Here is a 72089-nt window from a genome sequence, read left to right as displayed (position 1 = left end):
ATATGTAAGTGTCTGTGAAAGTTGCATAGTACAGCTTTCATGCTGTATTTTAAGAATATACTATAGTACTGCCATAAGAATCTTTTTTACTTATGGCTTTTCATTACTATATACTATACCATGTGAGGAACATTCCTTAAATCACATACCCACATTATTAATGATGAATCTTTATGTCACCTCTAATTTTCTACTTACATGAAAGTTTGGGAAACATAAACTTTTCATTGAACAACCTCTTGGGTGTCTATAAGGGAACTGAGAAACCGTTTGTTAGATGTATCCAGAGAGAAGATGATTATATCAAAAGCAACTTGCACACTGATTTTAATAAGTCTCCCCCAAGAAGATACTGGGCCATTTGAGGGTGAGAATGTTGATGGTATTACCCCTTATTGTGGCATCTGCCATGAATATCAATGCTTCCTTGGAGTTGATTTGTTTAATTTCTTTGCTCAGAAGCCAATGTGCTCATCTTTAAACAACTACTCACTGCTTATCTCTCCTTTGTTGAATTCTCACATCTTGGCCTGATCTTCTGTTAGTTGTTGTAGGGGGTGGATCTGATGTTAAGGTCCTGTTCTCCAATTGGTTATTGATCTGTCAGTAAAGTGAACCATAGGGTAATTGCTGGGCGGAAGGTACAGGCAGGACTTCTAGGTCCCTGGAAAGAAATGAGAGACACAAGGGAGTAGAGAAGAACCGGGCAGTCGTATGAAATCGTAAAAACAGAATGGCCACACAAGCTGCTCCTACAGGTGGGTGGTCAGGGGAGTTTAACAACTGAAGTTTAGTGCTGGTGGGACACACTGAGATAAGAAACTGATAAGGGCAAGCTTTTTTCCAGGCTGGGGAGGTGGTGGTGGTGAGGGGGGAGATATTAGCACCCAGCAATTGTGCCAAGAAGACAAATAGAAAAGAAACAAACCGTGAGTATATCTTTTGTCTGAGGATTCAAGGGAAGCTGGGTTAAGGCTGGTAGTACAGTCTCCTCCCTGAGCTAAAGGTGGATAGAGCTTAAAAGTGCATGCAACAGGTTATTACTTATGATAATTTATCTTCATTGTCAATAGGACTGGATTTGGAAACACCAGAATATACACCTCTGGGTGTGTCCTTAAGAGCATTTTTCAATCTCATTAACTGTGGAAGGAAGATCTACTCTGAATTTGATTGGTACCATCCTACTGTGTGGAGTCCAGAATTGTAGGTGAGTGCTAGAATTACCTGCTCCATATTTCATAACCTATGCATACTTCAGCAAACAGTCTTACATTCTTGATATCACAGCCAAGAAAAGATCAAGGTGGTTGCATCTCCCAGCTACACCATAGGAACACATTTCTTGATTGAAAACACCCCTTCTTCTATATATGTTTGTGTATAGAGCTGATGATAAGCTCAGGAAAGCTATACTTACTGTGGTCTGTTGCTTTGTGTTTCCATGTGAGCCAAGCACTGAGTGAATGCAGAATTTAGTCATAACTTAGCCAGCTCATCTATCTAGAGGCCTGCCGCCTTTTTGTCTTTTATGAAATTTCTGTTTCCAAGGAAGATAGGATTACAGCATTGTCTGACAGATTGAAATGACATTATGTATTCTTGGTTATCATTGGTTATGTGTAGCGTGGATTTTTAGTTGGTGAATATTCACAATGTGGGGAAAGCCTGGCACATACTACATACTCTCAATTACCTAAGTGTGTACACACTTGCAGGATCTAGAGTGCAACATCTAACTCAACCGCTTGTGCCTGGGTGACTTTGTTCTTGCCTTCTCGTTTTGTTTCCTGTTCTGCTCATATTAAAAAATAAACTAAAGTTTCTTTAAAACTTAAAAAAAAAATAAAGCTTGCTTCAAATTTGGCTCAAAATTGTAGTAGACCTCTTATTCTCACCTAGTGAGATTAACACTTCTGGTAACATTTTAATGCTTTGTTCCAAACTTCTATGTTGATAAATTGATCACAATACTTAGATTTTTATTTTTTTAAAGGTTTATTTTTATTTAATGTGTATACGATTTTGCCTGTATGTAGGTCTGTGATCATGTGTGTGCAGTGTCCTCAGAGGCCAGAAGAGGTCGTTAGATCTTCTTGAAGTAGAGTTACAGGTGGTTGTGAACTGCAAACCAGGTGCTGGGAACCAAACCCAGTTTCTCTGAAAGAGCAACAAGCACTCTTAACCACCAAGCTGTCTCTCCAGCCCTAACACTTCTATTTTAAAACTATTTTGTCATCCTTCCTCCAGGTGGATCCCAGGAAGCTCACACCCACCTGAGAACGCCTCCTAAATCTGATTGGTTTGTTCAGATGCCTGTCACTACCACTTTCACCTTTGACTGGCCATTAGACCTCTTCCAGGTGTTTGTAATGGGGCTGAGGGGTTGCTGATCCTGTTGGAAGCACCAGGACAATGGGGACCCAGGATGAGGAGTAGAATTACCTTTTCAAAGTGATGCTTATTGGGGACTCAGGTGTAGGTAAGAGCAACCTGCTGTCACGCTTCACCAGAAACAAGTTCAACCCACAAAGCAAGAGCACCACCGGAGTGGAGTTCGCCACTCGCAGCATTCAGGTGGATGGCAAGACCATCAAGGCTCAGATCTGGGATACTGCTGGCCAGGAGCGCTACCGTGCCATTACCTCTGGTTCTACCATGGTGCAATGGATGCACTGCTGGTATATGACAAGGCCAAGCCCTTGACATATGAGAATGTGGAGCGCTGGCTGAAGGAGCTGCGGGATCATGCAGATAGCAGCATTGTCATCATGCTGGTGGGCAACAAGAGTGACCTTTGCCATCTTCAGGCTGTGCCCACTGACAAGGACCGTGCCTTTGCAGAAAAGAACAACTTGTCTTTCATTGTGACCTCAGCCTTGGGTTTCAATATAGAGGAAGCATTCAAGAACACCCTCACAGAAATCTACGGTATATGTAACAGAAGCAAACCGCTGACCGTGCAGCCATGATGAGTCCCCTGGCAACAATGTGGTGCACATCCGTGTGCCACTCACCACAGATGGCAGAAACCCAATAAGCTGCAGTGCTGCCAGAACCTGTGACTGCCCTGCACCTCTACCCAGCGTGCCTGCACGTCTTTGGTCCTTGGCCAGCCCCCACCAGTGTCCTCCCGGCCCCTCCCTTGTTCCTCTAGGACAGGCTGCTCCCACCCTCCAAGTGAGCTCTGCCTGCCAGCCCGATGGCCCAGGAAGAGCAGGAGTTCAGCCCCTTGCTTATGTGCCTGCTCTTGGTTATTGTGGGCATCTTGGCAGGGTAGGGAAGTTGGTAGGATGGACGGGGCCAGCCAAAGGTGAAGAAGATGAGTGGAAGGAACCAGCTTCTCCTGTTTTCCATGTCAGACTCCAGGGAGCGATCACCTCCTTCCCTCTCTGGCCAGTTGACCTAGCTGGCCCTGCATCCCCACCCCATTCTGGGCTGATACAGGAAGAGCCAGGCATCAGAGGTTGAGCAGGTAGACATTTGGGTTCTGCCTCCTACTTAAACCACCATAGCCAGCACCAGCACGGCCTCCAGCATTCCCGGGCCTGCGCACTCCTGCTCCTGCCTGTACATTTATGCTGGGAGAAGACACCCCTGCCCCCTCTTCCTCCTCCTCTGCATGCAGCGCTCTCCTCTACCCATCCCCACTTCTCTTGTCTGGTCAGGAATCTGTCTGCGAGCGAAACAGTTATTTCCATGTTTTGTATATACAACTGCTGTTGTAGCCTTTGGTTTTTGTTACTGTAGAGAAAATCAGAGAAATGTATATCAGGTTACACTAGACAAGCCATCCCTCGAGCTGAGGGATATTAAACCTCAGAGAGGACACTTCACAGATGGAAATCCCTCTCTTTCGTTATAAACTCAGGATGAACCAGAGAACAACCCTTTTCAAAAACACACAGACAGAATTGGGGAACTGAATGTTCAGAGCAGAAAGAAAACTGAGATTAGAGAGAGATCTAAAGAACGTGTTCTCCTCCTGCTTCTGTATGACGACAGGCTGCCGCCCCCCGATAGATATTCTGAGCTTCCTTCAGCTTCAAGCCTGAAAATATTCTTCAAGTAAATGGGAAATGCTGAGATAGAAAAAATATGAAAGCATCTTATCATTTCTGCAGACAAAGAGACACCAAGCACATGCATTATTTAAGGGGCCCCAAAGGGTGCTATGGTTTGGATCTGAGATATCGCTCAATGGCAAAGTGCCAACGGCCCGGGTGATCAGCCTATGGCACTACTGGGAAATGGAGATTTAGGAGATGGGCCTACAATTATGCAACAGAAGGAAGTTGCATAATTGAGGCTGAACTCTTGGACAGAATATTACCTCCTGGCTGCTTCCTGAGTCTGTTGCTTCCTAGGGATCCCTGTGTAAGCATCTCTCCAATCTGCACTCTGTTCTGTGATGTTCCTCACCACAAATATCTATCTGTCAAAGAGATAAAACCAACCAACCACAGACTAAAGCTTCGGAAGCCGTTTGACAAAATGGGTGCTTCCAGCTCCGTGTTGGTTGTTTGAAGGTCTTTTGTCACAGGAACAGAAAGACATGGGACTGAATTTTGGGAGACTAAACTGGCTCACATCATCATTCCAGGCTCGACTCTAGTACTGAAGCTCTTTGCAACTGGGTCTGTGCTTGGTAAATGGGAAGGGGAAGTGAAACCTCAGGGCCTAGTTGCTGAGAGATGATTGTCATTCACAGTTGCTCCTTTGTAACAAATGAGGGCGGGGAGAGATTTCTACATTCAAATAAAACACATTTGAGTTTGAGTTGAAATTTAAAACTGTAAAATTGAATATCTTGCATAATGGGCATGGCTCCTCACTTAAATGAGTTCCATCCCATCAACACAGCCTGCCCAAACCTCTCCACAGCATCTCTGGGGAACATAATAAACTCTGCTCATGTTTCGGGAGATTGGCAAATCTTGAGAGAAAGTGATTTCCTCAAAATGTAAAGCAGTATATTAAAAATAGCTAAAAACGCAAATATATATATATATATATATATATATATATATATATATATAATATCAAAAAGTAGAAAGCAGCCTAAATGCATGCACATTAATGTAAAGAGTCATAGAGGCTTCAAATAAAGATCCAGTAACCATTGAAATGCATGTTGTATGTTTGGAAGGAAACTCAATAACAAAGCACTTGGCTAACATGCAAGAGAGCCTGAATTGATCCACAGCAACACACACACACACACACACACACACACACACATACACACTGTACTTGCACATCTATTAATATAAAAAGATCTTCACAATAGGAAAACTTTATAGCTAAATATGACAACTAAAATACAAAAGCTTATGTATGATCTTAATCCACTTATGTAAGAAGATCATGTATGCACAGACACAGACCTAAGCATGAACCAGCAGCCCCACCAGTAAGAAAGCTGAGGCAGGCAGATTACTTGGGCATTGTCATCCATCCTGGGCAATATCACAAGCCTCTGTCTTAAACAACCTTATTTATATTAAACAACTCACTTATATTCATGCATGAAGCAAAAGTTTAAAAGGAGAGAAAAATGATAACCGAAAAGGGAAGTGAGCATTGGAGACCTGTGTCCCAATCTTGGCATGTCCAGAGGTTATTAGTAGAAAGGTCTGAATAAATAATCACATTTTCCTCATGCCCCTGTTTATCCACAAAATAGGAATGGCGCCATAGTCTGGCACAGAATTTTTGACAAAACACACATCATATCCCAAAGCTCAGCAATCATACTGTTTGGTATTTCCTTGAGAGAAATAAAAGCAGGCCATTCAGGACTTATATTTCATGATCTTAGCAATATTATTCTAATCTAGTCCCTAACTGGAAATACACAAGTATCCATAGGATAATATGTCACTCGGCAACAAAATAAAACAAAATTCTGGTTACATGCCTCAGCAATATTTCACATGTGTACACATGTTAACATAGGTCAATCAACATAATTATATTTTAAAAACCCCATATCAGATGGAAAATCCAGACAGGAAAAACTACAGTTTATATTATTATATATTTACACAAAATTCTAGAACTTGGGATCTAGCATCAAAACCTCTGTTTTTTTTAAATAAATTATTTATCTTTATTTTAAGTGTGTGCATATTTTTTTCTACATGCAAGTACATTTTTCCTACATGTGCACAGTACTGGAGGAGTCCAGAAGAGAATATCAGATCCTCCTAAGAATGAATTTACAGAGGGTTGTTGTGAATGGCCCTGTGTTCTGAGAAACAAAACAAGGTCCTCTGCAAGAGCAGTGAGGGCTTTAACCTGGGAGCCACCTCTCCATCTCCCAAGCTATGATTTTAACCCCTACTGTAATCCCAGTGCTGTGGGGTTGGGTGGAGGAGGAGGGGGGCACAAGGGGATCAAAAGTTCAACGTCATCATCAGCTATATGATAAATATGAGTCCAGTCTGGGCTATAGGAAACTCTGTGGTATAAAAATAAATAAGTGATACATAAATAGATGAAATTTAAAATTTAAGAATGCACATTTCCACACACATAAACACACTACTCTTTTCTTAATACTGGGATCAGAGAGGATTGACCATGGAAATATATATTATATTTGACTACAATATTCCATCCCACTGCAAAGCACAGCTGCACTGAAAGTCATTTGGAATAATTGTTCCCTGTCCCTTTAACTTCTTTTAGCTATGCTAAATATGACATCATATTCTAGGCTTGAAGAATATACATCTTCTAAATTACATTTATACTCCTTTCTGCTAAATAGTTGCCTGAAAAATAGAAAAGGGGGAAGAGAACAATTTTCTTTTTATACTTTTAGCCTCAAATCCTGGTGAAACAGCCAGCAAATATTTAGAAGTCCCTCAGATATACCTTTTACATGGCCAAAGACATTTTGAATAAACTGAATGCTGGGATTGTGACTACTGTGTCTGAGGATCTGAGCTAGGAAAAGGGCAGGGCCAGACCCTCCCTCTGACTCAGAAGGTATCTGCACAAAGTGCCATAGTTTGAAGCTCCTTCAGGATGATGAGAAAGACTGGAGGGGGAACTGCTTTAGAAAGAAGAAGTAGTACAAGTGTGGTCATGTAAGAAGGAACCCTGAGAAATGACAAGGTGCCGGAAGCCAGGTCTTCCTTTCCCATCTGTTGCCCAGCTGGCTTCATATACTTGTCACCACAGATTGGGGGAGGCTGGCCACGTGACATAGTCTGGACTATATCTAGGGTGATAGTCCTGTGTGTCTGTCATGCGATAGAAAATCTGAATGCTGGGGGCTTCCTGAATCTGACCCGTGTTAGGTAGAGCAGGAAGGAGCCTTTTTTTTTTTGTTTTGTTTTTTTTGTTTTTTGTTTTTTTTTTTTTTTTGTCGTCTGATACAGGATTTCTCTTCCCTGCATAGCCCTGGATGGGACTCGCTCTGTAGATCAGGTTGACCTCAAACTCAGAGATCTGTCTGCCTCTTTCTCCCAAGTGCTGGGATTAAAAATGTGTACCACTACTGCCCAGCTTCATGTGGTATTTCTAATTTAAAAGATTTTTTTATGTATTTTATATGTATGATCACTCTGTCTGCATGTATGCCTACATGCCAGAAGTGGCAGCCAGATCCCATTGTAGATACTTTGTGAATAACCATGTGGTTGCTGGAATTTGAACTCAGTGCTCTTAACTGATGAGCCATCTCTGCAGCCCAATTTAAACCTTTCTGTCTACTGAACACTTGGGTGTCTTTATGATTAGTTGTACACTCTACTGATGTGCTATGTTCTACTTAAATAAGTATGCTCAACTAGATAGATTTCCTCTGCAATTTTATACTATTAGAAGTTGTAATTTAATAATATCATTTATAAGGAATCCTCTACCTAATTATTAAAAAAGAATCTGATCAAGCATTCAGTTCTAACTTCCAGTTTATAGGAAATGAAATCATCCAAAACCTCCACAGTGGGAGGCATTTTAAGTAACTCATCTGGTTTCTTCAACATGGAAAAATGGGGGTGTCATTGCTGTAAATAAGAAGAAACATGTTTTTAAAACAACCCAACGGAACCTGTAGATATTGCCTACAAGCTGGCATCAAGGAATGAATTATGTAAAGATGTCAGATGGGAAAATGGAGAGGGGAGGGAACACAGGAATTTCCCATAAGGATCTGTATTGTGGATCAGTGAGATGGCACAGTGGATGGATGCACTAGAATTCTACCTGAGTTCAATCCCCAGATCAACTCCTAAGAGATGTTCTCTGACTTTCACATGTACACCATGTAATGCATGTGCCTATAGTCACATATACAAACACACACACACACACACACACACACACACACACACACACACCACAACAACAACAATAATAACTCAGTTAAAGAACTATCAAAAAAGTTATAGCTCAGTAGACATACTCAAGGTCATAAGTCCCATCCCCAGCACCAAACACAGAACCATATTATTGCTTTATCACTGCTTTCTTTTAAGTGCCATGACATGCTGCCTTGATCTTATTCAGGCCTTGTCAGGAAACTGCAGTTTCTGTCAGTAAATTACTGCAACCCTGCTGTTATATTTAGAACACACTATTTTGCAGAAATTTGCTCCAGCCTCTGGTTTGTATAGTTTTTCTGCCCCCTATTCCATGATGCTCCCTGAGCCTCAAGAAGAGGTGTGATGCAGATGTTCCTGTTGGGCGTGAGCACCCCAATGTGTTCACTCCACTTTAACCAGTTATGGGTTTCTATATCAATCACTACACACTGCCTGAAAACTATTCTGTGATGGGGAGAAGGCTACAGTAATGTACTGGTATAAGGAAAAATGTTTACAAGACATCTTAATACTAAGTCCCTTTGAAAGAATATCTGTTGGTTCTCCCCAAACATTGAGGACCTCCACAGCCATGGGTTCTTAGCCAGGTTTACAGGACCACCCTTTCCACTTAAAAAAAACCTTTTTACTGATTCTTTGTGAGTTTCATATTATGTACTCCAGTCCATCTCATCTCCCTGTCATTCACATCAGTCCTTTACCTTGCAACTTCCCCCACAAAATAAAACACACAAGCAAAGAAACAAACAACAACAGCAACAACAAAAACCCAAAGCACAGAAAACATCTCATCCCGGAAAGCGTAGTATGTCCACACATCTTCACTTGCAAATGTTCATTCCAATGAGTCATTAATCTGGTTCAAGATCTCTGGCTTCTGTGACACCTTCAATACTTGATCCTCACCAGGACTCCTTCTGATTATCCAACGTTGTCCTGTGTCATGTAGTTCCTATAGCTTTGAAACAACAGGATTGGCCTCTCATACATCCAAATCATTTGAAAATGATATAGATTTTGGGGTAGGACAATTCAGAGCCCTACATCTGGGGGTCTGCATGGAGGTTGAGTTGGTCAACCTGCCAGTTCTCCCTTATCCTCCCACCAGCATGAGCTTGAAAGAACTGCTCTGGTTAGGCCACTCAGTATCATCATTGGCAGGAGGCAGAGTCAGCTCTTCTGCTCTCATGACTTCAGGGTCAGCACACTTGCACCTATGCCTCTAGGCCCAGTTCCATTGCATAGCAATATTGTTTAAAAAGTCATACAAATTGGGATTGATTGTAAAATTTAATCTTAAAGCATTTTATAGCCACAATCTTACACTGGTAGAAACCTTTATATTTTAATGTAGAATTGAAGTTATATTTTCTTGCATTGGTATACAATTTGTAATATTGATACAGGTTTAGGATTTTCATTGGTATAAATATTTGTATATTAATACAGAATTTGTTACTCTTAGATAAGCATTATGCCTATGTAACTCATTTAAGAACACAGGGCTTACACCCAGTCCTTTTAATAGCTGCTATTACAAGCTTTTTAGAATACTTAGGTAATACAAGTTAATAGTCAAATAGTCAAGTTTATAGTCATATTTAGATTCTAATTTAGTTAACTATAATAAAATGTTTTCAAGGTTATCCAAATAGTAAATAGCTAAAAACAATGGCTATCAATTCAGTTATGGTATATATAGATGGTCTTCAAAGGCATCAGAGACCCACAGAATATGGTATTTAATGTTATTTTATTATTAAAAGATCTTTTGACTACAAGATATTCTTCAGACAATACCTCCATTCCACTTCAAAGAAGGTGATGAACATTAATATCTCCATGTGGAACTGTTTCAATTGGGGAAAGCTAGTCACTGGGCAAGAAATGCCCTAATTTCATCTGCAGATAAAAGGCTGTCCAAAAAGAACAAATGGAGGCAGGATAGTTGACTACTAAGCTCTGCCAAGACAGGGTAAGCTAGTCTTCATAATTCTTGCTTCACTTAAGGTCTGTCAGATGTTCTGGGCCAGAAGGCTAAAGATAGATGCTCCAATATTATTATATTGGAGACTGTCCACACAGCTGTCTCTGCAATTGTTTAACATTTGGAAGCTACATTCCTGCATACTAAAATATATATACCTTATTAAATCTCTGACAGGGTTAAAGACTATCTATAATTGAATTTAAGTTGTTTAGCTTTAAAGAAGGTGTTCTAGATTTAAAAGGATGGTTTTCAGATGGAAATACAAGCTAAAATCAAACATGATTGAGGTATAGAATTGTGAACTCATTAAGTTAAGATAGATGATAAAATACTTTATTTAAATTACAAATATACTGGACTGAATGTTATAAGTGTATACTATACCTTGTAATTTGCATAACTGTATTCAATTTATATCTGAGAGAAAAGCAGACTTTTATTGGACTAAAAGAGGATGGAATTATTGAAATTTTGTCATTACTGTCTATTGTCACGCTAAGTGTGGGCCCATAAGACCTGGAGTCTGTTCATAGTCCCTGTGACCCTGCCCCCAAGTTATTTCTGATTGGTAAATAAAGATGCCAATAGCTGGGCAGAAGATATGTAAGTGGGGTTTAAGTTTCCTGGGCTTGGGGCTGGAGAATATGACAGGGAAAAGAAAATGCAGGAGGAAGAGAAAGAAACTACCATGGGTTAGGAGTAAAGATAAACTAGCCATGTGTGTTGGCCAAGTGGGAACTAAGAGCAGCCTAGATGAAACAACTAATTAATAACTTGGAATTATCGATAGGAAAGTAGAATCTAACAGCATAGAAAATAAGCAGCTGCACAACTCTTGTTCTGTTTAAGGCTTATTGTAAATATGAAGGTTGTGAGTATCTTACATCTGGGAATTAAAGGGTCAAAGGTCGGTTAGAAATCTTGTGCCAAAATTAAGTAATTTCTATAATACCATTTTGCTGCCCAGTCAAGGACCAGTTCATTCTCCCAAGTGGTGCAGCCTGTGAGAAACTGGGCCAGCTCTCTCTCACACACACATATACACTCAGAGGCCCACCCATGCCTTTTCCATCAGGACCCGCTCCATTATATTGTCCAGTTGAGGTTTAGGGCCCCCAAATGCTACAGCCACTGAGGGGATGTCTAAGACCAGCTCGGTCAAACAACAGATTCCCCAAGGCAGGAGCGAAGATTGAATGAAAAAGAGACAGTTAGTCAAAACCGTAATATGACTTCTGTCAATCTTGAGGCTGAAAGATGCCTTCTTTATTCAGTGGTCTTTATTGAAACACTTCAATTACATGCAGAAAGATAACATCAGTTCTAAGTCATGGAACAAGCAAGTTAATAATCAAAAATCCGGTAAACAACTTTTTGGAGCCCAGATGTGAAGATCAGGGACAAAATGGGATTCCCAAGAGACAAAGAGACTGCTACACCTATGTCCACTGAATCTACCTGAGCTACAACTATAAATGTCCTGTCCTGAGCTACAATTCTGACCTGAGTTTCAAATACAAATGTACTGCCCTGTGCTTTAATTCTAAGTGTTCTGACCTGAGCTTTAAATGCAAATGATCTTAATCCAGGCCAGTTTCCTGAGTATGGGACCAGAGTCAGATTTCTGCCTTGACCAGCTCCTGATTGTCCTGGTGAAGTAAGAATACCAGCCACCAACTGTCCAGAGGTGCCAAAAATGTTCTCCATAAGGGGGCATGACAAGCTCTCCTGCTCACATGGCCCCAGAGTCAGCTCAACTGACTCAGGTGGCAAGGGATGAGTGGGCAGAGGACATGCCAGGCTATACCATGGCAGAAGAGTAGAGGCGCCAGCTCTCCAGCACTTTTGCCCCTCAGGGGTGGCTCGCTTATGCCCTTCTATCAGGGCCAGTTCTACTCTGCTGCCCAGGAGAAGTGTAGGGCCGGCTCAACACTCTCATTACCCCAGGGCCAGTTCTCCCAAAGGCTGCAGGTAGTGAGGAGCATGGTAAGGAGGGCATTAGCCATGCAGATACCCACACCACCTCACAGCAGACACGTTTAGCCAGCTCTCCCTCACTCTTTCCTCAGGGCTGATTCACCTGCACCCCTTACCTTCCCCCATTCTCCTAGCTGTCTACTCCTCATCCCAGCTACCTCACCCCCACATTAGCTCTGCTGTGCTGTCATGGCCATGAACAGGGCCTACTCTCTTGAGTTGATAAGGCATGAGGATAGCTCTCCAGAACTTATAACCCTGTGGGATGCTTTCTCAATGACTGGAAGTGGTAAGGGAAGGTGATATCTGCCTGTACCACCCTGCAGCACACAAGTGGCAAGGTCAGCTCTTCTTCACTCGAGCACTCAAGGCTGGCTCACCTACACCCAGCTCTACTCTGCTGCCTGGGCAAGATGCAGGGCCTGCTTTCCTGAATGTTAGAGCCAGTTCTCACAAGCACAGTATCCAGTAAGGGGCGGGGCCAGTTATGCACATTCCCTGGAAATCTACATGGTCCCCTGTGGCTACCCTGACCAGGGATATTCCCATGTTCTCTAGTGGCAATATGAGCCACAGACATTAACACAAGCTTTTGTCTCAGTACAGCAAATGACTCAAATGGCCCTCACTGGCAACCTGGACTGGTACATTGCCATGGCCAGAGGTAGTCACCATGGGGATGACCACTCAAGGCTACTCCTCTTCCAACTCCAGTTCCATCTCTCTTCATAATGCTCAAGCTACTCTACTTCTTTCCCTCCCATCTGACCACCACGTGCTCACACATTGTGGTGGCTGCTGCTGCAGGCTGGGCATATAGTTGACGGGCCCCTGCGCAACATCCTCAATCAATACTGTGTGAATGACAGTAAGCAGGTGTTTGTGGCCCACCTGTGCCATGCACTATAGGGATGTCTGTGGGTGGCATTGCAGTTGGTAGATCTCTGTCTTGATCTTCCTATGCTGTGCTGCTGGATTATGAGTTCTAGGAAGACAGCGTTGACTGTCAAGCCAAGCATCAAGCTAGGATGGACAGAAGACAGCCAACTGCTCGGCCCCTGACTGATGTAAGAGCATCACCAATAACAAGGTGCCTCTTTGCCCAACTACATTCTTGATAGCATCTTTTGACACAATAAGGTTTACATTTTGATAAAGTCTAACTTATTTCAGTTGTTCATCCTTCTAGTATTATACTTAAGAAAATCTTCCCACTACAAGTTTTGAAATTCATACTTATCTTACTTAAAAATCTAAACTCCTCCTTGCCTGGCAAATAGAAAGTAAAGATCAAGAGAAAGCTGTGATAAGTGTTGTACAAATATTAATCAATGGTGGCACAAAAATAAATGTGGTTTTTTTTTTCCCTTAAAAAGCAGGAGTCTATGAGGGCTGCAAAGACTCTCAGTGTGGACACCATGTGAACCCCAGAAGTTCCAAATTCCCAGTCCTTACAACAGTCACCAATAGATACCCCCAGGATTCGCTCCACCTATTGGGTCAGGCTCAGAGGCACAAAATCCAGTTTTAATGATAGTATGAGGGCTGTCCTGACTCTGAAGACAAGAATAGGCTTTCTCCCCTACATCCCTGTTCCTCCTACAGCAGTAACTCTGAGCCTGCCCTCAGTGTAGACTGAGTATCTAAACTGAGGCCTTGTTTCAAGATGGCTTCGGGTGAGGCCCTTTGGGTTACAAGTGGGAAAATGGGATTTTTCTCTTCTGCTGACTTCTGTGCTGTAGGAATCACTCCAATTAAAACCCACAGCTGGGTTCGAGGTTTGTGAGGGCTGTGGACCTGTCCTGTGGTAGGACAGTCCACGCTGCTCCTGCTCACCATTGGAAGCAGTTACTCCTCTCTCTGCTTCTTGGGAAACTGCAGGGCTGAGCTTCTGCTCACAACTCTGCATTACATGAAGAGATCCCTTCATTTCCTGCTTCAAATCTGAAGCTCTGTATTCTGCCATCTCACCTAGACGTTTCCCTCAGACACCTTGGTCTATGGAGCGAGTTCCTGGACTACACAGAGGAGGAAAGAAAGGAGTAGCAAATATAAAGCTACAAAGATGTTAAGAAGATAGGAGTAATGGCTGAATGGCACACACTATTTCCTGGCCTGTCATCCACTATTCTCTAAAAAGCAATAGTAGTGGATACTTGTCACAATACATTTGTTAAAACTCAAAATGCACAAGAGCAAGAGAAAGAGGCAATGGACTTCAGTTGACCATTGTGCCAACATTGGTTCAGCATCTGTGCCCCAATGATGGGGAGTGTTGATGCTGACAAGGTCTCTTCCTATTCCTCTTTCTCCCCTTCTTCCTCTTCCTCCCAACCCACTCCTCTTCATCTTCTTCCTCCTCCTCCTCTTCCTCCTTCTTCTTCTCCTCTCTTCCTCTATCTCTCCCTATTGCTCTCTCTCATTTTCTCAATCAGTATACCTGTATGCCTGCATGTGTGTTGAATGCGGAAGTTGTTTTTTTGGAAAATTTGTGTACTTTCCACTTAGTTTTGCCGTAAGCATAAAACTCTTCTTAAAAAAAACAAAAACAAAAAAAAAAACTGATAAAAATGTGACTGGGTCATCATCAAAGTATTTTTAGGCTCCTGTAAATACAAAAATGGGTGAAAACAGCCAGCCTACATCAGCATTCTGCTGTGCAGAACAGGAGTTACCTTCGAACATCTTCCCACAGCACAATGGGGATTTTTTCCTTTTTAAAAAAATGGTTTTGTGATGAAACATTGAGTCCTTTGAAGGCCCAAGGACAGAGTCAGCTAACAGCTGGGCACCAGCTTCCTGGGGAGGCTCACAGATGCATGGGAGCACTCAGACTTCTTGTTCCCAATACTACTTCTTGGAAGCCAGACCTGGGGCAGAACTGCTGTCACTGACCTCACTCCCCACACCTGCCTTCACCCCATTGTTGCTATTGTTCTGCTCCACTTGTGCTGTTTATGTTCATCCAGAGTACTTAATCGAGGCATTTTGAAGGCAGTCTGTCCTCTTTCCTCTTCCCTCATAGTCTCCCTAGGTCAGTGGTTTTTAAGTCTAACCCACACACACAGATTGTCCAGAGAAATTGAACATTTCAGACACCAGCAGCAATTAGTGGGTCTGTGGACAATTTTCAGGTCTCCAGATGACTCAGCTGAATGTTCAAAGGGACAAACTACAGGTCTTGATGAGCCCTTGACATTTCCCCAAAACTTCAACACTTCCCCCTCCAGATAATCACAAAGACAATGAAGGATGACCATATAATAGAGAGTCATAAGCATGAATGCATTAAAAGGTTAAACTTCATACCATATCTAAAACCGAGCAGTAGACCATCATAACTTCTATAACAATACCATCCCAAAGCCACAACTTGGTCTCAGATCCTGCTCAACCCAAAGTACTTAGGAGGAAGTTTCCAATCCTGTATGCCTTCTTCAGGCTCTTTCTTAGGCTTAGATGACCAGACTCTGTAGATTACCCTTTCCCTTACCTTCTAGTCTGAAAAACTTATTATAATCTCTAATCCATGAAAGTATGTAAATAATCTACCTTTCCTCTACTGCCTCATTATCCACACCATGCCAGCTAACTTAGAAATGAGCTGCTAAAGCAAATTCCTATATTCTAAAACAATGTGTACTATGTAGTAGATATATCTTCAATATATTAAAATGTTATGTTTTCTAAACGGGGAACTCCTCTCACACAGATAGGCTCTGAGGTCCCTTGTCATGATGGTTATTCCCAGTTGTTCACGTGACTATATCTAAAATAAACTTCAATTCAGAAATGGGGGGCACACCAGTGATTGACATCACACTTGTCATCCTAACCCTGTGAGACTCTGCTCACCTCTTCAGTTCCACTCCTCCACATACCTCTCCCTCCCTTGATGGCAGCTAGCCAGACACTTTAATCTTGATAACTTGGCTTCTTGCAATCCAGGGGCCTCTGAACTTGTTAGATATATTTCAGGCATTTCAGGAGACATTCACTTTGTTACCTATGACATTGGATTCATCTGAAATACCATTCTTTTCTAGGGACAGGTTGCAGCATTGTCTCTGAGCAGACCTTCCCAGCAGCCACAACTATAGGGTGTGACTGGTTCACAGTGGTCAGATGAGATATTCTGCTAAGGTCTCAATTGATTCTCCATGCCAGCATCCTAGTTCTAAATGTCATGACTGAGAAGTCAAGTGCCGTCACGGCATCTTCTCTTTTATTGAAATTAATCATCAGATTAATGGGCCCACAATGATGTGTTTTTAATTCCATTTTCTCCTAACCTGCAGCTTCTCGGGAGCTTCAGAAATGAACTCTGCTCCTTCCCCAGCCCTGAATAGGAACTTAGCACCTGCTTAAATCATGACAAATTTTAATCCAATTTGCCCATTTTCTGTGAGTCTCTACACAGTAAGGTGAAGAAGTCTGGTTCAAATGAACTGGTGAACTTGTAAAAATAAATGGCAAGTCAGTTTTCTACATCCCAGCTCAGTGAAAACATCAGGCAATCCTGGTCTACCAAGAAAGGTCTGGGCCATTTGGGGTTACACAGTGAGACCCTACTTAAGAAAATAAAAAGTATAACTGTTAAGTATTGTAATATACTATTCCACTGCCTATCATAGGTAACAGAACTAATGGTGTGTTTCAAGCTCAATATTCAAAGAAAATTCAGTAATATCAACAAGACTGATATAACTATGGGAAATCTAACAAAATTCATTGAGAATCTTTCTACCAATCATCTCAATGGATGATTTTCTTTGATTATATAACAAAATTACAGATACCAAATATATCAGAGGGAAACATGGTTATTTAAAAACAGACAACATACTAAAATAGATTTGTGGTTGTAATAACATAAAAGTCATTGACTCAGTTCCAACTCAACATTGGTTACTAATAGTATATCTGCTAGAGTGGAGACTTGCATTCTGGAAATGTTCTCCACTACTCAAGGACTCCTCACGAGTAACCGTTCATTGCCACTTTCTGCCAAAATAAGGGTGGAAATGATAACAGCAAACAGATGGGAAACAGACAAAGAGAAGTTACCCTATTATTACTACTGAGGAGTGGTGGAGCCCAATAGAAGACATGTGTTCAACTGAGTCCCACATACTTTGTTTCACAGATGTTCTTGAGTTCAAGCAAGATTTGGAAATACGGGGTAGGACAGCCAGACAGATTCCCACAGCCTTTCATGTTTATCATGCATCTCTAGGAAGCCTGAAAAACAGAGCAGGCATCAAAACCTCAGAATTCTGCAGACACCAGGCAGGAATGAGAAAGGAGGCAGGGAAGTGTGGGAGAGGCTGGTTCCATCTAGTGGCCGCACCAATGTAAAACTCAGGCTGATTTTGACAATCCATAGAAAATCTACAAATCAGGGATGTCACTGCTAAAGCCTTGCTTTGATATGTAATTGCCACAAATTTAAGAAAAAGAAAATACTGTGGTTTAAACACAACACACTTTTAGAACAGATGAGGGAAGCTCCAGTATGCAAATCTAGAATACAGCTTTTCACTGTCTGACTTTCAAAAAAAAAAAAAAAAAATCAAAACAAAAACCCACCAGTGAACCAACCAACAAACCAAACAAACCAGATCCGACACAGTTTCATTTCTTAGAACTTTATAGAACAGCACCGGGAATATGGACAAAGATCCACCAACCTACTCTCCTTGACTACCGTGGGCTGAATGACTCTGATTGGGTGTCAGGGATCACTCAGACTGAACTAGAACTTAAGACCCTCTAGCCAATCTGCTCTTCTCAACAATCAAACTGCAAGTTTAATAATTTCTAGCAAAACCAAAATTTTATTGATCATGACAAACTGGTTCATTATGGAATATGTAGTGTCTTTCTGAAATATTTTTAAATATAAATATGGCCCGAGGACAAAATAGAAATTTAGAAGTCTGAAGGAAACTGGTGATAGTCCCAAACATTGTCACACCTGCACTAGGACTTCTCTCAGCAAAGAACCTGTTTCTTCTCTCTCTCCTCCCCTTCCCCTTTCATTTCTGCATTACTTCCTCCTACCACCTATTTCAGAGCTTAGTGGGTGAATTTAATAACAGTAAGCATTAAGACAGACATGTAGTAGAAATAGCACTAATGAACTCAACCCCTTGATTATTTTCTTCTCCTGATGTGTGCCTGGTCCATACTCACCATCATTACCTCTCCTAATAAGAAACACCCATCCTTATCCTAAGATCAACTGTGTAATAATAGATAGTATTTCCAGAGCTATGAGAAAGCATATCCACCCATATTGTTAGCATAAGACTCTCTCTTATTTATCTATGAGGGCAATTGAAACCTCCATGCTCCCATGATTTTACCCACTGGGAAGGGTAGAAGTAACATTTCAAATTACAATAAAATGGATAAAGTACAATCATGAAGTGCTTCTAAATTCAAAAGGCACCTCCTACTAGCTTTTAATCCCTAGTTTTCGATCATTAATGCTTTTAGTAACCAAGATATAATTCTTGTATTGCCAATGATTACATTGACTAAAGGAAACACAAACTTCTAAACTGTTCATGTTCAGAGAATCACTGCAGTAACTGGAGACACTGAGGCAGTGTTGATACAAGAATGTGGATGATGTTAACCTTGAGTTTTGACTATATACAGTATAGAACCCTTCCCACTGCAGCTGGAAGAACCAACAATGGGACTCATTCATCTTCAATAATGTAGATGTTGTCTTCAGCTTTGGAATTCACAACCACTGTGCTCTGCAAAGCTCCAATCTTAGAAACACGGAAGGCAACCAAGCTACAGAGAGGGAGAGGGAGAGAGAGAAATTGAAAGAACAAGAGGTCATCTTTAAGGACTGAACAAAACATTTATGATACATATTCAGGACTCCAGGAGCCCCATGCACAAAACCTGTAACAGTGAACAGTACCACACAGGGCCTTGGTATTAAGTCAGAGAAAAGTTTGTTTAATAAGAATCAAACTATCTAAGGGTAATTTTTAAATAAAAAACAACTCATATTAGAATCTTTCAAATTACTCATGTAATAGAACATGAAAGTGGAAGGTCTAACATAACTTCTATGAAACAAAGGTACACAATCATGATGTGTATTTTGAGACTGGGTGAAGAATTGGACTTTAACCCTTTAGTTAGTTAAGGTTTAGGACGGCTTGGTGACCTGATAACCCTGAAGCCCATGAAAAGGTAGAAGGAAAGAACAACCTCCTCCATAGTGTTGTCCTCTGACCTCTCAAGGTACCATCACACACACACACACACACACACACACACACACACACACACACACACACACACACACACATCATGCATGAAACAATACAAGGTTTATTTTTTTAAAGAATGGCTTTAAAACCTACATCACATCTACATTATTCTCTAACATTATATATTAAGTAGAAACACATTTAAAACCACACAGCAGTCACTTTTCACAGGAGCTGGTATCTGAGAAATTACAAAGACTACTTCTTTGATACATATTTACATCATGTGAGCAAAAACATCACATAAGGAACTGAAGAACATTAATTTGGGGAGAGGACTGCTGGTTTTTGTGGCTGGCTCATTCTGACAGCTGTGGAAGGTGCTTTCCTTGGAGAGCCCATTCACCATCCCTGTTAATCAGGGTAGTCACAGTGGGCTGATACCTGAGCATCTAGAACTCACGGAAGTGCAAATCAGAGAAGAAAAGAGACTAGCTTTAACTGTGAGTGATGTACCATTTAGTGGGGTTTTGTTATTTGTGCACAGTGGCCATCTTTCCTACTGAAATGTAGACCCAAAATGAAGGTCTCTAAGCATCTGTGTAAAGAACACCTGTACGGAGAGTTACAAGAAAAAGGATCGATCCAGGTTCACTCTGCCTTGGACAGTCACAACATGTGGGAGACAGTACAGGGCCAAGACACTCAGGAGTAAGCGTGATAGATGTAACTGAGAAAGTGCCCAGATGTGTTTAGTGCCTAGTTTTACTTTCTGGGTTTCTTTATTGATACTTATTTCTTTATTTATTTTATTTGCTTGCTTTTGTCAGGGTCCCTCTGTTTCCCTGCCTATCCTATAACCCCTATATAAAACAGGCTGGCCTCAAACACACAGAGATCCACCTGACTCAACCACCTGAGAGTTATGATTAAAGGTATGCACCATCACACCTGGCTTTATTTATTTTTACACAAGGTGTTTCTAGAAGTCTGGTCTAACCTTAAACTTAGAGTTCTCCTCGCTTAGCTTATTGACTTCTGAGATAATAGGCGTTGTACCACCTCATCCACCTTCTCCCTGCTCTTTTTAGTTGTGTTTTCTCCAATATTTTCTTCTAAATGAAGTTGAGAATAATTTATTTGCAAAAAAGAAAAAAAAAAGGAAAAAGAAAATATATAGAGGGAGAGTCTCAAGACTGTTGGCTCAAAGATGTTCATGGCAGCTTACCTTAGAGATGCCGACTTCCTTTTCATAAGTATGGACCCTAAATTGGGGTAGAACATAAGAAGTTGAAAGGAGGATTGCAAATGGCATCAGAAACTCTCATGATATTTTCTTTCGATTAAAAATAGTTTCTGTTTTTAATTGATCCATCCCCTGGTAACTTTGGGTAATGCCTCCCTGTGCTGCACAGAAGGACCTGCTTATTCATTGTTTGGTATATTCACCCACCTAGCCTAAGTTGCCAACATGACATTTTAAAGTATTGTTCCAAGAAAGAATCCAAGAAGTGTAAGTTTTTCTAGTGGGCTGCAGTAGCACAGGTCTTTGAGGGGGAATAAACAAGTTTGGACTAAGAAGGGAACACATTTGTGGCATTTTACTCAATTTTACTCCAAGTAATGCTCCCTATTAGACACCATCTAATATATATCCCACGGTAGCTTCCGACTTATAGAATGTTGAGATCATGGGCACATGGCACCTTAAATAATCATTTTGGATAAACATGCTTTAAATAATTACAGGGATACATCTTCAAATCTGACAGGCATACTTATTTCCTATTGTTGCTCAGTCCTCTAAAACAACTCACTAATGAGCTCCTGTGCAGTACTTCAAAAACTCGATGAAATTCTTACATAATAAATGAACTACGCAATCAGGAGCACCTCATGCAACTGCACAAACCCTCCTAGAAAGGCCTACTCGGGCCTAGGTGCCACCTTCAAATAGTCTCTCCCAGTCTCAGTCAGGTGACTTTCCAACCAATACAGATACTTTATCATTTACTAAATATGTTCCAAAACATTCATCAGTATCAGCATGGTAAAGATCCCAAGGGTAAGAAGGGAGAGAACTCATCATAGCTCTTACAATAGCCCTAAAATCTCAAGCTTATACAAAATTTCTGAGTCATACTATTTGATTTTTTTATAGAAAATGTAAATACTATTTCCCTTTTGATGGCATTAACTAAAAGATGAAGGAGGAGGTTAAGAAACTGCACTGTAGCTGATTCTTCTAAGCTTAAAACTAGGAAGATGGAGGCAGGCACATTGAAATGAAGGCCATCCTGATGTACCTACTAAATTCAGTACCATCCTGGCGACATGAGATCAAATTGTATAAAAACTAAAAGCAAAACAAAACAAAAGCATGAAAATTTAAAAAAGAAACAAAACAAAAAAGGGAGTTAACTGAAAAAAAAAGTCACTGATATTTAAACTCTGCGAAGTTCACAGAAGTGGGGTCTTTGGATACATAGTCCAATGGTTCAGGATACTAGGCACTCACCAATTACCAGAATCACCTGCAGTGCATGTAGATTCTAACAAATCCCTGGGGGAGTAGATGGCTTATCAAGTGTCTTGAAACTGGGCATGTGGATGTCATGTGAACTCAAAATCCCTGTGGCATATACACTTGCTTAAAGGCAGTCAGAAGGACTGAGATCACTGACTCTCCTTCCTTAGGGACAGTTGTGAAATTACTTACTGGTGATAGCCACAGTGCTCACAAGCAGTAGGAGCAGCAGGGCTGCAATGAACATGCCAACATAGAAGCCCTTAGTAAGGTTTTTCTGTGACTTCTGAGAAGGAATTGCTTCCTAAAGAAACAATAAATAAAACTTCAGTAGTAATAAATAAGCAATACAAACCAAAGGGGCACCAAGGGAAAGGAACAGAAAACACAAGCTAGACCCTAAATCTAGACTTTCATATTCACTGGTCTGGGGCTAGTCTGAAATATGCAGCAAGACCCAAAGATCAGAAGTGGTAATAATGTCAGTGGAACTTGGAGAAATGGGAATTCAAAGTGGCTTCAAAGAAGAGAGGAAGGTGTTCTATGTTGCTCAAGGCGATGACATGTTTGGACACCTCAGTCAAAGTTCTGACTGCATGATTAATGTGTGTTGACATATCATGTATCTGACTATGTCCGCTTTAACAGTTAGTAGAATATTCCATAAATGCATCATCTTATGATAATAAAAGAGAAAAAATAAATCTTCTCTAACTCTACTTGCTCTCAATGTGCTCAGCTGCTGGTCTTGGTCTTTTATGTCAGACCCTACTTGAGAATGCAATTTAAGATCATACATCTTTATAAAATTCTAAAACAAAATGGTAGTCTTGAGAACATATACACAAATAACATTATTCAGTCAGGCAGATTATATTTATGATATAATATGATATATATATATATAATACACACACACACACACACACACACACACGCGCGCGCCTCAACAATTAAAAAACTACAGATCATTAGTCAAAAAGAAACTGAGGGGGATATATATATATGGAAAGGTTTGAACCAGGAGAAAAAAGGGGGAAATGATGAAATATACTTCATAAAAAAAGAAAAAAAGAAAAAAACCTAAAACGAATATACTTAGAGCTGCAGCCTGATTAACACCATGTGTCACACACAAATGCTAAATCTCTTCCAGTGCCCTGGTGCAGGTGACCAGGGATCACTACCTACTGGAATAAGCATGAGACAGGCTGGGTAGCAGCTTAGACCCTTTCATATCCCAGCACTGATCTCCTAGCCCTAAGCAGACCCCGAGAGATGGGTTTAACTGCAGAGAGCAGACCGTGAGATCAGCTCTTTGCCTTGTATGAGCTTCATCTCTGGATCACAACCCCAGCTCCTCTGCTTAGTCCGTGAGACCATGGACACATTAGCTCAGCTCTGTGAGCTCTGTCAGCTCTGTCATACAGCTACAGAGGACATTCTCAGTGGGGTTCTTGGGTAAAGTACTCTCAGGTGCTTTGACAAACACCCTGGGGAATATAGAAGAAAAAAGGGTTTGTTTGTTATACTGACAGGGTCTTCCATATCCTAGGCTGGTCTGGAACCCATTAGTTGACACTGATGTTGGACCTCTGATCCTCCTGCCTACAATGTGTCACCATGCCCACAGGAACATCTATCCACCTCATAATATTTTCCTGAGCATGGAACGGTGGAAGCAGGATGGTTTCAAGGCCAAGATCTTTCCCAGGTATAGAACAATTTCACAGCCAGCTTGAGCTTCATGGGATTCTGTCTCAAATACCTAAACAAACACTGGCAAACAATGCTGTGTACTGCTGTGTATTGTCCTCAATGTACAGAGAAACTGTTTGACCTCTTCAGAGTCTAGATTCTTCTACTACTTGTTTTGAACTTAGCTCTAAATTGTTCCCCCTCATTACTAACAATGGCAGTTTCACAAATGAGTGAGGGCAAAAACAAGCTCAGTATGCAGGGCTGCTTTGTTTGATATCTAAGCACAGTCTGGTCCATTAACAACATTGGCAAAATGGGTTCTAATATTTAACCAGTATATACGCATTCTTCCTATATCTGCCAGTTCCCTAGGTGCCAATGTCAAATAAACCATTTTTTAGTGTCAGGCTGGGCAAAATGACACAGGCATGTCAACTCAGTACTCAGTAGCCTGAAGCAGGAAGATTGAGAGTTTTAGGTCAGCCTGAGCTACTAAATAAGGTGATGTTTCAAAGAAGGGGCCAGTTATGGTGGCATCCATACCTATGATTTCAGTATTTAGAAGATAGAGACAGCACAGTCAGAAGTTCAGGGTCAGTTAGACTGCATGAGACCCTGTTTCAAAAACTAAACAAAAGAGTCTTACTATCAGCATCCACTTGTTATGTTTTGACTGTCCATAACTAAGGCATATGGCCTTTTGGTCCTGAATATGTATTTCTACCGAACCTTAACTGTTTTTTGTGCTTGTTGTTGTTCTTGGATGGGTTCTGGTAGTTCAAACCCAAGGTCCTGCAAGAGCTCTGTTATTTTCAATAGTCAAAAAATCCTCACACCTCAATATCTGGCTCATTTTTTGCCTCTACTCCTATTTCTCCTGTGCTCCATACACACACTAAAACAAATCTTGTTTATTCTTGGAGGAAAAACACTCCATTGGTAAATTTATCTACACTTTCAGTAGAGATAGAACTCTGGCAAGAACGTTGAACTGGTGTTCCTTAGATTGTTGTCAAGCTTGGTATAGAGAAAGTCTAGGAAAAAAATCATACAAATCTGAGACTCTAAGACTTTAATACTTTATGTGGAGATTGGTTTGTGGGAAAGAAAAAAATTACCAGAGGACTCTATGGAGAGTGGCCTGTGGATAGAAAAATGATATTTGGTCTCTAAGTAAACTTTTTGAATTCAAACGTTCTTTGTAAGCATCATACTCTCCATTTTAATTTCATTATTTTTATATATTTATTAATATAATTATTTACATTTTTGAGACAGATCTCATTTTGTAGCCCAAGTTGCCTAATGTTCCAAGCTGGCCTTAAACTTCTGATCTTGTATTAACTTTCTGAATCCTATGACTAAAAGAACACACCATTATATCTGACTTTTTTTCTTTTTTTCACTCAAATGAGCATGAACTAATTTTGCAGACAAAAATCTTTAAATACTAATTGATTCCTGAAAGATATACAGTGAACATGGCTTACCATATTGGGAGGAACATACTTACAGTGTAATTATTCCAAGTGTCCTCTGAAGATGTCACATTTCCATTCCAGTCTGCTCAACAAAAAGGAAAGTCAATTACAAATATGAATTTTTTTTTACTATATCTGTAAATAATATTCACAAGGCTAATGTGTCTTACACCATGTGAGGATTAGAATTTAATATGGTAGAAAAATTACAGAGTATCTAGTTTTCAACATGTAGATATTAAAACTATTTTTTGAAATGTTTATTTTATAACAAGAATATACTGTTTTCAATGTTTCCACGTGTCTATGAATAAAATGTAGATTTCTCTTTCTGTTGAGTATCTGGTATATATAAGGGCTATAACATTCTGACAGGAATTTCCTTAACTTCATTTACAGATGAAGAAGCAGATATTAGAGGATTATACATTTCTAGTTTTTGGAAATGACAGACATCTCAGTGGGAAATCTGTATTCATCATGCCCACGTAATGAGTGGAAATACTGCAGATCTATGAACATCCCTGCAGGAATAGAAACCCTGACTAACACAGTCCCTAAAAAGGGCTGAAGCCGGCATTGCCCATTGGATGACTCATAACCCTCCAACCTTCCCACATCCCAGTATTTGTATTTACTCCCTGGGAGAGCCTTTCCAAGGAGCCAAAGGCAATGTCTAGATTTAGGCAACATTTACAGTTTAGGCTATATTTTGTTCTTAGGCCCTTAAGTCAGAATTTCCAGGAATTAGAGTAAGTACTTAGTAAGATGAAACTGAATCAGACAAACACTGAATTCAATGCTGATCATGTCTGTTAACAAAGTGACCTTTGTACTCAAGGTTCTGACACAAGCACTTAGGAATATACACTTGATCATTCAACACTGTGCTGGAAAATGGTGTTATCATTGTTATGTAATGAAGAAGGAATGAAGACGAGGGTGATTACTGTGGAACTCCCTTTAGAAATATCAGTCCCTTTATCTAATGATGAGCACTCAACAAGTTCTCCAAAGAAATGTGTGTAGTATTAGTAGAAAAACTGAAAGGTTTGTTTCTACAAGAAAAAATTAAAGTATTTCCTCATTTAGCAGTGACATACATTATCATGAATGTAAGATGGTGTATAAGATTCCTGACCAACATGGCTATAAAGACAGGTGGTGGGCCATGTGATTATCCAAACCTCTTTCAATCCTAATATTTCTTGCTTTTGCAAAATGTACACCAACAGATATGGGTGCAGCAAGGACTTAGCCCAGGAGCTTCATGTAATAAACCAAAATATCAAACTTGGCAACACACCAGGAACACAGGCGTTCCAGTGTCACCTCCACTCTGTAAACTGCTTCTCTGAATAGGGTAAGAGAGTGGATGGATCCCTACCCTCCTTCCTTCCTCATCACTCAAAGGAATAGTGGCTGAAAGCTATTCCTTGCTTTATTTATTTTTTATTTTAACTATTTTCATTTTGTTTTTCTACCTGAAAACTGTTCATGCTAAGATTTACTTTTTAAAAGCCAAGGTTGTTATTATCTAGTATTCTGGGTGCTATGAGTCTACTGCATGTAACTAAATTAATCAGTGTCCAGAAATGCCTGAGAAAAGGTAGACCATGTGGGGTTGGTGAACCACAGATAAGCATCTCCAGAAAATAGTGAGTTACAAATGTGCACACGAAGACTTCTGGTTGGCTTGATCCTGTATGGATGCTCCTCAAGGGCACATTACCCAGCTCTGAAACACAAAGGCCAGCATGTGACATTCTCAAAACTTACAACTATTATAAGAGCTAGCTGGGAAAGATGGCAGAATTCAGCATCACCTTATTTTATGAAGCAAAGTCATGCTATTACTGTAGGTTTAAAAAGAGGAAATAGTATAGGATCCACCCAGAGTGTGGACAGTGAGACCAAAGGTCAGAGTGAGTGAGTGTTAGGTTCTCAAGGCTGCAAGTCTCCTTGGGTTCTGCTGGTGGTGTGCTTAATCCACCTTAGTCCATTTAGGTTGCTATAATAAAATAACTTAGAGTGAGTAGGTCATACATCTAAAGGCTTAGAGTCCAAGATCTGAATACAAGTTGACTTTGTAACTGGTGAATGTTCTTTCTTCATAGATGGTAGTTTTTCTGCATCCTCAAGTAAAGGAAAAGGCAAACCAGCACCTTCAGCCCTCTTATAAAGGATCTAATACCATGCACAAACATCTTCCTCCTAACCAAATGGTCTTCCAGATGCCTCCAACTCTTAATCATTAACAAAGGAATTCAAGAGAACACAAAAATTCATACCACAATTTTCCATAGAAACCTCACATTGCCCATGCAAGTACAGGATTGACAAAGCAGAAATGAAGATTTTTGGCTATATTGAAGAAAGAATTCATGACAGCAAGGTTAATATAGATACCAGAAGGCTGGGTTCACTGTTTTAAGGTTGAACATAGATGTTCCTAAATCCTGTGTCAATATTGGTTTTTGTAAAACTAAATCTTAGAGTTTTGTCTCTAAACAAAACAGTGGGAGAGTTGGGAGGGAGGGTTACTTCTTAGCACTCTAGAGATAAATTTGAAAGCCACCAACATCATATATACTTAATGTAAAGAATCCTAATGTTCCCATTACAGACAAGTCTGTATGAATGCCCCAGTATGTCCTATCCCTTTGCTAGACATTTCTCTTCCTAATAACCACTGTGCTTCGGATTTGTGTTAAATCCACTGATAAACTCTAAATTTTCTGTCACATTGACCTTACTGACATTCTTTTCCACAAAGAAACCAAACATCCAAGTTTTGCTGAAAGGCAGGTTGTTTTCTTTTTTTTTTGGGGGGGGGCTCTTCAGTCTGCTGTTGTACAAAGAAGGGAGCTTTGCCTCAGATGTTGCTACCACTTACAATGTCAGATTGTCTAGTGGCAGGGGGTGTAGTCTCTTCAACACCACTTTTATCTATCAATACCTTGTACTTCCAATGGGTTCAGGAAGGCAAATATAAGTTACCTGCAAGAGTATTGGATGGAGTTTCTGTCGCCTCAGCTGTTGTCTCATGGGGACAAAATGTAGTGGCGTCTGCAATGAGAACAATGCAAATATCATTTCAGCTGTGAAAGTGGTTGTTACCTACCAAGGAAAATAGAAACTGAACTTAACTCAAAGTTTACCATCACCCCAACCCCTCCACAGTGCATCCCCAACCTTCTTAGGCATGAATGTCTCCTTCCTATCTACTTCTGCATCTACTGACTCCTCTTAGAAATGTATCCAAAGATGGCCACTGCCTGTAGTTGTTTCCTGATCCTAAAATAGTGAGATCTATTTTCTAATACTATAAATAAATTTATCACAAAGTCTGATTTTCCAGGGTCATGCTGTATCAATCCTACGTGGTTTAACAACTTAAAGATGGAGGACACCCATCTCTCTTTTCAGATTCCCATGGGATTCACTAGTAGACAGATGTAAGTTGATCAAAGACCTAGGGCAGCAGATGAGGACAGTGGAAATCTGATCCAGCTGGGAGTGACTTTCCGATGAAGAAACAGGAAATGACTGAGAACTAGGGCAACTGTGAATTCTTTATGTCCATTCTGAAATTGTTCCACCCAGCTGAGGCCATAGTTCACTGAAGCTAATGGTTAGTATTTCCTTCGCACTGGGCTGGATACTTTATCCCTACATGTTCCCCAACAATAACACAACTCACATGAAATGCTGAGCACATGCCCCTCTGGGTGTCCAATAAATGCTTCCGTTCTCAGAATGACAGAGAGTCTTAGAGGAAGTTGCTTGAGACCACACAGGAATTCCTAAACTTGCACTTTCTCAGGACTCCTCAGTGGTCTTTCTGGATGCCCTACCTCACTACAACCTGGTAATCACATTTGAACAACACTCTTTTGCTTTGTAGACTTGTATTGTTTTACCCTAAGACTCAAGCATTGAAAAAATGTGTTTGTCCTTATAAATTAAAAATGGAACAACACTGGTGTTAAGTGTGCATGCCAGCTCTTGGTAAAAGACATTGTGAGCTTAACTTGTTTCCCCAGCCTAGGTCACTTTTTTTCTACTGTTCTTACACCCTCACATTGCATACTCCGTGAATAGAACTTGGGGCAGCCAGGATGAACACAAGAAGTGGGTGTGAAACACATGTTCTTTTCTTACAGTAACAGGGTGTTTGCCATCTCTCTGGGCTGCACAATTCAATCTGAAACTGAAAGAATTTAGAAAACTAACAATACAAAAATAAGATTACACTAACACCACTTTTAAGAGGTTCTTCGGACAGATGAGCCAACACTTCTCTTGTAAATCCCAGTTCTCAATAAAGTCAATAATTTATCCATGTTCTCCAAGCTCAGCCCATGAGCTCATCCTCCAAAGCAACAAAAGCTAAGAACTGAAAAGTTCTGTCCATCCGGAGAGATTCTCTTAGTTCTTAGTGTATGCAGCTGCCTGGAACAAGTGGGTTTTCTCACAAATCCTGTGCTCTAAAATGTTAGGTAAAACCCAGAGGCCTCTGCAAGCGTGGCCTGTCACCCAGTCCTTCAGAGCCGTGCTGCTTGAACAAATCTGCAGGCCAAGAGAGGTGAGGAAAATCAATGTCTCCCATCAGTTTCCTCTATCAAAAGAGCTCAGAGGCTTCATCTGCTTGTCAGAATAGAGACAAACCTCACAGGATGGATGGGTTTAAGAAGCCTTGAGAACCTCTCAAACAGTGGTCATTTCCCTCCTAGATGTAGAAAATTTGATATAACCTTGCCTTCAGGATGACAAGCTTTTCCCCATCCTTAAGTCATTAATATTGAATCTGAACAGCTATAGCAGACATTTGTCTGAGAATGAATACTGTGTCATAAACCATGAAGTATCCGGCCCAGTGCTTGGGAAACACTAACCATTAGCTTCACTGAACTATAGCGTCAGATGGGTGGGACAATTTCAGAATGGACATGAAGGATCCACAGTGGCCCTAGTTGTTAGTCATAACCTGTTTCCTTATCAGAAGGACATGCCCAGCTAGACCAGATTTATACCATCCTCATCAGTTGCCCTGGGTCTATGATATACCTACATCTGGCTACTAGTAAACATCCTGCAAATCTGATGAAGAGAGATGAGTGCCCTCCATCTTCAAGCTGTTACACAACTGAGGGTGAATACAGCTTGATCCTGGAAAAATCATAGACCTTGTGAAGCTGTTGTTGGGAACCAGTTCCAAACTCCACCTTATGACTTTTCTTATAACAAGGACTCTGAGCATTGATACACAATGGATTTTACCTGGCTTGTGAGTCTTCATGGGTGCTGGTGTTGGAGGAGTAGAGGTAGAGACTATGGTTGATGGTGGTATATCTGTGGATCTTGTTGAAATAGTCATGGGTCTTCCTGTAGTTGTAGATCTTGTTGGAGGACTTGTGGGAACTTCTGGATTTGGAAATCAAGATGAAATCAAGAATCAGTCAAGCAAAAAGAGGCAAGAGCTTCGGAGGTTGCATCAGTGAGAGTCTGTCTCCAGGCAAAGGCTCTTTTCTTGAACTTCTTATCAACTAGAAAGTGGCAGGGCAGAGCAGTGGAGACAGGCTCACCAATAGGAGGTACCTGTGCTGGTAACTTGGAGATAAGAACAAAGCCCATGTTTCCATGCAAACACTTCATGAACAACAGGTGTCAGATCCTCAAATCTCTCTAAGTATCTGTGAGACTGAGAAGATATAGAGCTGTTACTTCTCTCAGTGGTGACTGACTTCACCCACAGTTTCCAGGCCCAGCATGGTCATTTCAGTCAGTCCTGAGAGGCACAATACAGCCTTCCATTATAGCATGCAGATTCCACATAAGGCCCATCAGTAAGTGTTTTGCACATTTGATAGAGACATTGAATTAAACAGTTTCTTCCAATCGAAAAAAAAGAATATCCCTTATTAAAAAATGCTTGGGGTAACATTGCAGAATTAAATTTTTCTTAACTATTTGGACTATTTACATAAAGATAATATCTTACGGTTGGGCACAAGTATAAGCACGGATTGAGGTAGAATCCACTTGCCTATACTTTACATATAGAGCTTAAGGTTAGATTAGAAACCGGGGATAACTCTGCACAGGATAGTTTCATAGTGTGGAATATTGCAGGTGTATTATCAAGACTGTGCTCAAAAGGTTTCAGATTTGAGCACTGCAGACTGGGAATTTGGATTAGGCACCTGCAACCCACAAACCAACAGCTTCAGACTTGCTGTCAGCATCCAAACAGCTATTGGTGGTCTCGGTGTGCAGACTTCCAAGATGGAGCAGAGGCAAAATGGTGTTGGAAGGAAACAGTCAGGGAAACTTAAGGTCCTTGGTGTCAGCAGACACAAAGTTGTGTAAGTGACTTGCCTGCCTTCACTGCCCTACCTGCAAAATAAAACCTCAGGAACAAGCAACATTTGCTTTGAAACTCTTTGTTATGGGGGATCCAGTGCAATTCATTGTGTTTTTACTTTGAAATTAAAAAAAAAAAAGTTAGAGCTGGACGGGAAGGGCAGCCCGCCCACGCACAGGTTCCTGGGAGCTTGGAAGAGCAGCAGGAATGCTTTCCATCCTAAGCCGGAGGGCAAGTCAACTTCTGCCCATGTTCTACCCAGGGAAAGGCTGCACAGAACTCTTGCGGTTCAAGCCTCAGAACTGAACGGGGGGGGGGGGGTAGGAGTGGGGGTGGGAAAGGTGGTTGCAGCCCAAGGCCAGACTTGGCCCAGCTGCGTTAGGACTGGCAGCCCGCCCACACATAGGTCTCTGGGAGTTCAAAAGAGTGGCAGGTACACTTTTATCCTAAGTAGAAGGATTTTGTATATTTTAAAACCTGATACAGAAGAGTCAGTACCATCTGCACATGGCTGAGCTGGCAGAGAAATCTTGCAAGCACTCTTCCACCTGAGCCCACTGTAAGCCCTAAGCCTGCCACATACCCTCACCTGCTGTCCAGGAAGGGAACACCTGGTGATATCCTGAGCAGATAGGGAGGTGAACTGTGGGATCAGGTCCTCTCTAGCCCAATGAGAGAGCTGGTGACTGCCATTAAGACTCAGGCCCGCCCATAGATGGCTGAGACTCTGGAACAGCCTTGCAAGTGCTCTTCCGACTGAACCCACAGAAAGTTTGCCACACACCCTTCACGATGTCCCAGGATGGATATCCTGGAGCCCTTGGAGGCCATCTAGTGTGGTGAAATCTGGGATCAAGTCCTTTCAGGCCCAGTGAGAGGGCAGGGTGACTGCCATCAAGACTCAGGACCCACCTGCACACAGCTGAGCTACCAGAAGAGCCTCACAAGAGCTCTCCCACCTGTGCCCATGGAGAATTCAATAACTGCAATCAGAACTCACTGACTGCCTACAAAGACTCAAACACCCAGAAACAATTTCCTTCCTGAGCCCACGGGCCCTGAGAGCCACAGGAGAGATAGGCTCCAGTCAGAGACAACAAGATCACCTATAATGACAGATAACAAGATGGCAAGAGGAAAGTGAAAGAACAAGAGCAATGGAAACCAAGACAACCTGGCAACATCAGAATACAGCTTTCTCACAACAGCAAGTAGTGGATCACCAAATACACCAGAAAAACATAACTTAGACTTGAAAGCATACTTCCTGATGATGATGGAGATCTTGAAGAAGCACATGAATAACTCCCTTAAACAATTACAGGAGAACCAGGAGAAATCACTCAAAGAACTACAGGAAAATACAACCAAACAGATAAAGGAATTGAAAATGTAAATGGAAACAATAAAGAAAACACAAAAAGAGACAACCCTGGAGATGGAAAGAAAAAATCAGAAGTCACAGATGCAACCATCTCCAACAGACTAAAAGAGATGGAAGAGAGGATCTCAGGGGCCAAAGACAACATAGAAAACATAGATAAACAGTTAAGGAAGATGCAAAAACCAGAAAGCTCCTAACCCAAAATTTCCAGGAGATCCAGGACACAATAGGAAGACCAAACCCAAGGATAATAGGTGTAGAAGAGGGCAAAGAATATCAACTAAAAAGCACAGTAAATATCTGCAACAAAATCGTAGAAAACATCCCTGCCCTTAAGAACAAGATGACCATGAACATACAGGAAGCCTATAGAACTCCAAATAAATTGGACCAGAAAAGAAGCTCCTTCTGACACATAATAGTCAAAACACCGAATATTCGAAATAAAGAAAGAATACTAAAAGCTGTAAGGGATAAAGGACAAGTAATATATAAAGGCAGACCAATCAGAATTACACCAGACTTCTGAACAGAAACTATACAAGATAGACAATCCTGGACAAACATCATACAGACCCTAAGAGAACACAAATGCCAGCCCAGGTCACTATATCCAGCCAAACTCTCTATCACAATAGATGGAGAGACCAAAATATTGCAGGACAAAACTAAATTTACACAATATCTGATCACAAATCCAGCCCTATAAAGAATGATAAATGGAAAAATCCAACACAAGGAAGGAAACTACACCCCCAAGAAAGCAAAAAACATTATCATAAAAAGAAACCAAAAGAAGATCAGCACACAAACATAAGTCTACCACAAACAACAAAAATAACAGGAAGCAAAAATCACTATTCCATAATTTCTCTTAACATCAATGAACTCAATTCCCCCACCCCAAGACATAGACTATCAGCCTGGATATGTAAATAGGATCCAACATTTTGCTGTATACAGGAAACTCATCTCAGAGACAAAGACAGACACTACCTCAGAGTAAAGCCTGGGAAAAGAGAAAACCTTCCAAGTAAATGGGCCCAGGAAACAAGCTGGAGTAGCTATTATAATATCAAATAAAATAGATTTTCAACCAAAAGTTAACAAAAAAGATAAGGAAGGACACTTTTTACTCATCACAGGAAAAATCTATCAAGATGAACTCTCAATCTTGAATATCTGCACTCCAAATACAAGGGTACCCACATTTATAAAAGAAATTTTATTGAAGTTCAAAGCATATACTACACCACACACAATAATAGTGGGAGACTTCAACACTCCACTCTCATCAATAGACAAATCATGGAGACAGAAACTGAACATAGACACAGAGAAACTAGCAGAGATTATGAACCAGCTGGAATTAACAAACGTCTATGGGACATTTCATCCAAAAACAAAATAATATACTTTCTTCTCAGCACCTCACAGCACCTTCTTCAAAACTGACCATATAATCAGTCACAAAACAGACCTCAACAGATATAAGAAAATCCAAACACTCCCAAGTACCCTATCAGATCACCATGGACTAAGGCTTATCTTTAATAACAACAAAAACAACAAAAAGCCAAAATAAACATGGAAGCTGAATGATGCTCTGCTCAATGACAGTTTGGTCAAGGAAGGAAAAAAGAAAGAAATCAGGATTTTTTAAAAATAATTTAATGAAAATGACACTAATACAAACCCAAACTTATGTGATGCAATAAAACCAGTACTAACAAGAAAACTCATAGCTCTGAATGCCTTCTAAAAGAACCTGGAGAGAGCATACACTAGAAGCTTGACAGCACAGCTGAAAGCTCTAGAACAAAAAGAAGCAGATATACCCAAGAGGAGTATACAGCAGGAAATAATCAAACTCAGAGCAAAAATCAACCAAATAAACACAAACACACACACACACACACACACACACACAAAAAAAAAAAAAACTATACAAAGAATCAACAAAACCAAGAGCTGTTTCTTTTTCTTTTCTTTTCTTTTTTTTTTTTTTTGAGAAAATAAAAAAGATCAATAAGCCCTTAGCCAGATCAACTAGAGGGCAAAAAGAGAGTATCCAAATTAACAAAACCAGACATAACCACAGAAACTGAGGAAATTCAAGAAATCATCAGGTCCTATTACAAAAGCCTATACTCAACAAAACTGGAAAATCTAGAGGAAATGGATAAATTTCTCCACAGATAGAGATACCAAAGGTAAATGAGGATCAGATAAACCATCTAAACAGTCCCATAACACCAAAATAAATAGAAGCAGTCATCAAAAGCCTCCCAACCAAAAAAAAAAAAAAAAAAAAAAAAAAAACAACCCAGGACCATGGGTTTTTGTGGATAATTCTATTAGACTTTTAAGGAAGACCTAATACCTATACTCTCTAAGTTATTCTACAAAATAGAAATAGAAGGAATACTATTCACATTGTTCTTCAAAGTCACAATTACTTTCATACCTAAACCACACAAAGACACTAAAAAGAAAGAAAACTTCAGACCAATTTCTCTCATGAACATTGATGCAAAAATACACAATAAAATTCTTGCACATAGCAGCTCTATTTATAATAGCCAGGAGCTAGAAAGAACCCAGATGTCCTTCAGTAGATGAATGGATACAAAAATTGTGGTACATTTACACAATGGAGTACTCAGCTATCAGAAACAATGACTTAACCAAATTCTTAAGAAAATGGTTGCATCTAGAGAATATCATCCTGAGTGAGATAACCCAGTCACAAAAGAACAGACATAATATGCAGTCACTGATAGTGGGATGCTAACCCCAGAGGCTCAGACTGCCCCAGAAACAACTCACAGACTGTGTGAAGTTCAAGAAAAAAAATAAAACAAAACAAAACAAACAAAACAAAAAACATTATGCTCAATCCTTACACACCAAGAAAATATTGACTAATTCCGGTTTACATCCTGTTTTACATGTACTTTTTGCTCATTGTAACTAGTAAGACCTTAATGCAGAGTATCAAACCTTAAAAAAAAAAAGAAAAAAAAAAAAAGCCAAGCACTGACAAAAATGTATTTGTATACATTTATGCAAAAATGTTTAATCTTTTTCTTTTATCTTTGTTTTTTAAAATAAAGTTAAAAAAAAAAAAAAACAATCAACTACCATGACCAAGAAGGCTTTATCCCAGGGATGCAAGGATAGTTAAACATAAGGAAATCTGTCAATGTAATCCACCATATAAACAAACTCAAAAAAAAAAAATCCCAAAAAACAACAACAACAAAACAAACCACATGATCTTACCAGATGCTGAGAAATCATTTGAAAAAATTCAACACTTCATGATAAAAGTCTTGGAAAGATCAGGAATCCAAAGCCCATACCTTAACATAGTAAAAGCAATATACAGCAAACCAGTAGTCAACACTAAACTAAATGGAAACTTGAAGCAATTCCATTAATATTCAGAAACTAGACAAGGCTGCCCACTCTCCCCCTACCTATTTAATATAGTACTGGAAGTCCTGGCCAGAGCAATTACACAACAAAAAGAAAACAAAGGGATTCACATTGGAAATGAAGAAGTCAAAATATCACTATTTGCAGATGATATGGTAGTATACTTAAGTGACTCCAAAAATTCTACCAGAGAACTTTTAGAACTAATAAACCACCTTATCAAAGTGGCTAGATATAAAATTAACTCAAACAAATCAGTAGCCTTTCTCTACTAAAAGGATAAAGAGGCTGAGAAGGAAATTAGAGAATTGAAACCCTTCACAATAGTCCCAAAGACTATAAAGTAACTTGGGTTGACTCTAACCAAGCAAATGAAGAATCTGTGTGACAAGAACGTCAAGACTCTGAAGAAAAAAATTTAAGAAGATCTCAGAAGATGGAGAGATCTCCCATGTTCATGGATTAAAATGATCACCATTGTAAAAATGGCAATCTTGCCAAGAGTAATCTATAGATTCCATACAATCCCCATCAAAACTCCAACTCAATTCTTCATAGAAATGAAAAAAGCAATTTGCAAATTCATCTGGAATAACAAAAAACCTAGAATAATAAAATCTATCCTCAATAATAAAAACACTTCTGGACGAATCACCATCCCTTATCTCGAGCTATATTACAAAGCAATTGCGATAAAAACTGCATGGTATTTGTATAGAGATAGGCAGGTAGATCAATGGAACAGAATTGAGGACTCAGAAATGAACCCACACACCTATGGTCACTTGATCTTTGACAAAGGAGCTAAAAAAATTCAATGGAAAAAGGTCGGCCTCTTCAACAAATTTTGTTGGTTCAACTGGCAGTCAGCATGCAGAAAAATGCAAATTGATCTTTTTCTATCCCCTTGTACAAAGCTCAAGTCCAAGTGGATCAAACATACATAAAACCAGGTATACTGAAACTATTAGAAGAGAAAGTGGGGAAGAATTTAGAACATATAGGCACAAGGGAAAATTTCCTGAACAGAACACCAATGGCTTATGCTCTAAGATTAAGAATCGACAAATGAGACCTCATGAAATTGCAAAGCTTCTATACGGCTCAGGACACTGTTAAAGACAAAACAACAGCCTATAGATTGGGAAAGGATCTTTACCAATCCTACATCTGATAAAGAACTAGTATTCAATATATACAAAGAACTCAGAAGGCTAGACTATAGAGAATTAAATAATCCTATTAAGAAATGTGAAACAAAGAATTCTCAGCTGAGGAACATAAAATGGCTGAGAATCACCTAAAGAAATGCTCAACATCCCTAATCATCAGGGAAATGCAAATTATAAGAACCCTGAGATTCCACCTCAATCCAGTTATAATGGCTAAGAAAAAATTCTCAGATGACAGCAGAAGCTGGGGAGGATATAGAGAAAGGGAAACACTCTTCTACATTTGGTGGGGTTCTAAGCTGGTACACTATGGAAATTAATCTGGAGGTTCCTCAAAAAATTGAACATAGTACTACCTGAAAGCTCAGCCATTCCACTCCTGGGCGTGTAACCCAAAGATGCTCCAACCTATAAGAAAGACACATGCTCTACCATGTTTATAGCAGCCTTATTCATAACAGCCAGAAGCTGGAAAGAACCCAGATGCCCATCAACAGATGAATGGATACAGAAAGTGTGGTACATATACACAATGAAGTACTACTCAGCTGTTAGAAACAACGACTTCATGAAATTCATAGGCAAATGGATGGAACTAGAGACTATCATCCTGAGTGAGGTAACCCAGTCACAAAAGAACACACATGGTATTCACTCACTGATAAGCAGACACTAGCCCCAGAAATCTCTGAATACCCAAACCCAAGAAACAACTCACAGACACTACAAAGCTCAAAAAGAAGGAAGGCAAAAATGGGGAGATCTCAGTCCTTCTTAGAAAAGAGAACAAAACTCTCATTGAAGGAAATACAAAGTCAAATACAGGAACAGGATTGAAGAAAAGATCGCTCAGAAGCCACCTCACCTGAGGACCCACCACATATGCTGTTACCAAATCCAAGCACTATAGGTGGTCCTAAAAAGTACTTACTGGTAGGAACCAGACAGAGATGCCTCTTCAGGGACTATGCTAGAGTCATATAGATAGAGAGGAGCATGCTTGCAGTTAACCACCAGTCTGAACTTGGGATCCCAATGAGGTTGCTAAAGTAAGGACCTAAGGAGCTGAAAGGGGTTGCAACCTCGTGGGAAGATAACAACATTATCAACCAGCCAAACCCTCCAAAACTCCCGTGGAGTAAAACACCAACCTTTGTGTTCACTTTGAGAGACCTATTAATACAGTTGTGTATGTAGCTGAAGATAGCAGTGTCTGGCATCAATGTAAGAGGTGTTTTTTTTTCCCAGAAATGGCATGTTTTCCCAGTGTAGGGGAATGACAAAGTAATGGGGTAGAGAGGGAGATCAGAAGGGAGTGCACCTTTGTAAAGGCAACTGGAGGGGGAGTGGGGAGGGGAGTAGGGCAGAGTAAAGGGATAACATCTCAAATGTAAATACAGAGTATCTAATAAAAAAGAGAAAAGATAAAAAGGTAGTACTACTTCCATGTACAGGGATGTAGCAGGAGTAGAGCCCTCCTCTTTCTTGTAATATATGCATAAATAGCAGGGCATGGGCATGGCTGTGCTGCTACCTATTATTCAGAGCAGTGAGTGGGGCTGTTTATAATCTCACTGTCCTTGGCTAAAGTTGCCTTATCCAATCCAATATATGGGCTGACACTGAGCATAATGCAAACTCTCTAGGACAAAAGAAAGTCTAGTCAGAAGATTACTATTAGAACAAAATGCAGAAAAGAAGCAACCAGCACAGGATCTTTTCTTTTCTAGCACTTTATCTTCCAAGTGGATGGGAGAGTGCAAAGGAGTTGTATGGGGTTCTGGGACAGATGAAGAGGAAGCTCAGTGTGTTTAAGCCTTGAGAAAATGTAGACTTGGTTGTTAAGATGAAGCAGCTACTGACTGACTTATGGACTCACTGGGTGCTCAAACAATGACTTTGTAAGCACTGACAAGTTATCCAATTTTAAGCTTTATGAAAACTTCAATTAATTAACTGAAATTTATAATTGCATGTCATTAAGCCTACTTGCAAGCCTGACCACCTGACTTAGAACCCTACAACTCACATAAAAGTACAAGGAGATAGATAACAACTGTTCAGATTTGCCCTGTGAAAAACTCATCATTCACAGCTATCCATGAGATAATATATACAGAATAATGATTTAATTGAAAAATACAGAGAAAGGTTATTATTGACTTCTGTTGTCATTGTAGTAAATGTAGATTAGGAACAGCACCAGAATCCAGAATGTCCTCATAAACCTACTTTTTAAGTCAATGCGAGAAAACCAGGATATCTACAGCAAAAGGCAAAGTGCAAAGCTAGGAGGGTGTAGTTCATGCCTTTCAGCTCAGCACTCAGGAAGCAGAGGCAGGCAGATCTCTGCAAGTATTAGGCCAGAGACAACATAAAAATGGAATTAGTCCAGATTCAGGGCTTCCATTAACTTCTTGCTGTTAGAGCATGGGCATGCACCTTTTGACCAGATCTCAGTCTCAAAAGATCAAGCCACACCTCCTTGATGCTCTCTGAAACAGTTAAGAAGCTCTCTGTTCTGTGTGCTAACAGCAGCCCCCAACCTATGGACCTAAGCAAGATCTGGCTGCTCCATACACTGTCTGAATGGTTATAAAAGTCAGACTTTACCTGCGTTGTGAGGATTGGGCTCAGATCCTCAGGAGGGCTGCTGAGAAGATCATTTTAAAGGCTGTTGTCTGAAGAGGATGATCTGTCTGCCTTGTCATGCCAGCTATAGCAGCGGTCACTCTTCCTCCCCAGCTCTCTCTCATTCTTGCTTCTCTTCAGGTTTTACAGAGAACCTTCCCCCTCCAGCTAGTCAGGTTACAGCTGTTACAATTAATTCTACATTGTTGGGAATGGGTGTTTTAAAGTGCTAATGTATAATTACAGAATAGAGGCAGTTCTTCAAGTCAAATACATTCAGTTTAAATAAAGTTCCCAAGTGTGTTCAGGATGGAGGGTGAATAAACTTTCATGAACAAATAAGATTGTACCAAGTACAGTTAGGACATGGATTGAATTAGGACTTTAATTAAGATTGATGTTAGGACCTCATCCGAGCAAATAAAGTTGTTCTGCTACTGAAAAGAGAATTTTTAAGGCTGGGTTTGGTGGCACATACCTGTATTCTCAGTTCATGAGACAAATGACATTATGTCTTTAAAAAAAAATAAAAAGCAAGTATTTAATCATCAACATGTTTATAAGACCCTCACTTTCCTTGTTATAGGAAAAGACCAAATTATTATCAAACAAAAGACCCCATTAATTTGCAAAAAATAAACAAAGGAGAAATACAGACTCTTACCAGGTTTAACTTGCAATGTAAAGGTCACTTTCTGATCATTGAACCATCCAGGAATCTCCACTCGGCAACAATACAGACCACTGTCACTTTCAACAGACTTTTCTATTGTCAAGGACACGTCTCCTTCTGAAATATGCCCCTTTAGGTTATATCGACTGCTCTTCTGATAGGTGACTCGGCGTCCGTCCGTCCAAATAAGTGTATTTTGACAAGAAGAAAATGGGCATTGCCCTCGGCCCCAACATGTCGTTGTGATTCCACGATATGTTGAGTAAGTACATGGAAGTGTGACAGGGTGACCCACCACCCCCTTCACTACTACATAAGAATCCACAGAGCCTGTGATTTTCAAAAGGAAGAGGAAAAGAAATGAGGGATTAGTATTCAATATTTTCCTACAATTTTGTTTTAATTCTTTTCAGAAACACTAAAGGGGGTGGGACTCAAGTGGAATTAAACTTGTATTCTGTAAGAGAGGCAAGTGCTGAACAGCTCCAGCCTTTCTTTATCATCAGTGGTTGGTTTGAGGCCACCCTGGACTAACAAAGGTCTTTGACTTACTTCAAAGACAATTATATTATTCCTCCCTTCCACTCTTCCATAGGACTCTTTAAATTAGGAAGTTCTTACATTATGTAACTGAAAGTATAAGCAAATAGATAGAAAGAAGTAGAATGAAGGATGACTTTGCCTAGCCATCATTTATGGAAAGTACTGCTTCTGATCTTTTTTTATTGACCTCTGACTATCACACTCATACATGTACACTCAACTGTTGATTGGTATTGATCATAGGTGCTGCAGTACAGAAGGAGGCTCGCCAAGATGTAAGCTTTCATTGTCCAGAGAAGCAGAGGGTTCAGCCTTCTTAGAAAAGATTGACTCTAACTAGCTCACTCCAATTGCTTTCTTCAAACATAATACAAAGTTAATCAGAGCTGAGAAAGATTCCAACTACCAACATTATCTTACCCTTCCTTCCAGTAGCAGCAGATAACTCACACAAAAATGTTTCTTTTAAGCACAGCTAGCCATAATCAAAAGTAAAAACACCAGGTTTGGCAAGAGTGCCTTAGGAACAAGGTTAGTGCAGCTGCATGTTCTCACATAGGAACAAGTGTAGATTCTCTAGACCGATATTTCTTCAAAATCCAAAACAGCCTCAAGACAATTTCTCAACATCTATTTTTGACACAAACATTGCAAAGGCTTTGCTGAAACATTTCACTCAAAGCCAAAAAAAAGGGACTTACTATACATGTCACTTAAGCTGTATGTCTTTACATATCACAATGCTTACCCATACCTGTTCATCACATACAGGCATGTGTACACATGTTTGCTTATCCATCACATACATGCACTCCGTGCCTCACATATTCTTGTGCATCATGTTTATTTAGCCATAAGATATAAATGTCATGCATGGTAAGGGTATTCTATGGACCTAAAATTTATCCAAGTTCTCTGCTCACTACATAACCCATGATCAAACAAGTCCAAGGCTTGTCACCTCTTCTACCACCTCTAGCCCTCTCTGCATCACCAGCCCATCTACTCACTTACCTGAGAGAAGCAGTATGAGGCCAGAAATAAAGACTTGAAGCTGAATCATGGTATTAACCTGAAGAACAGTGACAAGGCACTCTGGTTAGCTGTGGCACTCAAAACACTATGTCTGATCAAGTCTTCATCCTGACTGCATGAATCCCCCAGGGCTCTCTTCTAGGGCACCCTGTCCTCCCAAAACACTATTATTTCTGGGTCCTTTCTTACATAGAGCCATCCATTCTGGCCATGACACAAATAAGGCAGTAGAGAAAGCTTAGGACAGATTTTAGACTGTGCTCTATGCCAAGGCCAGGCTTCTAATGGTGAAGATGCACTTGTCCTGTGATGGACACACTACGGTTTCTGCTCAGAGCCATACTGGCTGGTCCCTAAACCTCAACTATCTTAAATACAACAAGATGGACTGAGACCACATCTTCCTGAGGAATGTCTAGAGACACCTAGAAAAGCACCTTCCATCCACAGAGCTCTGTACACCTAGATTTCCTCCTGGGTAAAATAGCATTCATGTTTGCTCATCTTCCTGAAGAATCTGCTGTGAAGAAGACCCTGAGTCATTTACTCATATGCACCAAATATGCTAGGGCATCTACTTTTAAGCTCACTTGTGGAGGATGTTACATGGCCTCAGATTCCAAGTTCTAGATTTTAGGGTTTTTTTTTTTTTAATTGGTAAACCATAAAAACAGGATTAAGCCTGCCTAGTACATTATTAACTTTATTTCTGGTCAGAAGATTCTCTAATTTCCTGTCAGAGAGGAAAGAAGGCTGCTACCTGTTTTGAAGATACTAATAACTTTCATGAAGCCACCATAAGCTCAGCATTCAGGCCTGGGGATCCTGCAATAGTCACAGCAACAGTGTCTGCACATAGAGGAGATAAGAAAATCAATGTTGCAAACTGGTAACCAAACACTGAAAATTTTGATGAATGTTAGACAATTTTAGAATGTATAAAACCCATGAGACATATTTTACTTTTATATATAAAAGTAATGGTCATGGTACTAATGGTTCTGTTCCTGTAGAGTTCTACTGAGATATGGTAATATACATGGGCGTTCACTGTTTCACACAGTGGGCTACCATCTTGACACAAGCTCACTATCATTGATTCATCTCACAGGGTGTTTATGGCCTACTTTCTCATAAATTGAAGGGGACAGATAGTAAAGACTAATGGCTTTTCACATTTTCAAAGGTAACTTTTACATTCCCAAACCACAATCAGGAATTCATCTGAGTAAAAAGGTAAGATCTACTATGCAGTAAGAATATTTCTGGTGGCTAGAAATTCTCTCTGCCCCCCCCTTCTTTTTTTTAGTATTGTTTTGCTTCACATGTTTGAGAAGAACACTTGAGTCATACTAGACCTCGGAGTTGTGGTTCCCTGTTGAAGCCATACCAGTGAAGATCCTACAGGGAGACTGTGGAGGGAAAGAACTCTGTGTTTCCAGAGTCACCACAAGCATTAATTCTCACCTCTCTTCTCAGTAGCCACTTGCTATCAAACACTGTATCACGCCTAACATCCCTGTGGCAATCAGAACAACTTCTGACATGTATGGTTACATTTACACAGCTAGCTTCCACCAACCCTGAAGCTAAGACTTTTAGAAGAGATTTCTGGTAGAGTGGTGGTGGCCACTCCTTTAATCCCAGCTCTATGGAGGCAGGGGAGGCAGATCTCTGAGGTCGTCCAACATGGTCAAGAGTGAGTTATAGGACAGCCAGAGATACAAAAGGAAACCTTTTCTCACAAAGCCTAAACAGGGAGAGAGACAGAGAGAAAGAGAGAGAGAGAGAGAGAGAGAGAGAGAGAGAGAGAGAGAGAGAGAGAGAGAGAGAGAGAGATTTTTCTGGGTTCTTCTGTGTTCCATCTGCCTGATATTTTTACCAGGATACTTGGAAAATGTGTTGATTTATGGCCTTTTCCCCCATACTATAACACTTGACATCAACTCTTCCATAGTGGATCCCAGTACTCACTCCTGATAAACTAGCCTACCTCATGTTAGTAAACCTGGTCACTCCAAGTTGGGTCACAGTAATTCCTTAGTTCCTTTGAAATAAGAGCTATGTATATAGTGTTGTTTCAGGCAGTGCATGAACATGCCAGGGCACACATGTGGTCTGAGGACAGCCATGTGGCAACATGTTTTCATTCTAATTGTACAGCCTAAAGCCAGGCAAACATCAATGTCAATAAGGAGTTTTGAACATATTTTGTATTGCAATGCAGTTATTACTAATAAACTGACGATAGAGGAATATGAGTCACCACAATAGGGATATTGTAAAATATCCAATATTGCGTAAGCAGCTTACATGGATGGGTAAGTAATCAGCTAACAAATAAATTCATAAACAATGAGAAACATGGTAAATATATAACCAGACCATGGCATGTCCCACTGACAACCCTAGCTCATAGCTCTCTGAAGGAGCAGGGAGCCTAATTCCTTACCCAGAGGTTTTGCAAAGCCCCAGTTATCTGGCCTCTACCTAGGACTCAAATTTGCTATCCTGACCACATGGGCTTTCTTCCCAACTCAGGTCTTTTATAGGAGTTGTTCTGCCTTGTTCTCTTCTTCCTTAACCCATAGCTTTCACTTTTTCTCCTTTCCTACTGATACCTGCCTAAATGTCTGGGACATGCTCTTCTGGATCCCCTGCATTCTAAAGCAGCCTCCTGCTCCTCTTCTGGATTTCAGTTCCTCGTGGCTATCATGTTTTTTGATTCTATGAATGAACATTAGGATGGGTGTGATAGCCTGTTCTCCACAATCTTCCCTCCTCTTTAGTACCATAGAGTAGAACCTTGCTTCTTCATGATGTTTTTTTTTTTTTTTTTTTTTTTTTTTTTTTTTTTTTTTTTAGCAGAGCTAACATGAATTTAATAAGGAAAAGTGAAAAAGAGCTCCCAAGAGTAGAGGGGCCCCAGTAAGGAATACTAGAATACTCAAAAACCCTGTTTCATTTTGTTTTTGAGAAAGGGTTTCCTCTGTGTGTGTTTGTCTGTGTGTATGAATACAGTTTTAGTCACATGCACAAACACACACACACACACACACACACACACACACACACACACACACACACACACACGAACACACATATACACACATGTCTTGGCAGGAACTCACTAAATTTTCCAGTAAATACTCATGCACTTTTCATGCCCCACATTCAGAATGCTAAGATTACAGGTGTGTGTCACGGTGCCCAATCAGTAGAACTGTCTCCAATGAGGATGGAATTATATATAAGTTGTGTGAAATATTGTACCCACTAGTGACTGATTTAGGACTTGGAATGTAGCTACTACAAAGGAGTAAAAGTAATTTTTGACCCTGAGTCTCTATATGTAGCCCTGACTGTCCCGGAACTCACTATGTTTACAGGTCTGGACTCAAAACTCACAAAGATCTCTTGCCTCTGACTCCCAACTTTGAGTAAATATTTTATTTTTCTACTGAATTTGATATTAATAATTAAGCTATTTCAGGTGAATATAATGTTGGATGGCACACAACTATACATTTTATATTTCTTTGAGGTAATTTAAGTTTGGAAAGAAGGGATGAACAAATAGAAATCTGAGGGAATTAGGAGAGACAACTCCTTCAATAAGTATTAGAAGGATAAGAGAACAGGAGGAAATTTCTTAAAAATTGACATGCGAGAATTAGCAATGATGGCTCCTATCTGTGTGTACAGTATGCATAAGACTATGGCAGGAGGATTACGATGAGCTTCAGAAAAACCTAGACTACATATTAAGTACCAAGCTAGCCAATGCTACAGAATAACAACCCAATCGATAAGGTGAAGAACAAGATGTAAACCAGGCCTAGTGGTAAACTTCTGTAATTTTGGCATTGGTGAGGTTGAATCAGTATGATTGACAGTTCTGAGCTAGCCTGGGCTACAGAACAGAAACAATTAAAGAAGCAAAACCAAAGCAAGTGACAGGATAGGCTAAGAGCTGAAGGGGAGCAGGTGGAGAGGAGATGGAATCAGCAGTGAGTTTGTGAAGAAAATGGGAGCTGAGGCATCAAATAAGCAAATCCTAAGTGTTGGTTTCCCCACACTAGCCCATGGGATCCCATGAGACCAGATACTGAGCCCTAACATTTGCAGAGGACATAGTACAGTGTAATGTCTTATTGTTTTATTTGTTTCCACTGTAATACACTGACTCCTGCTGGCTGGATATGAATGAGGGCACACCCTGGACTCAGGAGAAGGGTAGGAAACCCATCTCTGGAGTATTTCCTCTTCTTCCACCTTGAGGATTCCACATCAAACTCAGCTGACCAGGCATGTACTCCTCTGAGCTTTGGATGATGGAATTTTTGTTAACTCCAGTTTTGCAATCTTCCTGAGTCACTGCATTATAGAGTCAACTTTGGCATCCCCTGAGGTTACTCACCACCTGCAGGGGAGCACTGCCAGATGACAGGACTCAGTGACCATCACTGAATTCCCAGGTCCTGACTAAGGGGCTCCTTTGTGGAAAAGTAAGGATAGCATCCTGCCAAAGCACACACTCAGGGGAGTCTCCTAATTGCTTCCTACAGCCCTCTCTGCAGTAGTTCTCCTGCCACAAAGAAGGTATTTTAGCAAAGCTGAAGATGGTTAGTCATCTAGAAAGAGCTGTGAGTGGAGAAGTAAGAGGGAAAAGGTCCAGATGCAGGAGAGTGCCTGTGTCAGAGGAGAGGACAGGGCAGAGCTGTAATAGTGAGGAGCAGCAATAGAGAAGACCAGGGGGCAGGGAAGGGACAGGCCTCAAGAGTCACTTTGTGAGAACCCTCAAGGACACTGAGAGTCACTGGTGGTGTGTGGTGGTCACAGGAACTGGTGCCCTCTGAGGACTGCTGTGACTGCTAGGCTGACAAAAAGAGGACACCTTAGAGTCTTTGTAGGAGTTCACTGTGGAAGAGATAAGAGAGAGCAACTTAGTCAAAGGAATCAAGTCGCTGAGACTGTGGACTCAGAAGGTAGAGCAAAGTGGGCTTTCTATATACTGGGTCTTCCTATAGATGAGTTACTCAGGCCTGAACTGTGCATTAGGGGAGGGGCTATCAGCACAGGGGAAACTGCAGAGTTTGGAGGAGATAGCCTGGGTTATTTACATGTTGAGTACGAAATATCTTTGTGTCCTAAAGAAAAATATCTAGGTTAAAGATACAGATTGGGAAGAACTGACTTAGAAATGGTCTTTGAAAGACAGAAGCCTGAATTAGGTACTCTGGGAGACAAGGTGTTGAAGGAAATGGCCCTGCTGAGGCTTTTATCTTATTTATTTATTTAATTATTTATTTATGCTGAGGCAAGGCCCTGGGGCCTCCTGCAGATGGTCTTTCATGAAAAGGCAATAGAGAAGAGGTGCCCACACATAGCCAGATGTAATCCAATTGGGCAAGAGGAACATAAAGATGACAAGGGGGTCCTGAAAGTTAGAGCATACAAATTCACAGGTGTGAGCAATATTTCTACCCATGGCTACAAAAATCAGGGCTAATAAACCCAGGGCAACGAGTGGAAGGAGGAAGAAACCAAGGCAATAATTGGAAATCCAGAGGCTTTTAAGTTGCTGTGAATTTATGCTCTAAGCAGCTGATGTCTAAGCAGCTGGATGTGGGCTCGAGATCCCTAAGGCTGTTTGACCTTGACTGGGTAGAAAAACTTGCTGAAGGTGGAGGGATAGAATGCAGACCAGCACAGCCAAAGTTATCTCAGGGTATCTTAGATCTTTGAATAGCCATCAGCTACTGAGATCAGCTTCTAACCATCTCTTAACTTTTAGATAAACCTTGAAATGTAGAGGGGTTGGCTTCAGCTAGCTTCATCTGTGCTGAGGCTGGGGTGGCAATAAACTAGATGTCTCATGACCAAAAATCCCTTTGCTTCACTGTAGCTCCCATATAATGGCCCACCAGTGTGGTTAGTTGGTTGATTGGTTGCTTTGTTTATTTAGTTATTTTGGTAGAGTCTCACTGTAGCCCAGGTTGACCTGGAGCTCTTTTCTATCTCAGGTTGGTCTCTCACAAATAGAAATCCTCCTTCAGAATGCAGGGATCATAGGCGTGACCCAACACACCCAGTCCCACCTCTGTGTTTTGTTCACACACTGATCCTGGGCACACTTATTTCTGGGACAGTCAAAGTTAGATTGGCCTGGAAGTACAGGCCTGTAACCACAGATTCTCAGGAGGCTGAGGCTAAAGGATCATGATCATAAGGCCTGTCTAGGCTACCTGAGCAACTACTTAAGACCCTGTCACTAAATAAAAAAAATGAGAAAATGAATTTGGATGACTGGAGTTTGAAGAGAGTAGCAGAGAGACCCCGGTTTTCATCTTTTACAAGCACAATAATGAGTAAACACAAATAGATAAACAAACAAACAAACAAAAGAGCCAGGTGTGATGGAGCATCCAGTTACTCCAGAACCAAGAGGCAAAGTCCTACAGATCTTTGTGAGTTCCAGGCCAGGCCAGCTTGATCTGCATAGTAACCTCCATCCCAGAGAGAGATGAGAGAGATGAGAGATGAGATAGACAGACAGAGAGAGAGAGAGAGAGAGAGAGAGAGAGAGAGAGAGAGAGAAGGAAAAAGAAGACAGATTGGGTAGCATAAGAAATAGTCTTTTTTAATTTTAATGCAAACTCAAGTAGCAAGGTTAGCCTCTAATTGACAGTATAGCAAAGTTGGGTTTGCATCATTCCTACATCCTCTGTCTCCCAAGGGCTGGAATTGCCGGAGTAAGGATTATAAGTATCAACATCCTGAGACTTTGATATTCTAAGGATAGAATGAGCAGTCTAGAAGCTGGGGTCCAGCTTAGGTGGTAGACAGTTTGACAGGCAAGCAGGAACCTTGAGTTCAATCTTCCTCATCAGATACACTGGCTATGGAGGTGGATACAATTGGGCAAAGGAGGATCAGAAGTTCCAGCTCATCATTGGCACAGATTCCTAGAAAATCCTCTAACACAAGAGGCCCTGTCTCAAATACAGCAACAGTAAGAACCGGTCACAGAGGTTCATGTATGTAATCTAAGAACTCAGTGGAAGACTGCAGTGAGGTCTAGGCCAATGAGATTTCACAACCATGCTGTAAAAATCCAACGAGAGTTCATTCTGATGTATTTCATGCACTGTCTGACTCATGGCTAATTTTATAAACTTCACAGTTTAGGTGGGGAAGAGACTTGGGGGAGGGTTCTTTGGAGCATGAAACCACACAGAGGTAAGGGGAAGTACCAACCGAACAGGAAGATGGCCCAGAAGGAGGAAGCTTTACTCTAGGAGAAGACGGCATTAAGGCTGCTTGACATAATTATATATGTTTAAAAATATCTTCTGAAGCTTTCCTCTAAATATCTTCCTCAACACAGAAAGGACTAACTGATGACACAGTCACTTAAACAAATCAACTCCAAGCTCTGAAAGGTGTCCCCTTCCCCAGACTGACCACACCCTCCTCTCTCCAACATTCTAACTAAAACAAAACTTTCCTACTTCTGCCCTTGGCAAGTCCACAAACCTAACACAAAACCTCAAATCCCAGCAGACAAATTGAAGCTCTCAATTTAACTCCAAACAAACATGCCTTACAAATATTTTTACTTTGCAAACAACAAAAGTCAATGAACAAGACTGCAAATATATCTATGCCCTCAACTTCCTGATCTCATTATATTAGACAAATTTGCATACTACCTACAGATGTGGGTCTAACTATATAGGGTTTCATCTAAGAGTACCAGACTATTGACTACAGTTTTATTTTTATAACTTATATTAACTTCAAAGGCGTTAATAGCTCATCTATAAAAGTCCGTTATTCCACATAAATGAGAATCCACCTTCCAAGAATCTAAATAACTCTATTGAATATTAAATTGCCCAAATGTCTAAAGACATATGGTTGTCCTAATGTTCCACATAGAATCCCACATCATCCCAAATGCAAACCCACATGGTACCTCTGTATCATGGAGCACTATCCTCATTGCCTCTCACCAACACGAGCCAGCAGAAAGCAATACTTACCAATTAGGAGAGAGCAACAGCTTCTTGTTAGTCTCTCCTTCTAATCCTCTGCTTCTGATGGACTCTCCTAGAGCTGCTGATAAAGAGGAGTCTGTCCCAGAATTCCAACCTTATCTTTTGGCCACACCTTCAAGAGTTTTATTTGAAAATCGAGTCTCTCTAGTTGTACAATCCTTTTGCCAGATGGTATCTATTCAACTTAAAGAGCTTATAACAAAATACTTAAACTAGCACTCAGGAAAGCAGAGGCAGGTGGATCTTCTGAGGTCAAGGTCAAGCCGGTCAGTGAGATCTTCTCCCCACAACAAACAAACAAAAAGCTAACTTTCTGCTGGGCAATCTCTAAAGCTTCAGCCAAGGTCTTCACTTGAGTTCAGACTCCAGGTCTGGAGATCATGCTGACTTTGAGAAGGTTCCTACAGAAAGAGACTTTGAACCACTGCACCAACTTTCTCAATTGTAGATGAAGAAACTGAAAATCAGAAAGAGGAATAGAATATAGATAGAAATCAGGGAACCTCCCAGTGCAGAAGTGAAAACTGTGTAATTATATACAATGGTGTGTCATTCAACTAATATCCTCATCAATATTTATTTGCAGCCCATATTAATAGTGAACACTTCAAGCAAACAAACTTAGAGTCTCTTGTTTGCAGAAGTGTGGGAAGAGGTTGCCAGCTTTCAAAGCAGAGCTTTCCCATGTCCTAATGCTTCCACAGTTAGGCAGTTATATAAGACAAGAAATTGGATATGATTATTTTCTGTTATCGCAACTAGAAAGTGCTACATTGTTCAAAGCAAATTCTTCCAGAAGGTCCTACCCATTTACAGGGCTTCTTTTGGGCCTGAAATCAAATAAATAATTAAATAAACCAAGCAATGAGTTCTGGGCAATGTCACAAGTAAGTCTGGTGCGAAAACTTCTGAACCATGGCCATCTGAATGAGTGTAAGATGTCGTAACCATACCTACTTAGGGGAAGGCAGACAGGTCAGGGAGATTTAACATTAGGTTTTACCTAATGAAGTTAGGATAATCATTTCAGTTTGGATTTGGAGTGTTGTTTTTCTGTCTTGTTTTGTTTTGATATAGGGTCTCACTATGTAATTCAGGTTAGCCAGAAATCCTGTGTAGCACAAGGTGTCTTTAAACTTCCCATCCTCTTGCCTCCCCTAGTGCTGTGTTCTCAGGTTTGTGCCACCACCCATGGGTCTCTGCTGTGCTGAGGATCCAACCGAGAACTTCATACATGCTTGGCAAGTACACTAAAACTGAGCTACATCCCAACCAAGATGGTCCACTTACAAAGAACTGTCTACACTCAAATCAAGGTGTCCCACAATTCTTAGACACCAAGCTGAACAGCACTTGCCAGGAACAGCTATCTAAAATGTGTGCTATGTTTTGCTGAATTTTTAGTCAGGGCTTATGACTTAAAATAAAGTTGACTCTGCTTATTAACAATGTGTGCTTATAGAGAATGTCAACATTTCACTGGAATTCTGTGACTTGAAAATAACTCCAAGAAATATAATTTTCTGAAAAGTGCAAAACAACTATTTCATAAGAACCTAATTTTGGGAAAACATGAGACAATAACCACATGTTTACATGCATTTGTCTAGAGGCAGAAATGTGAAGAACCAAACCCGAACTCTTCATTGTATATGTATATGTATGTAAATATATGGAAACAGATTTTTTGTTTGTTTTTAAATTTCTTTAATAGTTTTAGTGTGTGTGTGTGTGTGTGTGTGTGTGTGTACACATGAATGCCATGTGTACACCATGTGTAATCATTCCCTTGGAAGCCAGAATAGGGCATTGAATGCCCTGTAGCTAGAGTAACAATACATTGTAGCTTCTTTACTTTGGAGCTGGAAAATTAAATTACGTCTACAAAGGAGCAACACACACTCCAGCTAAATCTCTCTAGCCCCAAGTTAAATGTTTTAAATAAAATTAAGCAAGGGGTAGCAAGAGCACACAGTCTTAAGCTTTGCACTGAATACAGACAGGAAGCTAGCTGAGCACCAACTCTGAATACAGAGAGGAAACCAGCTGAGCACCGACTCTCGGTTCCTACTGTGCATGCAGTTGCTGCCAGCATGGATTCCACCATGAAGGACTGTATCCTCCAACTGAGAGCCAAACTGCCCATTTCTTTCTTAGAAGAATTAACAGTAAATATTTTGTAAGGAAAAAAGAAACCCATGTGGACAGCAAATATCCAAAGTATGTATAGTTACAAAGTAATTAACATGATTTTATTTTCTCAACCTAAGAATACTATTCTTTCTTTTCTCTGCCTTTCTTCCTTTGTTTCTTTCTTTCCTTCCTTCTTCTTTTAGCAAGACAGATTGTCCTGGAAGGACACTAAGCATGTGGAAGAATAAGAGCATACAAATGCCACATGAGGAAACATTTTTCCCCTCTACAAAGTAGAGTAACACAATAAATCACTGAGGGTCTAGGGTGGAAATTAGACCCTGTCACATGAACTCACCAATTGCTGTTCAATGGAGCCATCTCTATGCAACAAGATGCAACAAGAGTCACTTGCATTTTGTAGAACTAATTAAGCAAACATAACAGTAAAGAATTCTACTTCTAGAGAGGGAGAAAAACCAAAGAAAGGGTCAAGAAGGCCTTCCCAGTGTCTTTTAGCATACAGTGGTAGCATGTCTGCTCCATGCTTAGTGTGTCTTGATGAATGCTTGGCTATGAAACTTTTCCTACTACATTCTAGCTTTTCCTTTCTTTTAAAAACAAATTTCCTTTTGTGTGTGTAGAGAATTTCCCCCATCCGGGTGTATGTGCACCACATGAATACCTAGTGCTAGAAGAAGCCAGAAAAGGAAGTTAGTAATCCACAGAGACCAGAGCCAGAGTGGGCAGTAGCATTTGATTCTCTGGAAGAGGTTTGGTTTTCAGGGATAAGGGACTAAGGATCATATTTCACATATCAAAGCAGACTTGAACCCCAGGTTCTACCAGCATCCCTTAGTCACTATCTGGCACACCCTGCCCTGAAATTCCCAGTGCAGGAGCTGGGATACCTTTCCCCAGAGGCTCCTCCCTATTGAAACCAGTCATTTTGGTTTCTCGGTTCTATTCATCTCCCTCTCTGCAAATGGGCCCTTTTTCTCTTTCTCTTTCCCCTACCCCCACTCTTCCAAGAGTAGCTTCCCAGTAAACCTGACTTTATGTAAATCTAATATGGTTTGAATTGGCTCATTTCACCTGAGGAGAAATAACCTATCAATACCCAGTTAACCTGCTCTCCAGCACCCTCTTTCATGGGATTGCAACACGGCAGGCATGTGCTTGTCCTTCCAATCACAGTTCACATACTCATTCTGTGCCAACGATGAGTCAAACATTGTGTGGGTTCCTAAGGCATAACATATTAGAGTTTGCCTTCAAGATAAGAGTTTGTTTAGGATAAACTACCCATGAATTACAAGGAATACAGATGAGAAGGTTGTTTTCTGGACAACAAATGTAAACCAGAGACTAAAAGGTATGAGGTAAGTCCAATGGCTGCCAAAGAGAAGCGTCCTGAGAAAGGGACTAGGCATGGAATAGGTGCAGGGACCAGGAGAACTCGGGTTATCTCAGAAACAGGCAGAGAGCCAGCATGACTGAAGCAGAGAGGACAGGAAGGGGCTGGGAAAGGCAGGATTGAGACAGTGGCTGAAAGGGCCTGAACAACGCAGCAGGTGGATCCTTGTGATGATCCTAGAAAGTTTGGGCTGCCACGGGAGGAGAATGGACTCTTACGAGAGGCCCCAGGCAGGACACTGATTCCTAGAAGGGGGTGGGGGGAGGAGAGAGGAGAATGAGGATCAAAATCACTGGGATTCCAAGGGAAAACTGGTGGGAACTGCTTGGCCTCTATGATTTGCTTATCTGATCAGTCTTTGATTTGTTTGATCAGTCTCCAGCTCTGCTCCTCATGCACCAGCCTCCTGACTGCTTGATTGAGGGTGTGTACCTCACATCAGTTTAGCTGTATTCTTCATCCAAATTAGACAGCAAAACCATACTGAAGGGCCTGTGCTGGAATAAGAATACAATTTTCTAGGGACTGTTGACTAAAACCAATCAGTGCAGCTGTCCACTTACTGACGAGGTTTTCTAAATGTTATTGTTCTGTACTCTCAGTAACCAGAGCAACACCATACCTTTTGACACATTTGCTGACTTTTGTCAACCTGCATAGATCTTGTCTTCTGGAACTGGGATCTGAGGACCTGGAATAATGGTGTGGCTTACAGTCTGATGCTACAGACAATCTTACTTCCATTTCACTGAACATTTATACACGAATGTAAAAAAAAGGGGAGCAATAATCCAAGAAAGGGTGCTCAAGTTAAAAAAAAAATCAAGATCAGAAAAACACGTCAATAAATGTCAATAAGCACATACTAATTATTAACAGAGCAGCCCTTTCCCAGAATGTTCTTAGGACAGACTGATCTAAACACAGGTGCCTGGCACTTCCTCAAGATTATATCTGGGAAAGCATGGCAGCAAGACGGAGGCCGTTTCTGGGTCTAGGTTACACTGACCAGACTGGACTCTGCAGCTATGTTCTGACATCCCACAAAAAATAAAATGTCTTATACATCGAATGCAAATGTTATCACAGGAAGTATGAAGTCACATCCATGAGCAATCCAGGGGACAAAGTGCACCTGAGGTAAAAGGCCCTCTCTCTGCCCTTTCTTACTGGAGCTTCTCTCACAGTTCCCCAACGCATTTCTCACCATGAGTTATTCTTTTGACAGTGTTCTTCACCTAGAACTTCTTCCCTTTACTGCATAGTAATGCCCATAGGCTTTTTTTAAAAAAGAATATTTCTTGTATGTTTGAAATAAGATAAAGCAAAAATGAACTATTTGTCTGTACAAGATGGTTTAACAGAACATGAATTGGTTCTATCTAACACTACAAATACATCTAAATAAAGTGTGCTATCCAAGAGAAAAATAATAAATAAAATGGAAGTTAAAATATGCAATAATTTAGGAGTTGGTAGAGAAACAATGCCTTATAAGAGCTGTACTGTTGACACAGAAATTGACTCATACCCCCATGGCTGCTGAGCGCCTTGATATGTAGCACATGTAAAAGGCACACTGAATTACTAAGACATACAAAGAAAGAGGATGAGCTCTCCTTACTGATTTTTCTCTTTATTCTTGACATGACAGGACTGCCAGTGCATTGAGTTTAAAAAAAGTGAATTCTTAAAAATCAGTGTGCCTATTTTCATTTTTAAAACCATATGTGTGTGTGTGGGGGGGTGCCTTTGTGTATGGAAACTTGTACATGCACATGCTGTCCAGAAGAGGGAGTCTGATATCCTCTTCTATTTACTGTATCTATTTCTATGAGACTGTGGTCTGGTCTCCTCAGATGTAAAAATCCATCACTACATGACCATGTCAAAAATTGCTCATTATTCCAGGCAACCTTTACTGTAAAGCTGTTTGAAGAAGTTGAATGCACAGCAGAACTGCACTGACTGAACTGTGTAGGGGTTTGGCTGTGTCAGTGGTGACTCCAAGAAATTACCAAACATCTGAGTGTAAATTGCAGGTGTGGTATGAGTGAATCACAGGCAGATGGATCTCTGTGAATTCAAGGACAGCCTGGTCTACCAGGTGATTCTGAGGTCTGTCAGGGCTACAAAGTGAGAATTTGCCTAAAAATAAAATAAAATAAAATAATTAATGGTAAAATATCCAAATAACTCATGTTTTCTCAGCTAGACTGGAATATCATGCTCTAGTGATCCTTCTGTCTCTGACCCTTTCTGAGCTGCAGTTACAGGTGTGTGCATGATGTCTTGTTTGTTTTGGGGGTGCTGGGATCCACATTCTGGGTCTCAGAATTGTACAGCAAATGCTTTGAACTACTGAGTCAGGTAGCAAGCCTGCCTTTTTTGTTTCTTTTAAATATAGATAATAGAAAAATTTAAAAAAGGAACTGCTTATGTGGTTCCCGTTGTATTCGCACTGGACAGTGCCAGTCTAGAAGTGCAAAGCAATTAGACAGATGGCTCCTGGGCTGTGTACATGATGAATGGAAAAGACAGAGAATGGGGGCACCAAAGCCCAGTGTAAACTTAAACTCTACTGCATTTTTGTTTGGTTGGCTGATGTTTCTTGTTGTTTTGAGCAGTCTCGTGTAGCCTGAGCTAGCCTAGAACTCTCAATGTAGCCAAGGCTGACCTTAGACTATGACTTTTCTGCCTCTGTGTACAAAGTACTATATTTTAAGTATGCAACACAATGCTTATCTTTTTTTGATGTATATTATTTTAATTTTAATGGCTCAGTGTAGATTAGCACAGCTTTTTATCTTATTTATTTACTTATTAATTTTGTACACATGTACAAAATATATATACATGTACACACACATACATACATATATATATATATATATATATATATATATATATATATATATATATGTACATATATATATATCACTTCTGTCTCCAATATGGGTGTGTGTGTACCCACATTCACTTGATGTAGAATCCTGAGACCCTTACCCACAGGGACCAGAAAAAGATGAAATCCCTCAAAGCTGGAATTACAGGCAATTGTTGGGTGTCTAACAGGGGTGCTGAGGATCAAGAGATTTTAACTTCTGTGCCATCCATTCAGACCCCATACTATATATTTTTCAATTTGATTTTTTTTTTAGTGCTGTAAATCAACACAAATGTTTTGCACATGCTAGAAAAGCATGCTACCATAAAGCAACATTTCTACTCTTGGTCTCCTGAAATGGGTTCTTGCTATGTAGACTAGGCTGACATTATACTAGCAATCTCCCTGCCTAGTGCTGGAATTATACCACGTGCTAGAATTATAGTCATGAGCAGCCACACCCAGCTAAAGGGTTCAAACTCGAGGAACCAATTCTAGGACTACCAGTAAAGAATGTGGCTCAGTTAACAGTGTCACGCCACTTCTTTTGTTTTGATCAAGATTCCATGGTGTGTTTGCTGCAGACGTGAGAGGAAACTGGATGACTATGAGGATACATGATTTTGCTGAAGAAGCAAATAATTTCAGGACAAAAAGTTGAACAATAACAACAAGGGACATAAACAATCCAACAAAATTTGTATCTTCTCAGGTCTTTGTAACACCCATTTTTGAGAAAGTAAATAAATGTAGAATTTACTGGAATGTGAGACCCTAAAGACACAGAAATGGCTGAAGTCAGACTCAGAGACTTTCCAGTCATCCCAAAGCTATGAGATCCCACCTGTGCCTGAAAAATAAAAATAATGGCCCAGAGTAATTCTCAGAAAAACCACAGAATATACTGACTGATAGCCACCTGGCCCTCTAGAAAGCCCTAGATAGGGTCCTGCAACATGTCATAATTAGCTCATGCTCTACTCACCCAATCCTGAGAAACAAAACAAGGACAAAATCCCACAGAATTTTCTGGCTGACAGCCACAAGGTCTCATAAAATAGACTCAAATATACATCATCAGCCTAAACCCCTTTATCTAATAAATACAAAGGTCACTATAACCCACCAATGTGACATTACCACTCCATGTTGTTGCTGATATCTGCCCACTGTAAAGAATAAAAGATGTGTGCTTTCTGAGTTTGGGGTTGACTTTCCTTGCGAGGATGAACAATCCCATATGTATGGAAGTAAACCTCTTGTTATTACAGCAGTCTGTCGTCTAATTGTGTTCTGTGGGTCATGATCCTGAGCTAAAAATCCTTGGGGTCTTACAACAATATGAGAACATAATCAAGTGACCAAAAATATACCACCATGGAACTTCTAAACTTGATAAACAAATTCAACAAATTTCCTGGCTATAAAACTAACTCAAACAAATCAGTAGCCTTCCTTTACTCAAAGGATAAACAGGCTGAGAAGCAACACCCTTCACAATAGTTACAAACTGTATAAAATACCTTGGTGTGACACTAACCAAGGAAGTAAAAGATCTATATGACAAGTCTCTGAAGAAATAAATTGAAAAAGACCTCAGAAGAGGGAAAGATTTCCCATGCTCATGGATTGGCAGGATTAATATAGTAAAAATGGTCATCTTGCCAAAAGCAATATACAGATTCAGTGCAATCCCCAACAAAATTCCAATTCAATTCTTCATTGAGTTGGAAAGAGCAATTTGCAAATTCATTTGGAATAACAAAAAAACCCAGGATAGCAAAAGCTATTCTCAACAATAAAAGAACATCTGGGGGAAATCACTATTCCCAACCTCAAGCTGTATTACAGAGCAATCCCAATAAACCTGTATGGTATTAGTACAGAGACAGGCAGATAGAGCAATAGAATTGAAGACTCAGAAATGAAACCATACACCTATGGTCACTTGATCTTTGACAAAGGAGCTAAAACCATACAGTGGAAAAGACAGCATTTTCAACAAATGGTGCTGGTGCAACTGGAGGTCAGCATGTAGAAGAATGCAAATTGATTCATTTTTATCTCCTTGTACAAAGATCAAGTCTAAGTGTATCAAGGACCTCCACATAAAACCAGATATAATCAAACTAATAAAAGAGAAATTGGGCAAGGGCTTCGAACACATAGGCACAGGGGAAAGTTTCCTGTACAGTATCCCAATGGCTTATGCTCTAAGATCAAGAATTGATGAATGGGACCTCATAAAATTGCAAAGCTTCTCTAAGCCAAAGGACATTGTCAATAGGACTAAAGGGCAACCCACAGATTGGAAAAAAGTTCTTTACCAATACTACATCCAACTGAGGGCTAATATCTAATATATACAAAGAACACAAGAAGTTAGATCCAAGATAATCAAATAACCTTATTAAAAATGGGGGACAGAGATAGACATGAATTCTTAACTGAAGAATATTGAATGGCTGAGAAGCACCTAAAGAATTTTTCAACATCCTTAGTCATCAGGGAAATGAAAATCAGAACAATCCTGAGACTCCACCTCATACCAGTCAGAATGGCTAAAATCAAAAACTCAGATGATAGCAGACGCTGGCGAGGATGTGGAGAAAGAGGAACACTCTTCCATTGTTGATGGGATTGCAAGAGGGTACAACCACTCTGGAAATCAGTCTGATGGTTCCTCAGAAAATTAGGCACAGTACTATCTCAGGACCCACCTCTACCACTCCTGGGCATGTACCCAAAAGATGCTCTAACATATAACAGAGACACATCTCCACTATGTCCATAGCAGGCTTGTTTGAAATAGCAAAAAGCTGGAAAGAACCCAGATGTCCTGTACAACATTTGACTCATGGTGCAAGATGAGTTTGTCTCCTGTGATTGGAAAAATGAGCACATGCCTGTTATATTGCAATCCCATAACGTATGGGCTTTGCATGAGGTCTTTCATAGGACAACTAGGCTAGTTTGCCTTCTGCTATGATGCAGTGCTATGTGGTGTGTCCTCTCAGGACTGACTGTATTGAATATGCTGAGCCTAGAGCTGCAGAAATGGCTCAGTGGTTAAGAGCACTGACTGCTCTTCCAGAAGTCCTGAGTTCAATCTCCAGCAACCACATGGTAGCTCACAACAATCTGTATTGGGATCTGATGCCCTCTTCTGGTGTGTCTGAGAACAGCTACAGTGTACTTTTATAAATATGATAAAAAATAAATCTTAAAAAAATGAGATGTCTGCTGGCATTTAATGCACAGTCAGGAAACAGAGAGTGATCAACATTGGTGCTCAACTGGCTTCCTCTTCTTATTGAGCTCAAGGCTGTAGGATTCGCTGCCCCCATGTCTAACTTTTATTTACAACATTTAACTTGGGGCTAGTGAGATCAGCAGTTTATAGAGTGTGTGTTGCTATTCCATTGGACCTGATTTAATTTCTCAGCTCCAATATACTGAACCTACAATGTGCTGTTTCTCTAGCTCCAGGGCATTCAATGCCCTCTCTGTCTTCAAGAGAATGCACTCATGTAGAAAACACTTACATGTACACACACACACACACACACACACACACACACACACACACACACACACACAAATAAAAATGATAAGCAAATCTTAAAATAAACAAATGAATATTTTTTATCAAATATACATATATTAGTAAGTCTTATAATACTCAAATTATACACATTACATTTACATTTATATTAATCAGACTAAAGCCTCCTATTTCAGCCTGATTCTCTACCATGCAAAAAAAGAATACTACAAGGAGTCTGGTCACTTTTGCTTATGATATTTCCACCTTGTCTTAGTCAAGGTTTCTACTGCTGCAAAAAGAAGGAAAAAAAGAACAAAAATGAAGGAAGGAAGGAAGGAAGGAAGGAAGGAAGGAAGGAAGGAAGAAAGAATGAATGAGAGAGAGAGAGAGAGAGAGAGAGAGAAAGAAAGAAAGAAAGAAAGAAAGAAAGAAAGAAAGAAAGAAAGAAAGAAAGAAAGAAAGAAGAAAGAAAGGGAGAGAAAAAGGAAAAACCTGATCGAGGAGCAAATTGGAGATGAAAAGGTTTATTTGGCTTACATTTTCATATCATAGTCCATCACTGGAGGAAGTCAGGATGAAAGACCCCCGCTTAGCAACAGTAAATGCCATTTCTGTAAGGCTGTGCACACACGGGGCAGGCTAGGTCAGGGTCCCAGGTGGCCAAGCAAGATACCGGTGGGCGGCCAGCTAGCAATAGACAAAGAAAGGGAGACACTCAGACAAGCCCAGCTTTCAGATAAGCTGCAGCCCCCGACTGGAACCAGGAGTTGTCTCCTTAAAGCCATATTTCTGCCACAGTCCCTGCCAAACAAGATATCTGTAGTTGACCACCTGGACCTGGGTAAAGACACAATATTTGCCATACATGCTGAGGCAAAGACGAAAAACAGCACCCTGTCCCAGAGGAGGGGCCAAGGCCACCCTTTCCAAAAAACTTGAGGCTCGTCCCCAGTTCACTCTAGTTTCATTTAAATTAACCAATTAAAACCCTGTTGCTATGCTTCTGCTTCTGTACCTTGCTTCTGCCCCCCAAGCCCTATAAAAAGGGGACTGCCCCTTTGTCCGGCGCACAAGTCCTCCGAGAGACTGTGTGCCCACAGGTACCTGTGTAAATAAACCTCTTGCTACTTGCATCCGAAGTGAGTGGTCTCGCTGCTCCTTGGGAGGGGTCTCTTCAGACGGAAGATACCCTCCGGGGGTCTTTCAAGGAGAGGCACTGAAGCAGGGCTGGAACCCTGTAGCAGGAGCTGATGCAGAAGTCATGGAGGTGGGTTGCTTATTGGTTTACTTCACATGGCTTGCTCAGTCGGCTTTCTAACAGAACCCTAAACCACCAGCCCACAATGGTACTACTCGCCATAGGCTGGGCCCTTCCCACTTGATTGCTAATTGACAAAATACAGCTGGTTCTCATGGATGCATTTCCGACTAACTCTCCTTTCTCCCTCTAGCTTGTGTCACCTTGACACACAAAGCAGCCAGTGCATATCTCTAGAAAAATGCAGATGTGTTATCATTTTGTCCTGTTTTTGCAAAAGTGAGTTCCTGGGGGTAGGTTGATTTGTACTTTTTTTTTCCAACTCAATAAAGAATTGGGTTGGTATTTTGATGGGGATTGATTTGCACTTTTTAAAAATTATATTTCTTGGAGATATTTTCAAGTCAAAGAGTTTCAATAAAATGTTAACATTCTTAGCCATGCACTTACCTTTAATTCAGGCACTCTGAAGGCTGAGACAGGAAGAACTCTATGTGTTCAAGGACATCTGGTCTATACAGTTCTAGGATAGCCAGGGCTACACAGAAAGCCCTGTCAAGAAAAACAACAAAAACAACAACAAAAAAATTATTGACATTGTCTGTGAATTTATGTAAATCGTTAATAAGCAAAGTCAACATTGTCTCAACTCACAAGCCTGTCTAGGAAGTTGGCAAAAATTAGTATTAATTTTACATAGCTGTTCCTGGCAAGTGCTGTTCAGCTTGGTGTCCAGGGACTCTGGGACACCTTGATTTGAGTGTAGACCCTTCTTTGTAAGAGGACCATCCTGGCTGGTATTTAGCTCAATTTTAGTGTACTTGCCAAGCATGCATGAGACTCTGGGTTGGATCCTCAGCACATCAGAGACCCATGGGTGGTAAAACACAACTGAAATCATAGCAAAAGTCACAGCAAGAGGATGGAAAGTCTCAAGTCACCCTGGGCTACACAGGAGTTTCAGGCTAGCCTGCACTATATAGTGAGACTCTGTCAAAACAAAACAAGAAAGAAAAACAAACGATACCCCAAATCCAAACTAAAACAGTTATCTTAACTCCATTAGGTAAAACCTAATGTTATTAAATCTCCCTGACCCATCTGTCTTCCCCTGAATGGGTGGGGATCCATTCCAGATAATACACCCTGGACAGATTTTTTTCTTCTGCCTAATACTTACCAAAGAACTTTTAAGAAAAAAACTTTAGTGGGCTGGAGAGAAGGCTCACTAGTTAAGAGCACAGCTTTTCCAGAGGTCATGAGTTCAATTCCCAGCAACCACATGGGAATGTGCTACATTACAACCATTTGTAATGGGATCCAATGCCTTCTCCTGGTGTATCTGAAGACAGCTACAGTGTACTTATATACATAAAATAAATAAATAAATCATAAAAAAAACCTTTTGTTGAATCCTTTTTAAAAGATTAAGGACAGCTACTACAAGATTGCTTTGTCACCCAGTTGGCCCCAAATATTTTATAAAACGTTATAAAAGTTAAGAGAAATTTAAAGAAAAAAGTAGTTCCTGGTTGGGACAAGACCTTTTACAAAAATGGAAAGCCACTGTTCCCTTCTCTGAGGATGACGTGCATTTAGGCTTGCAGATATTTAGCAAAATTTTGATGTCTTACCCTCTGTCAGAGGAAACCCAACCCCCAAGATTGGCCCAACACAAAGTTCCTGTAACTGTTCACCTAAACAGTTTAGCTACTTCTGTCCAGATTAAACAATAGTCAATGAACTTGGAAACAAAGGGTGAAACTGAAGTCAGTATTGCCTGGCTTGAAAAGACAGGAATTCCAGCCATTCACCCTGGAGTACACCTCTCCTGTCTATGAAAAGTCCTGGGACCTCTGACTTCATGAGTCTGATTCTTTCAGAAAAATAGGAGTACATTGTCTTGGACCAGAAAGATTAAATTCTTCAGCCTCCCATAGGCAGAGGTTAGTCAACCCATCTTTGTTTTCAAATGGAGGAGGCAAAGTGAGTCTGTCTCAGAGTAGAATTGCTACCACCCTTCATATCTCAACTCCAAAGACTAAGAGACAGGTTTAAGAGTTCCTAGGTACAGCTAGATATTGCTGTCTCTAGATACCAGAGTTTGTGGAAAGAGAAGACCTCTATACACCAGCACAAAGTGGGGCACTGAGCCTCTAATCTGGACTAAACAAGAGACAAAAGGAGTTTTGACTAGTTGTGGCCAAGGAATTGCCACATACTGACTACTTGGACACAAATCTCAGATAGGATGAAAGTTTACTGAATGCTTAATTCAGGCTGATCACTCAGGGTCACAGAGAAGACTCAGGAGCCCAAACATGTTGCTGGTCTACTCTTAGGGGAGGCTTTTTATAGGAAAACAAAGCACAGAAGATCAGAGGGAGTAGTATTACCAGATGATTATTTAAGCTGATTGGGTCTACCTGAGGTAAATGAGTTGGGTGGTTGGGATTTTTCTAGACTACTGAGATAACAGAGCATGAGTAATAGTCATAGAATTGTGACCTTTTAGGAGAAAGTTTCAGTGTCAGGAAGAACTACTTCTGAGAAGTGGAATTTGAGAACTTGAACTTAATTTTATCTTATGAACTAAATAGAATTACAGTCAAAATGACTAAAATTATGTTAAAATGCGTAGGTCTTAACCCAACTCAATCTTTGATGCCTTGGAAATCTTGGTACCCTGTAACAAATCTGTCCAAACAACCTGACCTGTAGCCAAAGGCTGGCCCACCTCTCTAAGAGCTGAGGTAGCTACTGGAAGTCAGAGGCTTCCTGAAAATACAGATTCTAAAAGGGCCACTGAGGGAAAAGCAAACAAGTTAATTCTGGGTCAAGTTATGCTCATAGCACCCAACAATACAGTTGAGTCTCTTCTCTGTGGAGCACCAGAATGCCACCTAACAACTACATGACCCAGTAGCAGACCCTACTCCTGGACCATTCTTGAGTCGACTTTGAGAAACCTACCATCATTATATACAGGTGTTCATCCTTGGCTATCAGGAAATGAAGGATCTGCTGTAGTTATTTTAACCAAAATGAACTGAGCTCAAGCAAGGTACCTCAGCCCAGAAAGCAGAACTGATTGCTCTGACCCAGGCACTCAGATGAGGAAAAGGAAAGTTCACCACCATGTACAAGGACCATCAGTCAGTTTTGTCTTACTACCAGCCATATCCACAATGTAATGTATACAGAAAGAGGGCTTCTCACCACTTGGGAAAAGAGCATTAAAAAATCTTGTCCCTCCTAGACGCTTTTTTTTCATATCTTAAAAAGCAGTTTATTAATCTTATATATAGCATAATAATCCATCTTCCTTGTTGTGAACAGGTGACTACATTGATTTTTTAATAACTTTATTTTATAAAACAAAGATAAATGCACAAATTTTAAGCATTTTTGCATAAAAGTATACGAATACATTTTTGTCAGTGCTTGTTTTTTTTTTTTTTTTAAGGTTTGATAGTATACATTAAGATCTTACTACATGAGCATAAAGTACATTCAAAACAGGATGTAACCTGGAATTAGTCAAAGTTTTCTTGGTGAGTAAAGATTAAGCATAATGTTTTTTTTCTTTTCTTTCTTTCTTTTTCCTTTTCTTGAACTTCATATAGTCTGTGAGTTGTTTCTGGGGTTTTCAGAGCATTCTGGGGTTAGTATCCAATTATCAGTGACTACATATTATGTCTGTTCTTTTGTGACTAGGTTATGTCACTCAGGGTGATATTCTCTAGATGCATCCATTTTCTTAAGAATTTCATAAAGTCATTGTTTCTGATAGCTGAGTAGTACACCATTGTGCAAATGTATCACAATTTTTGTATCCATTCATCTACTGGGCATCTGGGTTCTTTCCAGCTTCTGGCTATTATAAATAGAGCTGCTATGAACATTGTGGTACATGTGTCTTTGTTGTATGTTGCAGCTTCTCTGGGGTATATGCCCAGAAGTGGAATAACTGGGTCTTCAGGTAGTATTATGTCCAATTTTCTGAGGAATCACCAGACTGATTTCCAGAGTGGTTGCTCCAGTTTACAACCCCACCAACAGTGGAGAAGTGTTCCTCTTTCTCCACATCTTCGCCAGCATCTGCTGTCATCTGAATTTTTGATCTTGGCCAATCTGACTGGTATGAGGTGAAATCTTTGCTTACCTTTATAAATTGCTGTCCTCCACTGCTAGGCTTCTTACCTGGTTACTTGATAAATAGTCCTAAGACCAGTGTAATGGGTATTTCTGGTTATCTACTTGACTTTATCTGGAATGAACTGCAGTCCTGAAATGGAGGGCATGCCTGTGATCCAGATCTTGAGGCTGGAGGCTCAGGCTTCTGATCTGGATCTTGATATGAAAATCTTGAGTTATAGTGGCCATAAAATGTTTAGGCCCAGGCAAAGTAGTACACACCCTTAATCCAAGGAGAATGAGGTAAGCAGATCTCTCAGTTCAAGGCCATCCTGAGACAAAACAAGTTCCAAATCCAGCCACGCTGGTATACACCTTTAATCTAGACCACGCCTTCTACTGGGGCCTGCATAAAAACAATGGAAGAAAGAAGACTCACTCTTTTTTGCCTGCTTGCATTTATTTTCCAGCAAATCTGTTGGAATCTACTTCTTCAGGATTCCAGCTTATCCAGAAAACCAGCTGAAACAATTAGCCTCATGGGACTGAGCAGCTACTAGATTTTTGGACTTCCCATTCACAGCTGTCCATTTCTGGATTACTTGGACTATAAACTGTTTACAATAAGTTCACCTCATAGACAAAGACATTCCATAAATTCTGTGACTCCAGGGAACCCTGCCTAGTACAACCAGTGAGGCCTATTGATAGAATAATGATGTGAGTTATTACTGAGTGACACTTCCTGAGATTCCATGGTAAAGGAAACAGTTCAAATCCACCCACACACAGGTTGATGGAGGATGCTGGGGGAAAGCAAAGACCATTCTCTCAGATATAACTGGCAGGACTTCTGATAACTAACCTTCACCAGGCTACATTTCTGGTTTCAGACCCAGGACCAGGGGCTAAGGTACATATTTCACATACCTGGTCTCCAGGTTCTCCCAGAATCCCTCACTCCCTACCTGGCATACATTCATCCCAGTCCTTAGACTTTTCAACCTAGAGGCTGGACTACCCTTCCCCCAGAGGCTCTTCTCTATAGAATCTAGACAATTTGGTCTCCTCCCCCTCTTTCATTTTCCCTCTTCTCTATTTTCCTTCCTCTCCTTCTCTCTCTTCCTCCTCCTCCTTCTCTCTCTCTTCCCCCTTCTCTCTCTGCAAAGCTCTTTCTCTTCTTCCCTCTCCTCTCCCTTCCCTTCCCAAGGCAAATTCCTTGGCCTCCTTCCTTGGTGCCAGTAAATTAGTGCTAGCTGACAAAAGCATCCCAATAAACCTGCATTTAATATAATCTAATCTGGCTTGAATTTGCTCAGTGGAGAAAAAAAAAATGTCACTACTTATCTGGGGTCAACAAAACTTTCTGAGTTGCTCAGATCAAGGTTTATTTTACCTTAGACCGGATAGCCTAGCACAGCATGGCTCAGCCAGATCTGTGCTCAGGGGAATCTATACCAGAGAATCCTTATTCAGGAAGAGGTCGAAATGAGCAATCAACACCTTAGCAAAATCTTGCTTTCACCAAGAGCCAGCCTGCTGGGTGAGGATAAAAGTACTTGCTAGTTTTTAAAGACACTTTTTCAGGGTGGGTAAAAGTGTCCCACACTCAGGCTGAAAGTGCTCAGATAGCAGGTTAAAAAGCCCCCTAAGGATTCAGCTTCCCAGTAGAGATGGGGTCCGATAATGGACTGGCTTTCATAGCCAAGACCTATCAATTAATATCTAAGGCTTTAAACACATGTTAAAAACTTTACTGTGCATATAGACCTCAAAGTTTGGGCCAGGTAGAAAGAATAAATATGTTTAAAAAGCTAGGCATCATTCTTTTGATTCAACTGTTCCATACCATGTAAGAATGAATTTACTCTCTGTGAGATGATGTTTGAAAGACATATCCCACACCCCTGCTTCCCAGGCTCCAAGATCAGTTGGCAGCATTCTCTTACCATCCCTTTCTCAAGCCACTATAGGTACTTCAAAAGGCCCATCATTAGGTCTTCTCAGAGATCTAGCTGACCTCCCAGTTCATTACCAATTTCTCCTTGTTCCAGTCCAGTGATACTATCTGGGTCAAGTAGGTAACCAACGGGTCACTGAAACCACCTTGATAGAACTCTACATGATGATTCTTTCCACTCCTATGGCTGTGGAGGTATCTGGCATTACACCATGGATCCACCACACCAAGGTCAAGAAAATGGAAGTCACACTGCTGCCAAATGGACTATCTCTAGATTATAAACTTGTTGATATTAAGATTTCATTGAGCCCTGGGCTCTTCCACTCTGACATTATGCCTTCTCTTGAGTTATTTCGGTGTTGCAATATGGGTATGAATACAGGGTCCTAGTCCAAACCCTACCACTCTCAGGCTTGAATTAAAATCTGAAGACAGGGGCTGGAGAGTGGTTAAGAGCACTGATTGCTCTTCCAGACTTCCTGAGTTCAAATCCCAGAAACCACATGATGTCTCACAACCATCTGTAATGAGATCTGATTCCCTCTTCTGCTGTGTCTGAATACAGCTACGGTGTACTCACATATCATAAACACTTAAATAAATAAGTACATTTAAAAAACTAAAGATAGACACAGAGAAGCTATTAGCTTGTGTGACTACAAACTAGCAAATCCATATTCCATCTTAACCTTTAATTGCTGATTCTAATTTTAAATGTCTTGTTGTATATGGAAATAAAAGACATGGAAATATATCTTTTAAGATAAAAAAATTTAAATTTACAATTCTATACATGCCTTATGGGTGATCCCTTAATTACTAGAAATGGGAGTTTCCATTACAAAATTTGAGATAGAGACTTTTTAAAACAAATTTCTTCAAAAAAATATTCTGGCCTTTGGGAAACAGGAAAAACCTCCGAGGATTCAGAATCTTTGCCACAGAAGGCACCCTGGGGATAGAATTAATCATTCCCAACCAAAAATCAGTCAGGATTACAAATTATGGCTAGACAACTTGCCCCTGTACTACCCAGAGATAGAAACAGTTCAGACTGTCAGCTCATTAACAGACAAAACTCACTGACTGAAGATAACCCCAATCAACATTAGAGGACTCGTATGAGGCTAAAACTTGCCTAATATCCAAACTTTTAACCTCGGCACTTCCCCTTAGTCTGATGCCTATGTTCTGCCTTATGGGTTAATTCACCTGGATAACAACAATATTACCAAACCAGAGACTAATGCCTGGACATGTACCAATGATTTGACTAAATATGCCTCTTTTGATGCTTTTCAAACTAAGTTGAAAGGTTTATCAGGATCTTCAGGCATTAAAACCATCACTAGATTCCCTTGAAAAATCTACTCTACAAAACTGGAGAGGTTTAGACTTAGTTCCCATTGAAAGATCCCCAAATTGGGGAAGCCCCTCACTCTAGTACTGGGAGAACTCGAACCCAAGAACTCACAAAGATACAAGTTTGCTGCAATCAGGCAAGAGGTTTATTTAAGGGGGGGAAGCAGAGTTCTGGGTATGATACATATCTCATGCAGGAGATAAAGGAGTCGACCCCGAACTCAATTAGGGGGACATATTTATAGGGAAAATTACATAGGCAGTTAGCAACAAGCACATAACGATTTAATTGGTTTACTCAAATTGGCATTCTCTGTCTGCTTTTGGATATGATTCAACTCCAGACCACTCGGTTTTGGGGCACACTGACCTTCATATTTGTTTTTCTCAGGACTGCAGAATCAGACCTTAACAAGACCAGGTGGTCGGCAGTTTTTGTTCTCAGCCTTAGTTTTTGTACTTGTCCTCAAGGCAGGATCAGTGGGGGTTAACTTGAAATTTTAACTCTTTCACCATGAGCTAAAGAAAACTATGTCTGGTGTTAGGAAAAACCTGTTGTTTCTATGCTAACTTATCAGGATAAGTTTGGTTAAAAAATTTTTTTAAAGCAAAAGAGACAAGACCATAAATCAGATAATTGATACCAGTCTTTGTTCTCCCCCCACCCTGCTAAATTACCAGCTATCAGCACTAACTGGACCTTTAATTCTGTCTCATTGGGTAAATGACAGGTCCCTGCATCTTAAACTATATGGGCAATTTGTATCATTAACCTAGTCATTTCCCCTTACTCTGATGTCTGCCTTATCTGTTAATTTATCTAAATAGAAACAACCAGAGGTGTAGGACCAACTATACGTCGTTATAACAGGATGAGGAGTTCACAGTTTGACTCAGTACTAAGACCAGTATAACAGGGCACGAGACCTTACTAAGTCTTGAGACTGACTCCATGGTGGAAGTACCATTCAGTCGTAAAATTAAACAGCACATGAACAGCACCACCTGCCAAAACTAATCCATCATAGTCATTATAGTTCTGGGAAAGTCTCAAGATCAACTAACCTTGGTTTTTAGTTTCTATAATTCTGTTTCTGACTAACTGGTCTCATTAACTGAATTATGTCAACTCAGAACATGGTTTTTGTGTTTAAAATCTCACCTTGCGAAAGGCTCAGGGCTAAACTGGGATCTTAAGCAGCCTGTATAGTTGTCAGCTGGCTAATAAAGACTTTCTATTGGCTGAAACCCATCTCCAAACTGACTTCTCCATTTTAAGACCAGGTTTTAAGACCCTGATAAGTCTTAGCTCAGGAGTGTGACCTACAGAACACAATTAGATGATAGACTGGTGTAACAACAAGAGAAAATTATTCCATGTACATGGAGTTGCTCATCCTCATAGGGAGAGTCAACCCCGAACTCAATAAGCATACATCTTTTATACATTTTTGTGAGGAGGTTGAACTACTATTTTACCATTGGTCAGCAGTATAGTTTTCAGAAAGAGGAAAGAAAGAAGGAAGAAAAGTGGGGAGAAATTTGTCAGTCATGTTGTTGACAATTTGCAGTTCTCCCTGGAATTCAGTACAGGGAGGGGTAGAGGAGCTATTCCTAAAGCAGTCCTTTTTGTTTTGTCTTAGCTTAGTCAGCATAGCCTGACCTGTCCATTAAAACTTTTACATTTTCAGAACCTTGTTTATATATTTCAAAATGTTGAGGAGTTTTCTCCTTGTTTTATTTCTCAGAATTGGGTGATTAGAGCATGAGTTAACTATGATATGAGTCAGGACCCTATCTAGGGCTTTCTAGAGGGCCAGGTATTTTGTTTTTGTTTTTTTTTTTTTTTTTTTTTTTTCTGGGAATTATTCTGGGCCATAGTTTTTATTTGTCAGTAACATGTGGGATCTCATAGCCTTGGGATTACTGGAAAGTCTCCGAGTCTGACTTCAGTAATTTCTGTATCTTTAGTGTCTTACATTCTAGTAAATTCTGTCTTTGTCTACTTTCTCAAAACTGGGTGTCTTTTCAGTCTCAGAGCCCCTAAAAACTTTGTTGTTGTTTTTTTTTTTTTTTATTTTATTTACCAGATGAAATTGTTGTCTCAGAGGCTTACAGCTGAATAAACCCATCCCTTCTAGCTCTATGAATTCTGGATGGCTGATTCTCGCCCAAGCTCCTTTTGAAACTGATTGATTCAAACTGGCTTCTCTCAGCTTTTGATTGAATTTCTCTGGTCTCAAATTAATTCTGGCAATCTGTTCTAATCAGGTTCCTTCTCATTTTCTGGCTTGTTCTCTCTTCAGCTGCACCTTGTTTTTAAAAATTTGTCCTGGTAAAACTCTCTCCTTCCCTCTGTCCCTCCGTACCTCCCTCCTTTTCCTGTTTCCTTTCTTGTGGAGAGCTGGTGTGGTGGCAGTCCCAAGATGGCTCTTGGGACTCCGGCCAAGTCTTGTGACTAGCACCTGACTTCCCCCCCCGAGATTAGACACTCCCACCGTGCGAGCTACACAGGCACACCCATGATGCAAGATCAGGCTAGATGATGTGGACCTATGAACTGCAGCCATGCAACATGGACTGAGAAGGTAGAGTTGAGAGATGATAAAAGGGACTGCGCTTAGGGACAGAGAAGGAGAGAGAGAAGGGGAGACAAAATATTTTAACTTGCATGCTGTAAGGTTCCTAAATAAACTGCTTTGAGAAGAATGCTGTGTCGTTGCTCCTTTTCTGCTGCTCGGAGACGGTAGCGACAAGTGGTGGCCCGTACGGGGAACCTCCCCTTCGGCGTTCAGAACTCATCGTGGTCAGGGTGACTAG

At 40.5% G+C, this 72089-nt stretch overlaps 1 protein-coding gene and 1 pseudogene across 2 annotated transcripts; one reads left to right on the top strand and one right to left on the bottom strand.

Annotated features, from left to right (window-relative positions):
- Positions 1 to 2415: 2415 nt before the first annotated feature.
- Positions 2416 to 3222, top strand: LOC308425886 (ras-related protein Rab-11B-like; annotated as a pseudogene). Its single transcript has one exon. The product of its transcript is annotated as a ras-related protein Rab-11B-like (transcript).
- Positions 3223 to 19016: 15794 nt separating this feature from the next.
- Positions 19017 to 42530, bottom strand: HAVCR1 (hepatitis A virus cellular receptor 1; the record flags this gene model as incomplete). Its single annotated transcript, XM_080924011.1, has 8 exons — positions 19017 to 19116; positions 20776 to 20812; positions 22267 to 22378; positions 25289 to 25338; positions 28257 to 28325; positions 30540 to 30683; positions 40916 to 41254; positions 42482 to 42530. 8 exons carry the CDS (start codon positions 42528 to 42530, stop codon positions 19017 to 19019), a joined length of 900 nt encoding a protein of 299 aa, XP_080780137.1.
- Between the last annotated feature and the right edge of the window lie 29559 nt (positions 42531 to 72089).

Source organism: Micromys minutus (assembly GCF_963924665.1).
Source record: "Micromys minutus genome assembly, chromosome: 10".
Classification (NCBI taxonomy): Eukaryota; Metazoa; Chordata; class Mammalia; order Rodentia; family Muridae; genus Micromys; species Micromys minutus.
The sequence above is the reverse complement of the archived record's forward strand: the minus strand, read 5'-3'. Positions and strand labels throughout refer to the sequence as shown.